Below are 60,562 nucleotides of genomic sequence, written 5' to 3'. Positions count from 1 at the left end.
TGAGTGTACATGAGCTGAGCAGGTCGTAGTGCTGCTGGGGGAACAGACACATCCCAGCTAACAAACACCAGGACAGGAGGACACAGACTCCAGGTGCTCCAGGATAAGTTCAGGTTGACCATCAGGAAGAATTTCTTCACAGAAAGAGTTGTCAAGCACTGGCACAGGCTGCCCAAGGAGATGGTGGAGTCACCATCCTTGGAGGCGTTGAAGAAAAAATGGGATGTGACACTCAGTGCTATGGTTTAGTTGACCACGTAGTGCTCAGTCAAATGTTGGACTTAATGATCTCAGAGGTCTTTTCCAACCTAAATGATTCTATGATTCTCTCTATGTGCCTACCAGGAAAAAAAAAAACCTTATTCTGAGGGCTTGGTGCAAGTAATTCTTTCTTAGCACTTGCCTGTCCTTCCCATTCTAGTGGCTTCCAGGACTTTCCTGAGAGCTCCAGTCCAGAAGCTGCTGAAGGCTTAGAGCAAAAGCAGGCTTCTGGATCACAGAATCACACAATCGTTAAGGTTGGAAAAGACCTCCAAGATCATGGGGTCCAACCGTTAACCCAACATTGCCAGGTTTACCACTAAGCCATGTCGGCATGTGCCACATCCACATATTTTTGAACACCTCCAGGGATGATGACTCTACCACTGCCATGGGCAGCCTGTTCAATGACTGACCACCCTTTCCATGAAAAATTGACCTCAATATCCAAACTAAACTCTCCTGGCATAACTTGAGGCTGATTAATCTTGTCCTGTCACTTATTACCTGGGTGAAGAGACCAACCCCCACTTGTCTACAATTTCTTTCCCTCCTGAGTCTCCTTTTCTCCAGGCTGAACCCGCCCAGCTCTCTCAGCTTCTTCTCATTACACCTGTGCTCCAGACCCTTCCCCAGCTCCACTGCTCTTATCTGGACATGCTCTAGCCCCTCAATGTCTTTCTTGTCATGAGGAACCCAGAACTAGTCCCAGGATTCAAGGTCATGGCAGCCTCACCAGTGCCCATCACCAGAGGATAATCTCTGCTCTGGACCTGCTGGCCACACCTTTGCTGGTACAATACTTCAGAAGCTCAGCAGAGGCAAATAGCTTCTGACAGTGGCATTGAACAGACAGAAACAGCAGTAACTCTCCCACAACACTGTCTGTGGCCATGTATGTGGAATCCAAACCAAGAGAGGTTAGAAATTTGAGTCTGGATGAAGAGGGACTTTCATTTTTAAGACTTTCAGGTGGATCACAGATGTCATTGCTGGGCCCCAGGCACAAACTGTCTGTCTTCTTCTAGCCATGTGCAGCCAGGGGTTAAAGGTGGCTCTGGACTTTACAAGGTGCTTAACTTTCAGATTTTTGTGCTTTTCTCAGCAGCCCTTGTCTCCACCAGCTGATTCAGAGCACTAAAGTAAGCAGTTTCCCCAACAGCAACAGGGAATAGCCAGGCCTTTGGGAGAGTGAGCTGAAGTGTCTGTGCTGAGCAGGAGCTGGTGACACCAGGCACAGTGTCCCACAAATGAACCTCCTGGCTGGGGACAGGTACTGGTATTTGGGTCCCTTTGTCCTGTTGGGATTCAGCTGCAGGCATGAGAAGTTCGTACTGTCCAGGAGAAAAAGGGAGTGGAGAGGCTCCTATTCGACACAAGAGTCCCTGGGTTTGTTGGGAGATTTTTCAATTGCTTAGGTGATGAGATCTTGGGCCCAGTTCCTTTTCCCTGCTGCACTTCTGCCCAGCTGGAGGCAGCAGGATGGGGAACTCCCCATGTCTCCCACTGCTACTGGGAAAGTCACATTCCTGCCTGTGCCCCACATGAAGTTGGGCAGGTTGCAAAGCAGGGCTGAGACAGACACCCATCCCTGCACAACCCCTGGGGAACTGCTGATCTTACCTCGAGAAAGGACTTAAAGTACATGTTTCCACATTTAAATGATGCTTTTACTTCCTGTGTTCTCAGGTAAACAGCTGGTCATGGACAGCCTGGTGGTTCAGCAGCCTTGTAAGAACAGCTGCTGCATTAGTCAAGAGACAGGTAAGAAACACTGAATGTGAGGAAGGAGAGTGGAGAGAAAGAAAGGACTTGAGAGTGGAGAGAAAGAAAGGACTTGAGCAACTGGCAGGAGCATAATAATATTTGATCAGTAAGCTCCAGAAAATATAAGACAGAATCTTTCAGTGGCACTGAAACTTTAAAAACAAATTCATTCTTTGGAATTTTAGAAAAATTACCCGCTCTTTTATCTCAAAACACAGTGGAGCTATCTGTCCCTCAAAATTATATTTTTGGTAAGAGAAAAAGTCATAAGAAATAGTTCATTTCTTGCAACAGCAATGAAATATTCCCCTTGCCAGTAAGATAAGAAATTGATGAGGAGCATGTGCTGACTCCGTCAGAGTTTTAAAACATTAACCTGCATTGGTAAGCCTACTAATTTTTAATAAATCTTGGGATTTTGGGGAAATTCCAGAGGTTTGGGAGTCTCAAGAGTAAAAGAACTTAATTCATTATTTTAAAGGGTGGCTATTCTGAACTGGCAATCATTAGCAAATTATGGGACCGTTGATACTGACTGAATCTAGTAATGTGGTTGAAGGATAGCAATTTAATTTGCAGGCGATAAGGGTAAGAAGAATGAAGATCATTTGGCCTGATGAGCTCTCCTTACCCCAGGTAAAAATTTTTACTTCTGAGTCCCTGAAGTGTCAGCTCAGTTTTTACAGCAATGAGAAGCAAATACAACTTTCGGAACGACTTTGAGGGAAATAGAAAATAAATGAGAAGACAAGCCACTGCACACAACTCTGAAACACTTTGAGGTACAAAAGAGCTGGAGAAGGGCAGTAAGAAGGACAGGAAGTATGGAACAGCTTCTGTGAGAGAAGTAATGAGACTGGAGCCCTTCAGTGAAAGGTGACTAGGGCAAGAAGGAAGAGTGGTGAGGACCAAGAATGTGAACTGGGACCAAGTTTTCTCCCAAAAAAGAACCACAGTACACCAAATGATAGTGGCTCAGGACAGGCTTGAAGCAAGCAGAAAGACACTGATTCCCTCAGGGTAGCCCAGCTACAGAACTCATGAACACATCCTGATTGAGATGGTAAATTTTTATATATGTTTAAAAAAAGAAGAAAAGGAAGAAAAATCCATGAAAAGCTGCTGCCCATGAGTCCATGGGACTTTCTGAGCCCTTGGCAGCTGGAAGTTCAAAAGCTCTGCCAAGAAAACCTTGCTGCCCATTTGTCCTGTCTTTATTTTCTTTGTAGGCATCTGCTGTTCCTATAGAAGATGAGCTCTGTGGGATTCATAGTCTAACCTGGCAAAACTATTCTTTCGTATGAAGACTCAGAGTAAAGAGTACTTACTCAGAGTAAAGTGGTACAATGGGACATCATCAACAGCTCAAACCAGTAGGACTTACCAGGGGTTGGCCACTGTCCTGTTAGAGGAGCATGGCTGTCTGATGTGGTGTTTCTTTTCCCATCTATTTTTTTAAAGCCTATTTTTAGAGTTCAGTGGACTTAAATGATGCTATGTAATATCTGGGTATTACATATTTGGAAAGAGAGATAGATCTAGGATTGATTTAAAGACAGAAAGTTTTAAAAAGCTCACCACATTTAGTTTTAAGCTAATTCTGGGAATATTAGCACTTCATTTTTTAATAAGCAGCTATTTCTACTTACTGTTCAGTTTCCACTTTGAATTACTGAATTGGCTGCTTTGTCTGCTGTATGAAAAACTTACTCCCATGGGCATTGTTCTACCTGTGCAGACCGTGATGTTTTTCTCATATTTTCTGTGGAAGAGGTCGATCAACTTTGTTCTGCTTTTCCTGTGTACCTTCATTACCGGACTTCTTCTTCTTGGGCTTTTTCCTTTAGGATCTCATTTCTCCAATTACTTTTAGTATGTAAACACCAGAACTCATTTAATGTTGCAGTAACTGTCTCATCAATGCCACAGAGGCACACTAACTTTCTACTTTTACTGGATTTTGATCTTTACAGTCTGGGGATCAGCTTTCCCTCTCAGCTCCAGCACCATGTTAGGAGTTCAAAATCAGCTTTCTATTATGACCAGCCCTGCTTTTCCATAATCACTGCTTTCTAATGAAAAGCTTTCCATTTTATAAGTTCTTGTCTCAGAGTTGAAAATCCTTGTTTACAACTGAATTAAAAACCAGTTCAGTGCCACTAAAAAGTCTCTGCTTTACATGATTTATGTAATTTCTGTTATTCATTATGAAGTAAAACTTACTTTGCTTTTTAGGGTGAGGTGCTGGGACAAGTGAAGGAGGGACCTCCTGAGCCCTGTCAGCATCAGGCTCCACAGCAGAGCCCAGAGTCCCAGGCTGGAGGGTTTGCCACCATCCCATGCCTCCAAGAGGAGTAAGGTCTTCAAGAAGTCATGGAAAAAGGCTGCTGGCAGCCATTGGTACTTCTGGAACAGTGAGGTGCTGGGCTTCAAGAGCTGGGCAGATGACTGACAAACCCTCTGCTGCTCACACATATTCCCTTTGTCCTAGGACATTCTCCAGACATCCCAAGGATGTGAAAATCAAGATATCTTCTCTTTGGCATGGATTTAAAGTTTGCTTGAAAGCCGCTCTGGGCCAGATGTCTGATTCCTACACATTTTGTTCTGCTGTCAGTCCTGGGAAGCACAAGCTCTCTGCTCTCAGATCACTGGAGGAGGTTTGTACCTCTTGCTGTGAGTCCATAGGGTACCTCTGTAACCTGCTTGCAATCTGCTTGTAGCCACTTACTCCTGGCAGAGGGCATGTGCCATGCCAGAGTTCTCACCAATGCCACGCTCTCCCAGCACAGTGCCAGCTGTCTTGAGAAGGTTTAAATTCTGAACACTCGGTGGTTTGTTGTTTTTTTTCTTTCCAGTGGTGCCCAGTGCAGCCAGTATAGACACCCCAGAGCAGCACTGGCTCCCAGGAAGAGCTGTTCAGGCACCCCAAGGGTTACTGGGCTGCTCTGGCTCACCAGCCTCTGAGAAGCTGTAGGAGTGCACTGCTGGACAGAGCCTCTCTAATGAGGCTGGGTCTTTTCCTTGTTTTTCTGGGATGCAGGCAGTACACTAGCACTGCACCAGCCATCCTGTAGCTCAGTCCCTCAAGATTCTTCATAGCAGCAGGAGCCTCCTCCTGCCACTGCATGCCCTATTCACAGCATGGGGCTCTTGTTGGGAACCATGTGAATGGAGGGCAGAAGGAATAACTGCTGGAAGGTGGTGGGGTGAGGGATGGTGGAGACATTTCTTAGTTGGAGTTGTTCAGTCTTTGCTAGGAAGGACTGACAGCTTGTCTCTGGTAGATTATCCTGGATACCCAGACCTTGCCCCATATTATATGGTTTTCATCACAAACATAAAAGTACTTGGTATAAAACAGAAGGTCAGGAAGGTTTAAGACACGGTATATGAGAAAACATTTTCCAGATTTCAGCTTCCTCCAAGGTAATATGCAAGTGTAATTAAAACAGAACCTGGAAATATGGAGTACAGTACCCTATTGAAAGTGTGTTGTATGAGCTGGACTCCCTTCATTGATAGTTTTCCAAAACACACAGCTGCAATAATCTTTATCCAGGAGAAGGGAATAAATTAAGTCTGAACACCTCTCCATATAGTACAGTACAGTGTATAGCCCTGCACCCCATATAACCTCGGAGAGGTAATGGAAAGCTGAAGGAGGCGCAAGTGGAAAACCTCTATGACCAGCAAACACTTTCTTCTTCTGAAAGCAGACAGATGGGAAAGAAAGCTCAAGAAACAGAGGCAGCTTAAGTACTAGGATGTCTCGTTTCTGCTCAAGTCGTTGAGACTCTGCAGTGGCAGGGTGCCAAAGCACACTCCAGATTTGACAGGTAGGGAGGGGAACGTCCTGGGCTTGCCCAGCAAACAGGGAGTATTGATGGCTGGCTAATGTGAACAAATAGGAGTTTATCATATTTAACAGTAGCAGCAGCCACTAGAATATAAAAGCCTGAAAAAAGTAACCAGGTTCTTTTTCTACTCCCCCTGAACAGTTCAGCCATGAAGTTCAGGTTGTGTTTGCCAGGCTTCACCAAACTCAGCGAGGTGCAGCACTGAGCAGCCTGTTCTGCTTCATGTCTGCTTTTCCTCCTGCAGCACCAGTGCAGAAGAGGGGTAACTCCCTTCTGGAGACCAGAGCAAGGACTGCTTTGCACCTCTAGCCAAGGAATTCCAGATCAGGGAATTGATCTCCATACTTGCTAAACCTTTCAGGGTCCAAAGTGAATTGTAAGGATTGTATTTTTATTGAAAAATACATCTTAATTTCATATTTTTAAATAGCATTTTCCCTGGGAAATGGCAATAGAAAAATGTATGCACACTGACACCCCAAACTGAGTCTTATGGGGAGGAGTAAGCACCTTTATGTTGCTTGAAGTATAATTTTCTTCCATTAAAAGTCCTTTTTCAGCTTGTAACGTATTCCTAAGGGTGGACTTAGATTTATATGGGGATTTACTCCATATGAAAAGGAGAAAAGTTTTGCAAGAGTGAAGTATGACGGATTTGTTTATGAACTACCAGTTCAAGCTTAGAAATACCCTTTTCCTTCAGCAACAGCCAAAGGCAAGAATCCAGTGAACCCAGGTTTCCCTGTGTGGTCAGATGGCCCCTCACCACTCTGCTGGAACTTGGAGTTCTGCTAAGAGCAGTGCACACACATCCAGGAAAGCTCTGGAAGAAGTCATTCCACATATACCAGTGTTCCAAGGTATATGTTATCACCGATCTACACTTCCAGTCCTAAGGGAGTGCATGAGACAGGATGCAGTGCCAGATCCACACTGGCTCCAGTGGTACATACAAAGCCCTTTCAGAAACTGGAGCATGGGCAAAGACACTCACGTAGCGCTGGGGGCCAGCTGGCACTTCAGCACTATTGGCACAGAACCAGAATTAACAAGACCTGCTGGACTTGAACTGAGTTTTTTCTATTTGGTTTCTCTTTACCATGATCTCCAGTGTCCTGGGATACCCATATGGACTATTTTCCCTCTTGTTAGCTAGAATGTCCCAGCCCTGCTTGTCCCAGGTAACATGGACAGATCCTTTTTCCTCATGTGACCATGAGATTCCTATGATTTTACTTCTGCAGAAGCAGAAGCAGGTGGTTAAAAAGGAAAATTAATACAATTTTAAATCTTTACTTAGACAGGAATTTGAGAATGAGCAGAAGAAAGATCGAAGTTGAAAGATTTGTACTCTTGCCCTGGTCTAAAGCTCTGTTTGTTTTTCAGATGGCAGAAGCTCCCCCAGCAAATGTTGGACTAACAATTGCCTTATCAAGTTGATTTTGATTCTTCATCTGCCCGAGAAGAGAAAAATACAAGGTGCTGTTACAGGATTTTATTTCAATATGGTCAGTTAACCTGCATACTTAACATTTTAAAATATAAAAGCACAGGCCTGCATAAAAATGATCAGCCTGCTTTTCCTGTGTGAAAACAGGAAGAGAATGTGCTATGATAACACTTAAAAGAAAATTATGTGCTGATGGGGAATGAGGTGGACAGGAAGATCAAATATTTAAATGTCTTTGTTTAAAAGTTATTTATAATTCCTTGTTAATTAGGACAAAAAGGAAAGAGACTTGTAGTAATGACCACTGAACCAGCCTGGGAGAGGTTAAAGAGAAGACAGGATTGAGGCCAAATCAGGAGGTTCATTAAATATAATGTATTAATAAATAAATATTATTATAAATAATAATAAATTTATTTTATAATTCATTATATACATTAGACATCATCATATCCTTTCAGGTCCTTCTTTCCCGTTCAGGCACATGAACACCTGAGGCCATTGTTGATATTCCCCAACATGTTTCAGGAAGCATGTGACAGCAAGTTTCTCAGCCTCTCCAGTGGCCTCAGGTGACAATCTCCCAGGAAGAGGAGAATCTTCCACATGGAAGATTAATTATCTCAGATGTAAGACCCACACAGCTGTGGAGCTGCCCACTGAGCAGAGCTGAGTGGAGGAGCTTGAGGACAGCAAAAATATATGTAAAGGGGAATAAACTCCCTCTGACTGAGGGAATCCCTTCAGAACTGAAACTAAAATTGAAACTCAGGTCCACAGCCAACTGTTCTGGCTTCATGTCCCATCAGGCTGTGCTGTTCTGTTCTCTCTGGGAACTGTGCTCAGACAGACTGACAGGGAAAGGACTTGGTGCTACATGGAGAAGTGACAGGTAGAGGAATCTTAGTTGGGACAGCAACTGTCTCCAACTAAACTGTCAGAATCTTTAGTGCATCATTAGGCAGGAGTAACACAAACCCAGGTAAGTGTCAATATTTATCAGACACAGCTCTGAGTCGGAAAGTGGTGGACAGACCACATCATACCACTGAGACACTGCTGGTAGCAAGAGCCTTTTCTCTGCATTCTACACACTTTAGGGCCTCTAGAATGTTGTCATTTTTAATGGCTGTAACTCATTAATGTCAAAGAGGGTTCAGAAAAGCATAATCTGTAATCTCTCCATCGCCTTCCCACAAAAAATTTACTGTTAACAATGGTATTTAATATTGGTTTGAGTGTAATGCACGAAGGGCACTAAGCAAGTAGAAAGCAACAAAAACCAGCTTTAAACCTTCCTGCCTGGAATTCATTGCAGGCACAGGAACAAAATGAAATGTATCATTTCCCCAACAGAGATCCCACAGTTCCCTGCATTGTTCAACATCCTGCCTCGTGTCAAAACAACTTGTCCATTAAACACCTTGACAGACACAGTTAAACCCCTTTCAGCAGATAGCTGTGCGAAGTCAGAACATCTTGGGAAAGACTGGCTGCAAGTACAGGGATCTGGGATGCCTATGGATAGGAAGTCCAGACAGGTGATCCCATTGGCCCCCTGAGGCCTGATATTTAAGAACATATGAAAGATTTCTAAGGACTACTGTGAAGTTTCAGGGCCATTAAAGCAGCTGCTACTGCCCTCTTGAGAAGCTGACAACCCAGTTAACTATGCTGGGAAAGAGAGGAAAATATTATAGTTCCCTAAGCTCTCTAAGCCAGTGCTGTTGCTGGCAGCAGCCTCACTCCCTGCCCCAGCTGCCGCCACTCACATCTGCACCAGCACTGGCATTTGTGAGGTGATGTAGATGTGATCCAGATTCAGTCTAACCTGGCAAAACAAGCTAGCTCACTTCACCCCGTTGGGTCACTGCTCAGGCTCACTCTGTGAACTCATGAAAGCTGGTGCCAGCAGCAGCTAGGAGCAAGGAATACACACCAAGCACAGGCAGGATGGCTGCTGGTAGCAAGCTGCTGGCTCTGGGGGACTCTAGGTGAGGGACTCTGCCATGTTTTCCTCATACTCTCCCAGTGCCAATACTTGTGCAGACTCACACAGATGCTTGGGGCAGTCATATGGGAGCTACGGCTGCTTCCATGCTGCTCTCCCTGCTGCCCTGAGGCAGAGCCACCGTGCCCCGGGACATGGCTGACAGCAGCAGGCAGGCATGGATCTGCCACCTCTGCCCCTTCCAAACCAAACCCCCAGCACAGACTCAGCACATGGAGCCTCCCATGCTGTTGCAAAAATGTGGAATATGTCAAGAGTATCTTAAGTCAGGATGTTCTTTGGTGCAAGGCCTTTGTATACTTCAAGCCTAATGATCAAGAAAGGAGAACCCATCAGTGGAACAGGGCGCTAAAGCATCCCCTACCCATGGACATCCTGTAACTAATAAGCTTCAAGGAAGCAGTAAATCAAGACGTTGATGTATGCCTATGTCTACATTGCTAACCTGGCAAAATACTCAAGGTCCATGTATCCCATAGGTGAACTCTGTTCACTGTGATGCCTACATCATGCCTACAGGTCAAAAAGACTCCTGGGTTATGCTACCATATGGAAACTACTAACCAATCCTAATAGAGGATCCTAATACTTGGGAAGTTACTAACTCTGAATTTCTGTGTCTAAGAAATGCTGTGCAAAGTCTGCTAGGGCATGCTGGATTTGTTGAATATCACCGAGCACCCAGGCTTGCACAACTCTGCAATAAATAATCTTGCTGACCTTTATTTCCATTGGGCAGATGATCATATGCAGCACCAAGAGCAGGACTAGGTGCTTCCTTTCTCGAGGAAAAGTGGTGTCATTTACATGCAGATCCCAGTTTGGCATCAGGAGCTCAGCTCCAAGGTTGAACACATCCAGAGATTGCTACAACAGGTTCCAAGAAAGAAAGGTCTTGCGGGCCTTTACCTCCTGTTGGGCAGCCCATCATCTGCATCTGGAACACTGGGACTACTTGCTTTCCTTCCCATGGAAAAGCACAGTAATTACCATTCAGGGGCCCATCACCAAAATTTATACCACCTCCAATACTGAATCCATGCAAGGATTGCTCATGCCCTAAAGGTGCTAGGACAGAAAAGTCTTGCTGGCCTTTACCACCACTGGGCAGGTGGTCATCTGCAGCACCAACAGGAGGAACAGGTGCTTCCCTTCCCAAGGAAAGGTGCTTTGATTCACTTTCCAGACCCGACCTCTGCAATTTGGTTGCAAAATTTGCTCCAAAACTGAATAGATCCAGGGATTGCTCCTACACAAGATTTGAGAGGTCAGAAAGCTGTTGCTAGGCTTTACTGTTGAGAAATAAATCTGGTCCACATAATTAGGCCTGCAAAAACTGCAGATTGAGGCGCAGATTGAAATGGAGATTGAACTCTGGGTGGGAGCCATGAGCAGCCAATCTCTGGTTAACAAAGGGCACAAAGACAGGGCCAGGTGACAACACTTAGAAACGCAGGAGCAAGGGAAGTGGACAGACACAGAGAGGGAGACAGGAGCCAAAGACTCACGAGGAAGAGCTGAGACTTCGTAGTGCTTGGACTGTGAAGGTGTAACAGCCCAGGGCTTCAAGGTCCCTTCCCGGGAGGTACCGGCTCAAGTTGTTTCTGTGTTCCAGCGCTGTGAGCAAGTTGTTCTGTGGAATGAGACATGAGACTGCTACAGAAAACCTAGTCTGTGTGAGTGGGGAATGCAGGGACTGCTTTCGGCTCATTTGAGCCCCCCATTGTGGAGGGGCTTCAGTTCCAGAAGTGACAGCCTCTGACCTTTGGAACTGTGACTGCCAGGGTGCTACAGAATGGTCAGAATGGGACGCTTCCTTAACATTTACCTCCCATGGGCAGCCTATAACCTGCGCTTTAAACAGTGGGGAAAGGTGCTTTCCCTCCCATGGACACACAGTTACATAACTACTCTCTCGAGCGTACCATTATCGGCTTGGCGCATGCTAGGGAAGGCTCCCAGTGCTGCAGCGTTCGCGCCGCCATCCCGCCCGTCGCTTCCCACGGAAGGGGCAGGGCTGCGCTGGCGGAAGCGGCGCTGGGGACTGATGGCGGCGCTGGCGCGGGCCGTGGTGAGTGGAGAGGAGAGGAGAGGAGAGGAGAGGAGAGGAGAGGAGAGGAGAGGAGAGGAGAGGAGAGGAGAGGAGAGGAGAGGAGAGGAGAGGAGAGGAGAGGAGAGGAGAGGAGAGGAGGCAGACAGCACTGGTGCTGAGGGGGCGAGCAGCGTGTGGAGCCGGGGCTGTCACCGCGCCGCCCCTGTGGCGGCCTCCCCTGGCAACCCGAGGGGTGTCAGCGGGGGCTGCTCCCGCTTCCCGCCCTGTGGCCTCGCACCCGATGTCTGTCGAAGCAGCGGGGCAAGATTTTCTGCGGAGTTTGTGTTTGCAAAAGGGTGGGAGCGTGTTTAAGGATGGGAACGGAGGTGGGGAGAGGGCTGGATCACCAGGAATGGCTGAGAGAACTGGGAAAGGGGCTCAGCCTGGAGAAAAGGAGGCTCAGGAGGGACCTTCTGGCTCTGCACAACTCCCTGACAGGAGGGGACAGCCGGGGGCGTCGGGTTCTGCTCCCAGGAAACAAGGACAGGAGGAGAGGGAACGGCCTCAGGCTGTGCCAGAGGAAGTTCAGCTTGGATATAAGGAGGAATTTCATCACTGAAGGGGTGGTCAGGTATTGGAAGGGGTTGCCCAGGCAGGTGGTGGAGTCACCATCCCTGGAGGTGTTTAAGGGACTCAATGTCATGGTTTAGTTGATGTAGTGGTGTTGTGGTCACAGGTTCAACTCAATGGTCTCAGAGGTCTTTTCCAACCTAACTGATCCTGTGATTCTGTTGTATAAGGGTTTGGACTCCTGGTGGGGACTGGAGACACATGTCTGCCAGTGGGACTCCTCTTCTTGGCTCAGTGTGTGTCCTAGGGTGTGAGCACTGCCCTTATGGGACCTTCCCTTCTCACTCTGGAGCTGTTTGATAGCAAGGATAGTGTTAATATTCCAATTTCTGCATTACTGGTCAGGCACTGGCACTACCACAAGGCAATGGTGGAGTTACCATCCCTGGAAGTGTTCAGACACCATGTGAATGTGGCACTTGATGGCATGATTTAGTATGAACCTGGCAGTGCTGAGTTATGGTTGGACTTGATCATTTTAGAGGGTTTTCCAGCCCTAGTGGTTTTGTGATTCAGATTGGAAGTGTTTGGGTTCCTGTGAAAGTGTGGGTTTCCGATGACTCCACTCCCTTTTTCTTTCCCATTCATGTGCTTTTTTTGTTTCTATTACCCTTTGAAGCATCTGCAGCAGAGTTCCTCTTTTTAGCATATTGTCTAGCACGTGGAATTTTGTACTTGGGTATGATCTATCAACACACGGAATGGCCAGTGCTGCTAAGTTGGGACAGATTTCACAGGAACAGGAAAGAAAGAAAAATTTCCCCCTTTGGTACAGGGAAAATATCCACTTATGAAATTAGTCCCCTGGATACTCCCGGCCAATGGCTCTGGGTGTGGTTACCCCAAGCATGGTGAACCCTGCTCTTTCCAGTCTCAAGGTGAAAGAAGCCAAGCACAGATCTGGCTGAGAGCAGCTGAAGTGCAGTGACCTTCAATTCCTTTCTCCTCCCACCCCTGCCCTTTCTCTGTGCTTTGTCCCTGCTCTGCTGCATGCCTTTTTCTTGGCCCCCATGATCCAAGTGCTGGACAGGCAGAACAGTGTTGACAGGTTCTGCAGCTTGAAAGCATTAAAGAGGCAATGGTCAGCAGGCAGGGAGTGGGGAGCCAGGCACTAAGGGAGCAGAGAGAGCAGTAAGGAAGCAGTGAGGCCCCAGAAGGGCTCAGCTGTCTGTTGAACTGCACCCCCAGGGCAGGGTTGACAATGAAAACTGCTTCTGAAGGGGCAGGATTTGCCTGCTGGGCTTACCTGTCCCTGAGCAGCTCCTCAGCCAGCTCCAGCCACTCAGTCATTGATGTGGCAAAGTAAGCTGATTGGATTTTTCAGCCTGACCAGAAAGGTTTCTCTTTGGAGAGGAGATGATGTAGTTACCTGCAATTTTTGTGACCTGAAATATTTTCAGGTTCAGCTCAAGAGCTGCTCATCCCTGGCATTTCTCAGCACCTGTTTCTGCATCGGAGTTTAGTGGTTGCCTAATTGTATGAAAACCAGTCTTAAAACTTTTTTTCTTCCTTCTACTGGAAATAAGGAAGATTTGGTTTTTGTCTGACTTTGAGCTCCTGGTGTGATACGGCACTGACATTTCAGTTCTGCTCCTTAATACTGGCATTATGATAAATCTGACTTTTGCCCAAAATACCTTGATAAATAGCTAGTCTATTACCTAAGACTTTCCTAAAGGTTGCCAAGAGGATTTAGAAGACTAGTCATATTCTTTCATCTCTATCTTGACAAGGCAGCTGTCTGCAGACTATTCCTGAGTAATCCTGTTCAGTTAAGGCTTGGTACATTTTCTTTCAGCCAAGGGGAGAGGCAAAAGTAGCACTTGTAATTTGAAAGGAAAGCTGTGTTCTGCAAAGTGATGCTGGCTTAGAGAAAATTCCTTAGCTCCTTGTATTCCCTGATATCTCCTGGTGTCTGTTTCCTTTATTACTGGATTATTTATCACGTCTTAGCTTTTAAGTGTGCTTATGCTTATTTTTTGTTTTCATATGTCTCTGTCCAGTTTTGTTGCATTTGTACATTTCAGCAGTTCTAAACCTCAGTATGTTCAAGCTCTAAGCCATATCCCAACCTGGGATTTGTTAATGAGAAAAAGCCTCAAAAAAGTTCTGTCAGATCCTTGGGGTATTATAGTAACTGTTCACAAAGAAAAGGTTACTTCTTTCTCACTGCAGTGTTTGTTAAACTGTTTGTGTCAGACCACTAGATTATCTAAAAAAAATATTAAAAAAGGGACTCAGCTGAAATGTTTTTTTGGATGGAAATGCATCATTTTCATAATTTCACTTGCTGATGGTGATATTATATCCAAAGATCAGAGCCCTGAGTAGTCTTGCTACAGTAGAAGTGGGAAGGTGTAGTAGCAATGAATACTAACCACATTTGTCGTGGGACAGCATCTCTCCCTTTGCAGTTTTTAAAACCCCAGATCTGTTCCCTTAACGAATTCAAAGTGCAGCTCGGGAGCAGTTGAGGGACAGCCTACGAGGCTGAAGGCCACCCATGAGGGACTGCAGTGACTGTGCAAGTCACAGGAGGGGAACAGGAGCTCAGGTTGGTTTGTGTTGGTTCCTCTCATCTCTGGGTGGATCTACTGTTCTCCTGGTTGTCCTTTCAGTGGGCACCACCAGGGACAGTCTGACCGCCCACCTCACCAGATATTCATACAAATTGGTAAGATTTCCCTAAAGTCTTCTTTTCTGGAAACTACTCCTCTCTTCATACATGGGGTGCTTCAGTCCCTTGGTCATCTTTGTGGACAACCAGAAATGAAGCTAGTTTTATTAGAAATGGTATCTCCATCCTAATAAGATATACATTATTTCCAGTATTAATGTAGTGCATATTTGAAGGAGGCAGATACTATACTAACCTGAATATTGGAGAAAGTGAAAGGTGCAAAGAAAGTGCAGGCAAAAAAAGCCCCACCTCTTCTTTGTTTTGGTGGCATTTTCATGACAGAAAATAATTATCTTCACTGAAATTTATTGGGACAGTATGTCCCAATATGACATGAATATGACAATTCTAAGCTGTGCCTGAGTAAAGTAAGAGAAAGATGAATAAAAGCTAAGTTGGAGGAAGGCTTTTTAGAGCTTACACAGTCAACTGAAGAATGGTTCTTAAGCATTTGAATTTATTGTATAGGCAGAGAAGTTGTGGTATGGTTTTATGATGTAGACAGCCCACCATTTCCTTCCATTAATCTGTTTCTGCCATCAGACTTGGGTTGGATACTTGTACTGGAGGGCAAAATACTTTCATATCAAAATTTATGCTCTTCTCAAGTGCAAGTTAAGAGTTGAATCTGAAGATTGTTAGAATCATGGAATATCCTGAGCTGGAAGGGACCCACAGGCATCATTGAGTCCAATGCCCAGCCCTTCATAGACACCCCAACAATCCCACCCTGTGCCTGAGAGGGCTGTCCAAATGCTCCTGGAGCTCTGGCAGCCTCAGGCCATGCCTGTTCTCTGGGAAGCCTGGGCAGTGCCCAGCACCCTCTGGGGGAAGAGCCTTTCCCTGATCTCCCCGTCCCCCTGACACAGCTTCATGTTGTTCCGATTGTATGAATGAATAAAACCTGTGGAAGCAGAGGGACAGTTAAACTATTTCTGCATATTTGTGTCTTTTCTTCATTGGCCATCTCCTTGTTGCAGAGCTGCCAGACTGGAGTAACCCAATGGATAGCAGGGTGCAGTGGATTGCTACAGACTGCCGCAGTCCCTGGCCACTGTAGGCAGATGCTCTGCAGTATTTTCCAGGTGAGACACCAAGGTATGTTGAAGTGTATGAAAAACTGAATGATCTTAAATTACCAAGAAAAAGTAATGGTTTTTCAATAAAGAGGCTTCCAAAAGTGATGTCTTCACTGTGTATTGTGGAAATACCAAGGCAACTCTAGAGCTCTCTGCTGCTGCAAGACTGAGCTCCCACTCTTGTTGCATGCACAGGTGTGTTAATAGATCTAAATGATCTGTTGTGAGAAGGTTAAATGCAGAAGTCCAAATGGAGGTGTTACTTCTCCAGATGCACTACTACAAGCCAGTCATGTCTTCATGCTGCTTCCAGCATTTTATTTTAGAGAACACTTCATTTTATGGACCAGTCCAGTGGCCTTGGACTTCATAGTACTGATGGATGTTTACCTTGCACTGCACATGTAGTGCTGTTGCGGTGGAAGCTTTTCAGTTTGGCTCACAGTGTGGGACAACCAGTATAGTGCCAGAGTGCGTCTGTCATGAGTAAATCAACTAAGGCATCATGTAATAGTAGTTAATGATAAAGGGGTGAAAAACGTGTAGAAAATAGGAATAGATGCCAACCCTACTGTTAAAGCACCAGTTCACACCAGTAGCATGTGATGTTGGGACTAGAGGTGGAAATGAGAAGCTGTGAAGTTTAATTAAGCTGGGTTTACTCTACTAGTATACATCTGGGGATGACTGCTCTGAGCAGCATGTTTACTTTGCCTGAATTAATTGATAAATAAGATACTGCTAAGTTGGGTGTGCTGGGAGGATGTGAGAGTGTTCTGTTCAGGGTGCAGCTTCTTTTCTGGGGAGCCCACTTGCTCCTGCTTGAGAGTTTTCTTTGTTGTGCACTAGCTCTGTGATTTGAAGTCATGTGCTCTGGAGTCACAGAGGCTGTAGTAGTAGCTTTTATACTGCAATTTGTGTTTTCCCAAGTCCTTTGAATGGGCTATGAATTTGTAGATAAAAATAGCTGTTTGTCTGCTAAGTCAGAAAAAAACTTACTCTTTATAAAGAGACAAACCCCATAATTAGAAGTGGTGTGAGAATCAAAGCAGAGAGCCTGTGGCTTTTGAGTATAGTGTTCTGCCAGTCTATTCTATCAGTACATTTATGGAACACTGGGAAATGTAGTGTGGTGCATTAAGCATAGACAGCTATTTTATTTGTAACAGTTATTATAATAAATTTGTGCTTTTTTGTGACACAGAGTTTTTCAGGATTAGCCAGAATTAATTGACTTGGAAGCAAACTGTGGGTGATTGATGTAAAGTTAAGTCAGTCTCTTAATTTTTTTCTTTTCTTTTATCATTTCTACTAGAGACACAAGGCTGGCCCCTTCCAACGCTCTAAATTCTGTGGTGGATTGATTCAAGCGAATGGAGCCATCACACAGCAAAATAGATCCTTTTACAATATGAATAAGGTGAGAAGAGTTGGGTAGTTTTATTGTTGGAGGGCACACATGCTAGGGATTCTACAGAGAGGCAAAACACTTCTCAGAACACATAGAAGAGGGGTGAACAATGGTTCTGGTAATTTGAGAAGGAATTCTGTTCCTTTCCAGAAAATGAAGGGCTGGAATAGGAAGATGCAGATACAATTGAGTTATCAGGATGAGGGTTCCATTGACAAGGCTGATGGCTTCCTTCCAAGTGAGGAAAGAAACTAAGTCAAGGTGTTCTGAGCAGATGTTCCTTCCACACATATTAGAAGTGTGTTTCCTGATTCTTTAGTCTGGGAATAATTTGTGATGACAGTTTTGCTGTCTTCCGAACACTGAAAATTGTCATGCAGTCTACTAATGACAGCTAAATATTGTGCAGTAATTTACTGTTCATCTGTACTATTTTATTAATCTTTGGTATGTGTCTTGTACATGTATTGTCTTTTGTCTTGGAGGAGAAGTTTTCTGAGGCATGAATCAACTCCATAAGATCAGTTTAGCACTTAAACCAAGGGTGTTGGCATCTCTCAACTAATAAATACCCTGCTGCTGCTTTTGTTAATCAGTATGAAGAAAATGGCAAAATGGAATGAATGCATGAGAAGTGAGAGGACAGAAGGAAAAAGAGTTAGGGACTGAAGGGTAAAACTTTCATGAAAACAATCATCCTTCTTTGCTACCTAGCTAATATTGCATTTTGCTGATGTGGAGTTAGGGATACCTACTAATAAGGATTTTAAATTGATTATTTTGACATGGATAGAAAAAATTAAGTAAAACTGTAAGTGTGCAGGTGAAGAACTCCTGCCTGATAAACCAAACATTTTGCAGACAAAGACTGAAGCGTACATAAAGGGGTTGCACAGTTTATCAAGGCCAGAGCTAAAGTTGTAATCCAAACTCCCACACATGGTGCATGCCCCTAGTCTCCATTCCTGCCTGCACTTCTCTGAGACCTGCACAGGCAGCACTTGCAGAGCGTATCTGGGAGAGCAGTGGGTGATAAGACAGTAGATCAAACAAACCAGGAGTGCCACGAAGATCTTCAAGGCAAGACTCAAGATTTGCTTTTGTTGTTTTGGAAAGAGCAAGGGGAGAGGTACAAGGGTTGAAAGATGGATGAGGAAACTTCCCAGTTAAAATAGCCATAGTGTGAGAAGCCAGGCAGGATTTATGACCAGAGAGGAAGCAGTTTACAGCACTGTAGGTTTGAGGTGGGTTTTTGGACTGCAACTTCATTATTTTGAATAGAGAAGTATTTACTCATCTTTGAAATGTGAACTTGACTGTGCAGTCCTGGTGGGAAAGTTGTTTGGAATTAATGGTGAGCTTCAGATGTTTCATTTTATTTTTGGTGTCAAAATTGAAATGATTGTTTGCTTTAAGATCTACATTTCAGGTATTGAGCAGGAAAGGCAGCCTGAGGCAGACTTATGTCCCTTGCACAGTGTCTTGATGAGCTTGTTTTGAATGAGTTATCTATTTTTTAAGTTTTCTCTCTCTCTCTCTATGAGTTCACTGGAGGTTCAGTGTGATTTGAATTCCTGACATAAGTTCTGCCTTGAGCAGTTCCTATCATTGCCTGGCTGGAAGGGGATTATGAAGTTATAATGGAAGGTTAGGAGCCATTTGTAGTATAGAAGAGAGTATTGCATTGCATAATCCTGAGGAGAAGGTACTAAAAATGGGTTTAAATACCCATGTACGTGTCAGTGGAATCACTGGGTGCATCACGTGTGAGAGAGGGTGGGATGTGCAGACCTTGGTAAGAGGGGACATGGTGAACAGGTTCAATGATCAGCATTCAGAGGAGGAACTGAGTATCACAGGAGATCCTGGGTACAAGATCCTGAGTGGTTGACAGATATTAAAATGGTGCTGGGTGTGTTTCTCCCTGTTTACTTGAATGCTGGGCACGGCAGGATTCAAACCGTTGACAGCCATCCATGGGCAGTGCACAAGTGCAGTGTTTTATCTCAAATGCTCAGGCTTTGTGGATATACACAGGAATGGATTCTGTCTCAGAGCTATAATTTTTGTCACCTTTACCGTTGGTTTTTAACTAGGTATGGCAACTTGTGCAGAGTATGGATCTGTATTTTAATCTGTATCTTAATAAGTATTTACTTACCATTCATGTCATTTTAAAAACCACTGAATTAGTGCTAGGAAGTCCATAGGGAATGATCAGAAAGGGAAAAAGCTTTCAATATGAGAATAGCCTATTCAAGGACACTTCTAAACTAAGGAGTGTATATGTGTATCCTGGCCTATACAACTAATAAAAGTTTCTGAAAAGTGGGAGAGGATATGGTTGTTTGCAGGTTCTTACGGGAAGATTGGGGGCATCCAAGGATCACAGAATGGTTTAGGTTGGAAGGGACTTTTAAAAGGCATCTAGTCCAAATTACAAGTTGGATTTAGAAAAGGCTCAAGGGATTTTTTAGCATAATGGAGCTGTGAACCCAACATACCACAACTTTGTGTTACTGGGGTTAAATAGTTTCAAACGCCTCCAGATTGAGCTGACAGGAAAAAAAAAAAAAAAGGATACATTTTCTGTGCAGGAATGTCTGTCAAAAGCTGGACAGGTACATCCCAGAAGGCTGAAATGGTGTGCATTGTATTTCTCTGCTTTTGTGTCATCCCCAAGGATCTGCTCCTGATCCTTGCTGGAGTTGGCATCCTGGTCTCATTACTTTGCAGATTATACTGGCCCTCAGCTGTATTTCCTCAAGTATATGAAGGAGACTCATGTACAATAGATAGGTTAAAAGTAAATTGTTGATAGCAAAAAGTCTGTACTGCATACTTAATTCATGGAAATTATTTGCTGGAGTACCAGTGGTGATTGCAGCTGGCTGATGGCTGCTGCTGGAATGCTTAGAGGCAGAATGCCATAATGTTTTCTTAGTAGTTGTGCTGTTTTGGGATGGAGCAGAGTAAATTTTCTTCCTAGTAGCTGGTATGGGCTGTGGTTTGGATTTGTGCTGGACACAGTCCTGATAACCCAGGCATGTTTTTGTTACTGAGCAGGGCTGACACAAGGTCGAGGCCTTTCCTGCTTTTTACCCCACCAGTGGAGTAGCTGGGGGTCCACAAAGAATTGCAAGGACACAGCAGGGACACAGTGGGGACAGCTGATCCCAACTGACCCCAAGGACAGTCCAGACCATCCAGCATCATTCTCACATATAAAGCTTGGGAAGAAGGAGGAAGTGGGGGCCATTGGTGTGATGCTACTCCAATGGAGCCCAGCTGTTCTGGGGATGCCTTAGCACGTGCCTGCCCTGAGGAAGTGGGGAATGAATTTCTCCTTTGGCTTTGCTTGTGTCTGTGGCTTTTGTTTCACTAATTAAACTGCCCTTATCTCAAACCCTGAATTTTCTCAGTTCTCTCCCCTATCCCCACCTGTCCACTGGGCTTGAGCCACAGCATCAGCCCAGGGGTGTTTAAAGTGCGTGGTAAGTCTGGAAGAGAACATTTATCTTCATGTTTGCAGACACTGCAAATCTTTGCTGACAAGGTACTTTGCTGATCTGGGTTTTCTGCAAGTACTCTGTAAATTAGCTGTAAGGGGAATAACAGTCTGGGGGAGCTCTTTGGTAAGAATGGTGGGTTCATGTATCTTCATTGGTTTTAAAATGGCTGAGAGCTTTGTATAATGTATAATTACTGTAGAGTGCCTGTGAGAGGAAGAGAGGGAATGTGAAAAGTTGGCTTTATTTGCTCTTTCTGTGATTTGTTTGCTCATTTTATCTGCAAAATACTTAGGCTCAAGACTCCTAGAATGAATATGGGAGTGTAGGATAGGAGCCATATTTTGGAAAGCAGGTTTCTGTTACTATTTGAATGTGAGCTTCCAATGGGATGTTGTTATCACAATGGTTATGCAATGTTTGTATTCATAAACAGAAGAATTGCACATATGAAAACCAGTGGAATATTTTCAGGGGAGACATAAAGAGGTGCTGTGTTTTGTTGTGTTGTGTTGTTGTGTTGAACAAAGAAAGCAAGCAAAAAATCCTTAAAATTCTCTGTTAAATTTATAACTTTGCTAATGAAAATGTGTCAGATTTAATTGGTGAGACTGAAATATGTGCTGTTTCAATTTTACAGCATCTTTCTGCAAAAGATTCCTTGCAGCCATCTGAAGAAAAAGTGGGCGCTTTTACAAGGATAATAGAGGCAATGGGGTTCACAGGACCACTCAAGTACAGCAGATGGGTAAAGCAATAATTTAATAATTCTTTTGGTTGTTTGATAGTTCTAAAAAGCAGACCAAAAACACACCACATTTTTTTCTTATGAAAGGAGCAGTACTTAATGGAAACGTTTTAATATTAATTCCTGTTTTCTGATGTAGGGGATTAATAATCCAGATCTTGACCCTCCATTATGTATTGCCATCATTGAAATATGCACCAATACTACATTTGGCTTGTACAGTCTAAATTCTTCTTGAATTTCTTCAGATATCTGATTTTTACTTCATTTGTGAACTGAAGAACAGAGTAGGAGCCTTACCAGGAGGGTCTGCTGAGCAGTCAGTGGTGAGATAAGGTGTGGTTGCTGTTCAAATCATTGTTCAGTGGTAGTTGACTAGGGGTAGAGTTGACTAGAGTCACAAAAGGTCCTTCTCTCACTCCTTTTCTTTTTAAATAGCCCTTTCATAAAACGGTTGTTAACACTACATGAGAGCAGCTCTGAGAGAGATGCTTTTGGTTCCTTGTGCGGAAGAAAAAAAGATGAAATTCATAACTCCTTTTCTCTGAGCTAAGGAAGAGTGCAAAAGAATGAGAGAAGAGTGCAAAAGAATGAGAGGAAAAGGCAGTTTAAAAGAATGACAACTGTGTTAAAATTAAGACCAGTTATTTGAATAAAAAGATTAAAAATAATAGAAGCTTTAAGGTGCTTTGAATAGCTGCAAGGCGGAGTCCACCTCTTCAGAGACTGGTCTGATACTGTTGCTGATTGCATGCTGCTTCTCAGAAAGTGTAAAGCAAAGATAAATTACTTGTAACAGGTATAGTTATTTTGGTTAAAATCAGTTCCTTTAATCAGGTGAGGCTAAACCTCTTGAGAGTGTAGTTTCTCTCCCATGTGCTTGTGTACATATTGTTATAATAAAGATTCTTGTTAGCTCTCAGTGTTGATTTCGGAGTTCTCCTTAATTGCTGCTCTTTATTGCCTACTTTTGGCTGGGGAACCTGGGTTGGGAGAGAGTTATTTTGTGGTTAGGGCCCAAGAGACCTGAGTTCATTTTTGGCCTTGCCCATGCACTTTAGGAGATCCTTGGGAAGTTTCTTAATACTTCTCCTGCCTTTTTCTGTTTTATTTTCCCTTCCCCCACACTTCTTCTACACCCTAAAACTTCCATGATTAAATTTCATCAGTTTCTCCTTTGTTACCTGCATTATTTAAAGCCTGGATTGTGGGGACTTTTTTTTACAATATGTTTTTGATGTCTAGTAATGCCTGTTCTGGGGCAGTGACTCTCACCAGGGAGATCTCTGCTCACAGGCCGGGCAGTGTTTCCTTTAAAATGGAAACCTTCAGAACTCCTGTAAGCAATGTAAATCATTTTACTTCAAGAAGTTTAGATGTATATTTGATTTTTGATAGAAGCCTGAGATTACTGAATAGGAAAAATAATGGGCTCTTGTGTTTTCTTGGCAATCAGTTACAATTTCTTTATTTTCTTTTTGCTTGGAGGAGACACAAATAATTACTTTGGTGATTTGAACTGCCATTTGGCAGGCAGGGTGCTCATCCCTGCAGTATGGTGAGCATGCTGATGCTCATTAGAAAAAACAAAAAACCAAATCAGAGCAATCCAAACCCAATGTAATTTCTCTTTAAGATTTTTGCTATTAGTTATTGTGCTCTTTGAAGCTTCAGCACATGTGTCTTTGTTCTAGATGATGCACTAAGAAGTGTTTTGGGTGCAATGGCAGGCCAGGAACAAAATGAGAAATGCCAAAGCACCCAAGAGTACCTCATGTTGTTCATCATTTGGGATTCCTTTCTCACTTTTATTGTCAGTCAAGTGTCACTTTTCTAGGGAACAAAAAAGCTATTTTTAGGACATCTGGTATGTGATTTCTTTAATATTTAAAACTTAAACTACACATAACACTCTTAGCAATATACGTCACTTAAATTTGTTGGAGGAAAACAGGAGTTGTGAATTCGGATTTTCAGAGATGCTGTAAGGAAAGCCGTTTAATTTATATTTTCTGTAATTATATCAAGTATTTTAACACATTAGATTTGGAAGGATATTCAGGAAGACGTTTTCATTTTTTTTTCCTTCCAGACAAAATTAATTATACTCATACCATTACTGACAGATCTAGTAGTTTAATATACTCCTGAAAAATCTCAAGTGATGGTGATTTTCAAAAGAAGTGTTCTCAGAAAATGGCAGTATGTGGAACATAGACAGTAGTGTTCGCTAGCTCTGGTGATGAATGCTTCAAGTGTTGTCTCTGTTTGTTTAGAAGATCAAGGTGGCAGCGCTGCGCATGTACACGTGCTGTGTGGAGAAAACTGACTACGAGGAGTTCTTTAACAGTAAGTGGTGGACTGATGGTATTCGAACTGCTGCCCTGGTAAGAGAATATTCAATGGAATTATGGCACTGGATGTATTTATGCCAATAAATGCAACAACAAAAAGACCTGTCAGACCCTATCAGTGCATAGTCAACTGGAAGGGGACTGTACTGCAACATTCCCTTAAGCTCTGGAGTGACAGGGGTACGGGGGCAGAGTCTGGAGTCTGGCATTGTTACATTTTCCCTGCTGCAGTGGGGAACAGGAACAGGGATGGGATGGGTACAACTAGGAATATTCTGGATTTCAAAGGATATTGCCATTTTTTATTATTGGGGTGGGATAAACCAAGAATCCAAATTTCTCTTCCCTTTTTATGGTGGTCAGATAGTCTCTGTGTCCTACCCTGTGCCATCTCCAGTATGACTGGTGTGCAGATAAAGGAATCACCACCATCAACTAGTGCACAACTTTTTTGTGATACAAGGTCAATTAGATTAGAGGGATCACCTGTCTATCATGGCTGGGGCAGGTTTGGGGACCACTTAAGAGACTTTCTACATTTTTTTCTGACCATGACAGCATTAAATCAGGACACATCTCTTGACTGGGTAGCGACTATGACTAGAACAGAGATAGAAGACCCTCCAGTAAGTATATAGGTATAGTAGTGGCTTGGGTTGGGAATTTTTTTTTATGTTGTACACAGTGTTTTTTACCTATTAGCTAAAAAATCTGTTGCAGCTTTGAATAGTTTGAAATCTGGCTGGTGAAGGGAGAAGATGTACTTTTGAGACCTATGTAAGCTACAATAATATTTTTTTCTTACGTGAATTATTTCCTATGTCAGTGTGATTTAGCTGGTAGAAACCCATTAGCTGGATCTGGCCTGTCGCCTGGATTCCTGAGGTACCAGATATTTTCTTACAGCACAGGTTGGGACTGCTGCTTCATGAGAGATCAGCTGAAGGGACACCTTTATCCACTGCAGAGCTTATTGAGGGTGGTTTGTTACATGGTGTTGCTACTGCAAAATTTTCAAGTGTTTTCCAGAAGATTTTCCAAACCTGTGATGTTGTTTTGGCAGTTGCAGGAGTGAGAAAACTCTGTGAGGAGTAGGATTCATCACTATTGATCAAAACTTGAGAACCTCATTTTCCCTGTGCACACTCTCTCCCAGCTGTGTGCCCTCCTAGGCTTGCTCAGATAGTCTCCTCTATTTGTGGTATTTACCTCTCAGACAAGAGCTTTGCTGTCTTCAACTGGTGTTTCACTATCCCTGTTTAATTGTACAAAAATCTATAAATGTTGCACTAGCTTAAAATTTAAATGAATTTCTAAATGTGTCTGGGGAAAAAATACTGGCACAGATCTTGAAGTTCAATATGGAATAAAAATAGCTTCAGTTGTGCTTTTGATGTTGTCTTACTGTCTTTAAAAGAAAACATGCATTTTACAGAGTAGGATATGTTTGCATGGACTTGAGATAGTTGCTGCCTAAGGAACAAGGCAGTTTTCTGAGATGGATAGAGTGCATGAGAGGCACTGTTGGTGATTCAAGAACACCTGTGGTGTGGGGGTCAAATAAATAATTGTTTTCATATCAAAACAGGTAAAAGAAGTTTCTTTTACTTCTCTTTACATAGAAGTGCAGCTCTTGTGGGGGATTAGCTCAAAAATTTAACAGGCTTGTTATCCATGTTAAAAAGTAATTCCTCTAAAATGCAGGTAGTATGAGATGGGTGGGAAGTTTTTAACATGATTTTGCCATGGAGGAGCTTTAGTCTGTGGTTCCATGGGCAGCTGAGTTGAAGTAGCAGCCAAAGGGGAAGGTCTCACATCTCCATCTTCCTGTGCCCCTGTTCTGAACTGCACACTTATGTCCTTGGTGAATGTTCAATGCACTGAAAGAGAGCTGCCCAGTTCACTGACATCCTGGTTTGCTGTATTGGTGAAGTGGCACATGGAAGGGTCTAGTGGAGAGCAGCTGTGGCACAAAGCAGGTGCTAGAGAGTGCAGAATTGAGAGGGGGACATGGCATGGAGCAAGATACCCAACTTTCACTTGAGTTCACCATGTCTTCATCAAACTCTTGTCAGTCGGGAGCTGGGTTTTTCCTTCTGCAACTAAAGATGGACATTGCTTAAGCCCATTGCTCACTCCTGAAGGAGCAGCCTGGAGGTCTGGTGGGAAGAGAAGCAAACTGCACACTGTGCTGTAGTGCTGCAGCAGCAGAGCAGTGCCTGAGCCTGTGCTGTTTGGGTGCTGTGCCCCTCCCGGTGCCCACAGGGAGCCCCAGGGCAGGATGGTGCTGTCTGAGCCACAGCCATGTGCAGACCCGTGCTGTGTTTGTGCTCTGCTGCCCCCAGCATTTCTGGCTTTAGCTGGAGGGTGTTGATATCCAGATGAACTACTCAGTGTTAGCTTTGCTCTCTGGAGAGCTTATTAGCTCCTTCCTGGCCGTATGTGAACCCTGTTAACCTGCTGAGCTGACCAGGGAAACCTACAGCCAATCGTGTGAAACCACTCGTGGGCTCGTTAACCTGAATGAGCAGAGCCAGTTCTTCACAGAGCCCTGCGTGTTTTCTAGATGTGCTTTTGTGGTGTGGTTGTGTTGTGGCATAAGGAACAACGGCACTGTGACCTTATGGAACTTGGATTGGTATGTGGAGTTTGTAGGGAAGCTCTCTTACAGAGGTGTCAGTGTAAAAAGTGGATAGTGTGGTGTGAGTACTGGGACAGTGATAGCATTTCATGTCTTATGGGCTCTCTTCTATCTCACTGCAATCCTTCTGATGCCCAGTGGAATTTCCGAGACTTTTTGTGGCACAGTATGAGAGCCCTGTGAACTGCCTGTCTCTGTATATACCTTAGAACACCAGTTCCCATAATACAGACTACGGGTATGCAAGTTGTAAGGCCGCTGTAGGATATAAAGAAGGTGTTTTAATTAGGACTTTTGAATATGAAACTGCAATTAATTTTATTATGCTTTCCATCCCTTTGTCTCTTGATATTGGATCACTTGTGGACAAAACTTTGGGAACTCTGCTTTAGAGCCCATATAAAAAGTTTCTGCACTGTGCTGCTTATATGGAAAGTGGAGCTATTTCAGGACATCAGATGTTTCTTGGTTAAAGGCGAAGAGAGAAGCAGCAGAGGGAATAGCAAAGTTGATGGCGCCAGGTTTGGCGCAGAGCTTGGGTAGTTCCGATACAACAGAGGAGGCAGCCTGTGAGGAGAGTTTCATGCCTGACCTCAGAGACTTGAAAGGTCAAAATAATTTTTAGGATCAGGCAGGTAATACTCAGAGCTGAACTGGTGTTTTGCTGATGGATGTGGGCTATAGGATTACCTTGAATTCAGCTTGAACTATTAATACTGTTAATTCTCTAGAGTCAGGCAGCTGCAGCAGTAGAGAGCTCGTCCTACCAAATCAGCTTTTGGATGGCTCCTAGTAGGGCTCAGTGCAGCTCAAAAAGGCTGGAGCTTACAGGACTCTTGATTCTTGGGTCTCCCATACCCCACCTGGTGCCTTCCAGGCTCCTGCTGCTGCCTGCCACACTCAGGGGAACATTGGCATAGCACACCTGTTCTTTTGCAAGATATGTGGGTATTATTCTGTTGTGTCCTTCCTAAAGTTGTGGTAGTGGCAAAGATGATCCATCATGAAAAAGTCCACAGTCAAGTTTTGCCTCCCTTACTTGATGAATTTAAAGTGCAGAATATGACTACAGGAAAACACGTCCTCATAATTCTGAGCATTCCTGTCTCTTACGGCTCCAGACATGTGGCCAGGATGGGTTCTGTGCACAGAACAGGTTTATTCCCCAGCCCGTAATATGATAGTAATTTCATAGATAGCTTTATCATCAGACATTTTTTCTTTATCTAGTTTTATTCTGAGGAGAATGGTCCATCCTATAATGAAACAGAAAATTATTCTCCCCACATAATTTACCAGAATAAGGTGTTCCAACCCCCCAAATTTTAGAATTCCATTCTTTTTACAAAGCTGATAGCTGAGGACAAACTTCTTACTTTAAACCCTTTGTTTAAATTTACTATGTAGACAGTCCAAATATAGAAGTTAAAAATATTTATAAAAATAGAATTGCAACTCTTGGAAAGTTAGAGAAAAAATTATTGCGTCCTAGGTACTCAATAAGTCTTTAAAAACTTTCCATATTTCCAGGAGTAGAGGTGTGAGCTTTGCTTTCCACTGCAGAGTGATTTCTGTGGTGGGGGACTGATCCATGGGAACTCTTACTGAAGAGACCTCTGAACCGAGTGTTTGACTATTGCCTGTGGAACCTTCATTTACTGAGATGGTTTGGTTAATGTAGGCATTGTGTGCTCCTGCCCTAGTTAGAGATGCCTTGGCATGACTTTAGTTCAAAGTAGTAATTTCTAGGCACAGGAATTATTTCTAAAAGGAATGAAAGAGCCAGAAGGGTAGAAGTTTGAAGGAGACTTGTGTTTAATCTCCAAACATGGACTGTTAGTGTCTTTGTACTGTCTTAGAGGTGATGTATGGGCAGTGGTGCTGAAGCTCGGCACCTCCTAGGACTGATGGAGTCATCTCTCTGGGGAGGGATGAATAGTGGTGATCTGTTTGTTTTTTTCTGACCAGAGCTGGCATATAAAAAGAAAGAGGCTATGAGAGTATTGCTTCATGATCTGGGTGAATCTCCTTTGTAATACTTGGCAGCCAAGAAGTATAGGGGTCAGGAAGGAATCTGTTCAGCACAGAAAAGATGAGGTTGACTTCCCTAGGGCATATCTGACTGTAGAGTCACTTTCTGAAGACTCTCTGGCCTTGTTCCAGCTAGGTTTGAACAGCTAAGAAGAGAACCCCAAGTTCTGGGTAGGCCAAGGTGACTGCCTCAGATCCTGCTCATTAGGGACTTGCCTTAAAAACTCCAGGAAACAGATGCAGAAGTGTGCCTGGGAGGAAGGTTTGAGAGTGACAGGAACTGAAGGATTTGGCATGCGCAGAACCTACAGGTTCATTTTTTTTCAAGCATGAGGAAGACGTTTCTGTGCCACATGGCCTAAATCTCCATCCTCACATCCTAACTGCACATGGAAATCCATCATGTGAACACACATATGGACAAGCCATCTCTGGGAAAACAGTGGCTGTGGGAGTAGAGCTGAATCTGGAAAGAGATTGTTTCTGTGGTTGGTTAATGGGTTTAATCCTAATGTAGCCTAGCTGGAACACTCGGAGCGCTGTGGGCTGTGCAGCCACGGAGTGAATCCAAACTGTGGAGTGGGAGCAGAGACCCTGGTAACACAGAATTCTGTCTCTGGCAGGAGACAGCAGCACATGGGAAGGAAGACTGTAAGAATGGAGCAAAGCATCCATTGATTCCTCTGAGTTACTTACTGCTGTTTTGGGACTCTCCAATCTAGAAGCCACATGTTTGTCTCATTCTGCATTGTGGAATTCCACCCATTACTCTAATGCTTTTAGATTTCGGTGCATTGAATTTCTGTTAAGCACAAAATGTGATTAAATTAATTTTAATCTTTTGTTTTGGTTTTGTGTTTTTTTTCCCCTTCCATCAAGGGTGCCAAATGCCTGATACTTTGAATTCATGGTTTCTAGTAGCCCAGCTTCATGTCTGGTAAGTGAAAAAGAAAATAATAATATAATTACTTCCAGAAAATGGAGTTATATGCAACTAAATGTGAGAAAAAGTAGAGCTTTCTATCCATGGTTGATAATAGAGGTTATATTCATTTTACTGATGACTGAATTTCAGCAATTTTCTGCTGAAGAACAAAAAGTCCCATAGAGAAGCTGACATCTCTTGCATCTCAAAATTCCTCACTAGTGGAATGATCTTTGCCATGAGTTTTCTAAAAGCCTTCCTCAGGCTATGTGGAAAAATCCTACTTGGGTGTTTTAGGAAAGGTTTAAATTTATGTAAAAGACATTTAAATTGGGAGAATTTGTGGTGATGAGAAGCATTTAACAAATTATAGCACTGGTATTTATTCTTTCTCTTCTGAAAAGTACATGCAGAGCGGTGAATGCCAGCTTGGCTGCATTTAAAAATATTTAACACCTTAAACGTGAAGTTTTTTCCCTTTTTTGTTTGTGTAAATAGTAGCCAAAAAAAATCAGGTTTTCATCTAGTATTACATACTTATAAAGGTCAGAGGATACACAAGGGAGTACAGTAATTTTTTAAGTGCCAGATCTTTCAGGGAACTGAAGTCCATAGACTTGGGTCCAGCTGTCCAAAGGCTGAAAGGAAGTTTTGTACAGAAATAGCTGTGCTCAAGGCCCCTTGTTTCCTTGCCTCCTCCTTTTACCATTCCCTCTTTTTAATTTCCTGACTCCTCCATATAGTGAAAGATGAGGTAGCTCATTACACTAAAGAGTGAATAAATGGGCAGAACCATTAAAATTATAATCAGTTAATGAAATCAGTGGAACCAAGTGAGGAAGACCTTTGAAATATGCAGTTTATTTATTTCCTACTGTTCCCTGTAGGAAAGAGGTTTTAAAAATGAATTGATGAGCTAATAATTCATATAGGTATTTTGAAAACTAGTGCAGTAAATTTTAAAAATGAGACTGTTTGTAAGTATCTGGGAAAACCAAAGAGAGTTTCATTTCAAAGATGAATCCGCAGAGCACACAATATTTTCATCTTGATTTCTCATTGACAGGACAGTGTATCCTGTGTTTAATATACAACATCAAATTCAAGATTAATTATAAAAATAAATGAGAACTATGACAGAGATGAAACTGGTCTAGGATAGGCACAAGTTTCTACGATCAAATCTGCATTGGCTTCTTTTGAAGGTGGCCAAGAGTTGCTGCACTTCAAGCTGGTGATGTTATGGAGAGATTAGCTGAGGAGAATTGAAATACTCTTGCATATGAGATATGGTGGACAGGTTGACAGCAATATCCTGCACAACCAGGAAAGAACCAAATCTCTCTGCCTCATTGTGACAGCAGTGAAAATTCAAGTGTGGGGGTTAGCACTAGAGGTTAATTTTTCTAGGGTTTGTGAGCCTGGCTCTTCTGTGTTCCTGGCAGCTTCAGCTAAGGAGCACTGTCATTCTGGACCACAAATGAGAGATCTGGTTTGATATTCCAGGACACAGAGAAGCCTGTGACAGGCCTGCTTGCTACCTGGGTTGTTTGGAAATGCTGTGGGCTTTGCTTGTGATTAGATCAGTGACCAGTATCCTGCCATGACATACTTTGCTTTCCCAGGCAGGTTTATTGCTACATTCTCTGGGATGCTCTTCATTTAGGCAGTTTGTTCTCAGTATAGTGGGAGCAGAAGTGCTTCTGCTGGCTTTGACAAGGTCAAGGACATCCTACTGCTGTCTGAAGGCTCCAGTTCTCTGTCTTTCCTGCTGGACCATTTACCTCAGGGGCTATAAATCTTCCTGATCTGGTGACCAACAGCCTGTCAGGAGATTGTGATCACCATCTGCTCCTGTTCTCCCTAGCAAGAGCAGTCTGCATCACTTTCTTATGTACTTCTTCCTTCTTACTCAGCAGCTTAGTTTCAGGTGATAGTGTTTTCTGGAGCCAGAGAAGATAAGAATTTTACCTACTTTGGTAAACTTTGTCTCATTTTCTTACTGTTGCCATTGCCCAGCATGTTGTAGTTAAGTTTTCCATGGTTTTTGTATCCCAGCTTTTACAGATTTAAGGTGCTTTGTCAGGGCAGGTTGTGTTAAACATTCTGGTGGGTTCTCTTTGAATCTCTGCCTCCTCCTTCTTCTTGTCTGTGAATAGAATGTTCCTACTGGCCCCACTCAAAAAGAGAAGAATTCAGGCTCTTATGTTTAGCCTCTGCTTTTGCAAACTTCTTTCAAGATAATGTTCCTTTAGAAATACTCCAGTGCCTTTCAATGCAATGCTAAACTCATGCTTGAAAAAGTCAACGCATCGATATGGTTTACTTAGAAAACCAACCCATGATTATTCTTTCCTGAATGTCATGTTTTTATAGGCTGTTTCTGTTACTTCACACCTCTGATGTCAGGAGGACACTTGGTTTATATTTAGAAGTCCAGACCTTTAAAAAAGGTCTTTATTTCTTCTGCTGGGTTTGCATTTTCCCATGCATCTAAATGGAGTATTGGCTGAATCCAGAGCTGTTACCAAACTGTCAAATTACTTGGGTGACTGCTGAGGAATGTATTGGTTCATTATTTGTCATGCAGATACCTAGAGCTCCCTTCATATTTTCACCAGACCAGGCATGGTGGCATCTCTGAAGTATTTAGTATCAAACAGAGTGGTGCTACAATTCCTGTTCTGACTCAGATACCTGTTGCAAAAGTTCTTCTAAGCATTGTTTTTAAGGAAGTCTGCACTTAGGTTTTGATCAGCCTGAGGAAGTCTAGAGGAGAATGACAACCACCAAGTATATGTAGAAAACAGTTCCTGAAGGAAAAAATTTTTCTGATTTGCATAGAGAAGTCTAAGAACACAGTACCATTTTGAAATGTGGTGCTTCAGAAGAAAGGGAATAAACTCTGTTTTGTGTCTTAATTGCATCAGGGCAATCTTGCTTGAGAGAGATTTTAAAATAAGTTTATTTGAAATGTCTCCAGCATTTAGTTGATCTTGCCTTACCATGAGGAGATGGGCTTCCAACAGCCTAAACAAAGGCCCCAGGGGAGGGGAGGCTGCACAGCCAGGCTGGGTTCTATCTGCTGGATAGAGCAGTGGTAGGAGCTGGCCAGGCTGGAGCACAGGAGAACATGCAAACCTAACTTGGACCTGTTCAGAATTCTGCTGGTGACTGTCATTCACTGAAGTGTAATGTCACAACAGAGCAGATGGAAAAGTCAGTTCAGGTGTTTCTGGCTGTCTGCCAAGCTGGTAGTTGTTCATGAGTGGGTTAAGCAGAACAAAGCCTTCCAAAAATGCTGTTGATACTTGTGTTGTTAGGCCAGAGTAATTTCTTTGAACAACTATAGCATAGCTCCAGAAACAGCTGCTCTGGAGCAGCTGAGGAAGCAGGAATGAGTGGCCAGGTACAGTGGAAGATCTGAGTGGGCTTTACCTTTAATGGCTCATCACACCTTGATGCATGGCACAGGGCACCTTGGAGTAGTGATCAGGGGGTATCAGCCCCCACTTCTGATGTTTAGGCTGGTCTGGTATACCATGGGAACACTGACAGAAGCTGTTGTGAGAAACTACAACATTTCAGCTGGTGTGAGTTTAGTTACAGATGCTCCTGATCCTTTTCAGCTAGCTACCCTATTATATAATTTTCTTCTAAGATATCTCTCTGTATAACTTAAATGTAGCAACATTTATCCAACCCAACTAGTGTGAGGTAGACAGCTTTCTAAAGATGGTTTGGAGTAATTTTCCTTTCAGGGTTTGATGGAAGATGAGTCAGTATATGACTAAAGTACAGAACAGATTGTGCAGTGTAATGATGAAATGTTTCATACCATGGTGATCTGGTTAGGAGGTTTATAGGCTTTAAAGAGTCTGCCTGCCTCAGACAGCAGGTGTAGTAACAAACTATCAAACTTTCAAATAAGCTGCAAATTCCATGATCTCACTTGTGGTGCTGCAGAACAGCACTGTGACAGCACTGTGCAACCAAACACAAGAGCTCCCTTTTAGGTGCCATGAGTAGCAGGTTTTCCTCTGTACACCAGTCCAGTCCTGCTCATCATTGACCGGTTGTTCCCTGTTGGTCTCTGCGCTGCTCTCTCCTCCTGCTTCTCCACCCCTGAAGGTACACAGGATAGAAAACACTATTTATGCTCATGGGGAGCTTTTCTTGCCCCTGAATTTTCCACCCCTGAGTTCAGCTGTTGAGCAAGAGAAGTATAAAAATGTTTTTTTTAGCGCAAAATTAGTCTTTTCAACTGAGTCTTTTTCTCTTTGACTTGTTAAGGGTAAGTAAGAATTTTCACTTCAGTAATTCACTTCTCTGTACAGTTCAATTATGTAAATGCACAAGAGGAACAAAGGTTTTGAAACTGGTAGAAGTAAACTGAAAGTTTTAAGCTTTTTGTGCATTTGTTTTGTGGAAGGTCTGGTACCTGGACAGCTGTTCTCTGACCACTCTTTGAATAGAAAACTTTGTCATCCTTCTGAGAGAAAGTGAGGATTTGGTTTTGGTACCATCTTAATTGCATTTGTGTGGTGGGACAGTGGTTCTGACTAGCAAGAAAAATATAGAACTTCTGCAGGTATTGCTACCTTCAGTTATTGTCTCTGACTGTCCCTGATAGTAATTTTTACTTCTTTTACAGGTTAAAAAATATGTTTCCTTTACTAATCCATACACAAGATAGAACCCATCATAAAGATGAATATCTTTCCTTTTACAGGTCATATCACCACACTTCAGGTGTTTGTGATTTTCCCTGTGGAGCTGGCATTCATGGGTCACCAAATACTTTTAATGCCTGTAGAGCTTATATTCACTAAAGAAATGAACCTACTAACAGATAATAGTCATATTTTCCTTTTATATCTTGTGGCACATTCACCATTGTCAGTGTGTGGCTGCTCCACAGTGGCCTCCAGAAGCTCTGCTGTCTTGGTTTTACAGGAGCTGGGAGCAGTTTCCTTCCTAGCATGTCTGTGAAAAGCAGTGGCTTCTCTCAGCTCCAGTGTTTGAACATCACCTTGTTTAATCACTCAGTCCTGGACAGCCATTTCTGTCTTTCAGCATGGGAGCAGAGTTGCTGAACGAGGTAGAGAAGATGGGACAGGTGATAGGATTAGTCCCATCCTGGTGAGGAATCAGCCTAGGCTTCAGTTTGTGCTCTTTACAGATGTTTCATAAGAGGCAAAATAATTTTTTAAAAATTTATTTTGTAGAGAGAGCAGCAGCAATGAAGTTCAGATGTCTTTAATGCTTAAAAAAAAATAAGTCAAACAACTCAACCTGATATTCTCATTAAGATCTCACAGTACACTTAACAAACCTCTGAGCTGGTCTTGCCTATGGCAGTTTTGCCAGGTGGCTGGACATGTAGCCAAATACCCCTGTAGTTTAAATAATTAGGACATTGCTAATGTAGATTGGTTGAAGCCTGTAACTTGCTTAAGCTTTCCCAGCCTGGCTAGTTGGACTCTTACAGCACTTGAGTGCACCAAGCTGAGCTACAGCTGGCTCAGAGCCTGGAATTAGACAAACCATATGTTCCTGTTCCAGAGGGTGAGGTGTTTTTAAGGCTGAGGAATTTAGGTTGCAGTAGTGTTTAACTAGATTACAGTACTGTCAACAAGAATAGAGTCCACTGTCACTCTTCCATGGCTGGATTGGCCAAAATCCAGCAGATACAGCTCCTGAGTACAGAATGGAAATGTTTGTGCTGGTTTATTAAAAAAAAAAAAATCCTTGTGTATTTTTCTCCTGATCACAAACATACTGTAAGCAAAACATTAAATGGGTATAATGGAGTCTACATATAATGGAAAGTATTTAATTTACTCTCTCCTTTTTGGAAAAGCCCAGGAGCTCTGAGTGGTGTTGCTCTTGCAGGATGTGCCTGGTGCGCCTGAAGCAGGAGGGCCGCACAGGGAAGTACATGTGCCGCTACATCGTTCACTGCATGTGGGAGGACGTGGAACAGCGTGGGAAGGTCATGGGCGTAAGTCCTCTCTGGTGCTGTTAATCCTGATGATTCCCATCTTTCAATGCTTTTCTGGATTTAAATATCTTAGAAAAATGCTTTAAGCTTCACTAGCTTAAGCTGGTACCTGCAGCCCTCACTCCTGACCATTTATTTTCTCAGCCACTGACCTTGTTTCTGAAAGTGTATTGAGGCCTGAACAAAAGTATTGATTTGTCTGAAATTAGTTATTTTCCTACATGATTTGCCATGTCATTGGAGAAATTGATGCTGCTACAACAGAATGGGGGTAGGGAGGAATGTGACTGGTGCCAAATCCATAGTTAAAACTTCAGTAATTCCAGCAGAGCTCTTGAGTTTTCTCTGTATCTAAAGTGGTAAAAGGAAGGTTAATCAATAAGGGGTTTTTGTCAAGTTCCTGCACATGACTATAACTAGTCCTTAGTGTATTTTTCATTTTGTATTCTCACTGTGCCTGATATTTACCACAAAAAAAAAATCCGAATTTTTGGGAATTCTGTAGCTTTACTTTGTTAAATATTGCTTTTTAAGACAAGACATTCTGTTAATCTTCTTTTGAATTAAATCTAAATTCGCACATCTGAGAATTTTTTGCTATATTAATATGCTTAGATGAATTCCAGTGTGGGAATCTCCTCTTTCTGGTAGGGCAGTGTGAATGAGCCTGACAAATCAGATGTAGTGGGGGAAAAGACTGAATGAAAGAGCTTCTGCATTTTTTTCCTTATCCAATATCACACTGCTGGTTGATTCTACTTTCTCTAGGAGCTATACAGTGTTCAGATCTCTACTCTGGGTGTAAATTTAAGGTTCTTCTTGAAAAGCAAAAAAAAAACCCAAACCCAAAACAAACATGTCACCTTCCAGAGCACCTGAAAGTATCTGTTGGATTCCAGGGAGAAAATGAACCTTTGCAACAGAAAATTGTCTGTTTCTTTTGACCCTTATTTTGTCTTATATGAACAAAGTGCTGACCTGTAGTTTTCTGTGCAGGGTTGGAAGCAGCAGGCAGCAAAGAGGAGCAAAGCTGGCTATTTGCTACCCTTCCCAGCAATGCAAGGCTCCAAAGTGAAGAATGCTGCAGGATAGGCCTGTATTGAGAGCCTTACAGTAAACCTTAGGGGAAAAAAGATAGTGCTTACAGTCAGTTCTTTTTAAAGGGATGCATAGGGTTTCCATTTATACAAACTAAACTATTCCACTGCTCCACAAGATTCCCCAAAATATAAAAACCCCATCAGTGTCTTTATATTTTAATCCAGTCTGTACCCTGAGCTGTTTATACATGCATTTTGCAGTAGAATGGTGTCTGTTATGCAACTGCAAGGAGCTCTGAAGTTGCTGGAATGCCATTCATTCCCTGCCTTGTCAGGTTAGGCATCAGTTTATGCTTGAATTTAAATTGTGTAGTCTTTGTGGGAATGACCCTGCAGTGGAATCTCCAGTGTGTTTAGCTTGCAGTTCTGTGATTCCTGTAATACACCAGACTGTGGCCTGGTGCTAACATAGCCTTTATGTGGCCACAGCATATGCTCAGAGGAAGAACCTGCACGTTTGAGGGATTAATCTGCAAGGCAGTTACACCTGTGTGTATTTAGTACAGCTGAACTGTACAGAGGCCCATTGGTTTAATGAACCTCCTTGGGATCTCCTGATCTCTCAGGAGAAGAGATGATCTGAGCAGGCACTGAGGGGAAGTGAGAAAGCAGAGTGGACTCTCCTGGGGGTAAATTTGGAAATCAGGACTGTTCTCCTCACTGTAGTCTTAGTGAGGGCTTTCATTATGTTGCAGTGGATTATTTTGTTTTGGTTTTTTTCATCTTTTATTTATTCCTGATCTTTCAGTCATTATTCATAGTCAGTCCCCTGTGGAGACAGGCTGAGAAAGTTGGAGCTGTTGAGGCTCGAGGAGAGAAGGTTGTGTGGAGACCTCCCAGCACCTGTCCAGAATCTGAAGGGGCTGCAGGGACGCTAGAGAGGGACCCTTCCTCAGGAACTGCAGTGACAGGAGAAGGGGGGATGGCTTCACATTGGAAGGGAGGGAATTTAAGTTAGACACGTGGAAGGAATTCTTCTCTGTCAGGGTGCTGAGGCTCTGGCACAGGTTTTCTGCGGAAGCTGTGGCTGCCCCATCCCTGGAAATGTCCAAGGCCAGCTTCACTGGGGCTTGGAGCAACCTGGGATAGTGGAAGGTGTCCCTGCCCACAGCAGGGGAGGGAATGGGATGAGCTTTGAAGTACGTTCAGCCCAAAATTCCTGGGATTTTGTTGAGATGAACAAACTTCTTGGTCTCTTCTGGTAATATTTTATTGTGTTAGATGAAAATTATCTATGCACTAATGTTTGAAGATGTTACCAGTTCCCTTGCTCCTTATCACTGCTTTATTTTCCTTCGTCAGTGACAGTGATTCTGGCTTCATATCCCACTTCACCCATGCCCCTGCATGGGCAGTTCCTATTCTTTCCATGCTTGTTCACTCTTCTCCACTCACCTTCCTTCCCTTCACAGAGCTGCACCTTGACTGAAATCTTTCTTACTTCTCACCTTTAGCAATTGCAATGAGTTTTGAGTGACCAATGAAGGGCAGTTTCCAACGTGCTACATTCTTTTTATTAACCCTGACGTCTTTATCCCTAATGATTTTTTTAAACTGGAGCTGAGATAATGACAGGGGGTTTGTGACGTGATGGAGGGATATGTATAACAGCAATTTATTTTCAAATAATGTAGTCCTGCAATCAGTAAATATTCTGCCTCCAAAAGAAGGTGGTCAAATGCGTTAGGAATAGTAGATAAAAAGAAGATTACATTAATGTTCCTGTGTCAATGCTCTTAAATTTCAGAATCTGAGTCTTTCTCAGAAGTAAGATAAATGAAAAGAAACTTTACTGAATACATTCAAAGAACTAAATTATCATCTGTGTAGATCCTAGACAGTTAGGAAATTCCATTCCTTCCCTTTTCTCTCATGCAGTGCATCAAAGGTCAGGGTTTAATTCTGATTCCTGTATTCTGGCACAAGTGACAGAGCACCTGGATGGAATTGCTGGCTGCATGCCATTAGTTTAACTTGCTGACATACAAAGTTGCAGTTCCTTGCAATCTAGCAACAATGCCAGCACTTGATGCTGGACACTATTCCTGAAGTGATACCGGTTGTTTATTGAAATGTGCCGTCTGCTCTCAACTGGTTCATTGGAGCCAAAAGGGGTAGAACGTAAAGCATTTTAACTGCAAATTTACATCAGCTCCAGCTCCAAATGGAGTTTGTATTATTTCAAAACCTAGTTGTTAAAGCTGCTGAGATCTAAATCTCTGCTACAAAGTTTTGAGGCCTTTTAGCCTGAGCTCCTTCAGCACTCCTGAATGTCAGCAAGAGTCAGAAACCCAAACTTGACACAGCTGTAAAAACACACGGAGAGTCTGTGGCCTCAGCAAATTCTACTGGTGCAGGCATATTTCAGATATAAATTTTACTCTGCTGTCCCTAGTACTAATGAAATCAGTCTCTTTTGGTGGGTTTGCAGCCAGGTGTGCCCAGTTTTGTGGTTGACCAGTGCTCTTTACTTATTTTTTCCACTGGTGACATTTCTATCAAACTTTAAAAACAAACAGAAAAATTGGCTTGATGCAATGGCTCCAAGTGTTAATAGTAACATTAGGCTGGGTAAAAGACTGGATCCTGCTTTGCCAGAGATCTCCACCTTGTGGCTTGCAGGGAATAGATTTATCCTGTGCAAGCTGGCAGCTGCCTTGTCATTTTGGAAAGCGAATTCTCTCAGGACTAGACATTGCTGCTGTTTTCTCCCTAAGGGAGTTGTGGAGCCACCTGAGAATTAACCTGTCTGATCTCAGTATTGTGCTTTAGTACCTGTGTGGATTTAAAAGCTGTTGTAAAAGTTTAAGTATGTTTAGATGAAGCTGCAGGGTTGATAGCAAGGACATGTAGATGTTCCCTAAAACAGGATTTCAGCTGATAACAGGACAAGAGATGAAGGTTAAATACATAAATAAATTTTAGACTTCCAACCACTCAAAAAATCCCCCCCCTCAAAAAACAAACAGAACCCCAACAACCCTTCTCCAAACACCCCACACTAATACTTTTAGTTGCAAATCCTGTGGTGTCTCAGGAAGATTCATCAGGCTTTCTTCCAATACTTGTAACTGTTTGTAGGCTCACTTTACCTGCCTTGGTCCTATGTGTTGTGGTGGAATTCTGCTGCTGAAATGAAGTTATTTTCAGTGCAAAATTACAGTTCATTTTTTAATGAATAAATGTTCTAAAAGAGATAGGACTAGGAGGGGCTGTCCAGCCCAGTGTACCAAACCTGTTTTAATTTATCATAATCTCACTTTCCTGTTTTCCCACCAGACCACTTAGACTCCTACACCCTTTTTTTCCAGGAACACATCTAGGTGTCTTTTGAATTCGTTTATTGGCTCTGCTATGTGTAGCACAATACAGCCTTTGTTACACTTTTAGCTACAGCTGCTTATACCCAGTGACCCATAATTTGCTCTCAATTACACTCATGTACATCTGAAGTAACAACATCAGAATCAATACATGTATCTGAGAGCTGAAACTGACTCTGGGAACTTGAATACTTGAATTTTCTGTCTTGATACTCTTTTCACAATTAGAAAATTTCAGTTGATTGAAAGTGCCAGTTTACCTTACAGGAGCTACAGAATTTCCTAAACTCCATTTTATTCTGTTTAAGTTATTCTTACTGTGGAGAACAAAAAGTTTGACCTTGTAACTAAAGACTCAGAAGGCATGGTTGGAGTGAGGCCAGCAAGTTTGGCTTTAGAGAACGAGAGGACTGGGTGTAAAATGAATAGTTTTAAAATAGAACTTGATCTTTGTATGAATTAAAGTGGGAAGCTGCTGTACTGGGATGTTCAGGGGTGCCCTCCAGGCCTGCCTCTAAAATGTGACGGGAAGTCATGGAGTGGATTTTGGATGTGCAGGAGTGAAACTACATTTTTTTGAGAGAGATTTGGGCAGAAGAAAAATGGGTGCAATATTTTGAGGCTGGAATGGGGAGTTTGGATGAAGGGAATGTGCTGAAGCAAAACATTGCAAAGAAGATAGTGATTTTGTTTGAGGAAATGGACTAGGATATGAGACAGAGGATTGTGTTCAATATAGCTGAAAAGGTTTTTAAAAATTTATAAAACTAAAGAAGAAAATTTTGAGTTTTAAATTATCTGTATATGTTTTGAAATGCTTTACTAGGATGTTTTACAGAGAAAAATGTTATGATTTTTGATGACCTCTTGGAATATATAAAATTTCACCAGATTCTAGTGTTCTCTTTAAAAAAAACCAAAGAAACTAAACCCTTGCCAAAGTAGTGACATACAAAATTTCTCTGTATAGTTTTTGTTGGTTTTTTTAATAGGATACCAGACATTGTATGATTAGTTTTACCTAATCTTATTGTTTCAAGGGCATCACAAAAAAAAGTTCATCAACCCTTGATCTTTTCTCAAAGAGCTTTAAAGTTCACACTATGTTTCCAGTGCATTGTCATTTCATAAATGAATAATAGTAGGTACTTTTCCAGAGGAAATTCAGTAAATTTGATTCTGGAAATATTAATAACTTAAATATGTAGGACAGTGCATGTGTATGGAATGTTACCTTGAATTATCTGAACTGTGACGATATCTGAAACAAACTGTAACGATGCAAATGTAGCTTTACCAGCACATGGAGCTCTGAAATATGGGTCTCTTTTTCAGTTAGTTTGTGATGTTGTTCTAGTGACAGCATCTGTGGGACCAACACACCTGGGTGAAATGTTTAGGCCATGCTGAGGATACCTGGTATTGAAATCAAGATATAATAAATGCTTGGATTCTTTTCAGCTGGCCTGCACCAGTTTTCTGGCATAAAAAAATCGATTCTGGCACAAAAAAAAAAAAAAATTAAATTCCCAGATGTGTTGGATCATGTTACTGTAAGATGGTGTCATTGGTCTATTCTGTGCCTTGCTTGAGTGCCTGCAGAAATTACACTGGAAGCTGCCTTGTGGCATGTTTTCTAGAGATACCTTTTTTCAGTATTATGTATTTTTCAGTATTATGTTACTCTATGTCCATTGTATAGGCAAATGTTCTTCCCCCAGAATGTGCATTTAAGCTCCTTCAAAAAAGAACAGAAATAATACCAAGACCAGAGTCCGTTCTAAGTCAAACCAAAAAAAACATTGAGAGCTTCTCTGTTGTTCCCATCCATTTTAATCACATTGTTGCTTGTGCTTTTCTCTGCAGATAGAAAGTCACTGATATCTTCTGCTTCCACTAAAGTAGTGAGTCTTGTATTTTCTTGTTAGAGCTTAGTTTATTTTTGCTTCCATTTTCTGAGTTCTTTGCCCATTTTTTCCGTTTACAGCTCTTTGAAACTTTTTTTTTTTTTGCCTGCTTTTGCTAGCTACTCTCACAGGAGAACAAAAGATAATGATTGGGAAGTTTAAGTGCAGTCCTTGCAGTAATCCCAGTGCCTGCTTCCACACTTGCTGGCTCCTCTGATTTCTTTTACAGCCCTCGTAAAGCGAAAGCATAGGATACTTCTTTGTACATCTAGAGAAACTGAGGTACTTTTCTGTGTTCCATTATGGTCTGACAATCTCAGTGGATTGTGTTCCTTTTTTCTGTCCTCAGTCTTCTCTTTCTGGTCTTAAACAGCACTTGCTTCATCTCTGTTAATACGTCAATTATCATTACAGTTCTGTTAAGAGTTTGAATGCTTTTATTTCATTCAAAGGTCAGGAAATAATGACAAAGCTTTAAATGCCTAATATCTAATCTTGGAGATCTCTCTTTGTCAATAGCAAAGTGTTCATCATGTTGATTTCCAAGTTAGTCAGGAGGCCTTGAGGCCAGGAGAATAAGTGTGCATAAAAGGGACAATTTTATGGTTGGGATATCGTGGATGTGAGATGGGATCAGTACAGCCTTGGTCAATGTGAAATTAATAATACTGGTCTGAATGGGTTTTCACAGGGCTTGGGCATCCAGAAGGATCTGGCAGGGAACAGAAGGCAGGCCTGGGGGTGAACAGGGGTTTTAGGGGTCCCCTGATCTTTGGAATAATTTGTCTCATTGATGCAGATTACCAGCAATTCTGTTTGGAGATGCTGTTTGAAGACTTCATGTTTTAAAAGTGGTGAAGTGGCAGAGCCCCTGTAATTGGTGGAAAAACAGGACTAAACCCCCAGAGGACAAGGCCAGGTACCAAGAGCTTAAAAATAGTGTGTCTCCTTGACGGCATCCTAAATTTGCCGTTTGTATTTCCTATTTTATTATGTCCTTGCAGGATGGAAGATGATGCATATATAAGTTTAATCCATGTTATTCAGGAAACTGTGTAAGGAAGATTTTGGCTTCTTAAAATCCTTGCCCATATTTTTAGGATCTTCTGGAAGTTTATTTATTCACAGCAGCATCAAGTCTGAATGAAATGGAGAAGTGAGATGGAAAACTCACAATATCTTACCATGCAGCCTTTTCATGGTTCACTTTCCTCCTTTGCCTTTTACTTGAGGGCAGAACGAGGGTAGAGAAATCATTTTTGTTCTCTTCTGAAAGGTTACAGTAATAAAGAAACTCTTGTTAACATCAGAGTATATGGCAGGCAGGAGTTTTCACAGTCTGGCATTGTTTATTTTACCAGCAATTTGGAACCTTCTGCACTCTTAAAATATTGGCAAGAAAATACTTAACTGTTAACTGTTCTGTGGCCTGTGTGTGTTTGAAGCCCTGGGGAGGAGGAATGCTTGGGGAAATCGGGTTTTTCTCAGCTTATGATTGAAACCAGAAGGTGCAGAATATTGGTAAAAGGTGAAAGCAATGTGACTTCAGATTAGAATTTTACCCAAATGTGGAACTGATAGGAAAATGTCAGATAGGTCACGTATGAGCAGGGCCCTTCTAGGAGAGAGTGGGGAGGCTGATGGAGCAAACACCAGCCAGTCTGCCAGGCACTACAGAAATTAATTGGAAAAGGTGATGGTAATTGTGAATATTTGCATATATCCTGGCCTCTGTCACTGGATAAAGGTTGTAAGTAGTAAGGATTAGGCTGGTTAATTGCTGACTAATTGTATGGACCCTAGAAATTGTCACTCCATTTGAAATGAATTGAACTTTTTTTTTTTTTACAGTTTTTTCAGGAGAGGAGATGGGTGCCTTCCTGTTCCCCTCCAACAGAAGCTTGTTCTGGTCCCAAATTCTGGAGAAAGAATGTTTTTTTGTGTTCTTACTATTTTTTCCCTAGGGGAGGATGATCTATTTGGTATGAGCAGGATCATTCTTGCTCATACTACTACATAAAATGTAGTCTTTTCCCATGAGGGTATTAAAGGCTATGGCAAAGGGAGCAGGCTTTTTAATAGCACTAGCACTTTTCAGATGAAATTTCTGCCAATCAGCAAAGTGACCTGATGTCCGGTGTCCAGGACCATCTCATGAGCTGTTCCTGTCCTGCTGGAAGTCAAGGCAGGAAAGAGCAGAGGCCCAGACAGGAGAGATAACAGCCAATATCTGCAAAGGTCAGCAAAAACTGAATGAAGCAAAACATGCTCAGAGTTTCTACTCCTGTCAGATGAAGATTCAGTGTGTGCTGTGGCTGCCAGTGACCAGAGATATTTGGGATAAAGGATAAGAAACAGAACTGTGGGTCAGTTCCTTCTGGTACAATCTCCTGGTATTCACTAACAAGTAACCCGAGAGCCTGGTTCGGGATCACTGACGGAAGTCCTCCAGGAATGTGCAGCCCTTTGTTACCTCTTCCATATCTTTTGCTCTTTAATGCCCAGTGGCAGTGACTTCTGCCACTTAAATGCATGAGAAATGAGTGTTGCATGGGAAAACACCTAAATTTTAAAATATTATTTTGTCATTTCATTAGATTATTTTCTACATTTTTTTAATGAGAAACGGTGGACAATAATTCCTTGTTTATCTGCTTGACACTACTCATGATTTTACCTCTCCACCATCTTCTTCCTCATTTCATCCTGAAAGGTTTCCTGAGTTTTTCCTCATTTGTCTCATCCTGTCATCATAGTTTTTTCTGTGTGTTTTCTACTACTTTTAGATCTGTTCAGAGATTAAAAGGTAACAATTATGCGGAGTATTTTATATGCAGTACGTTATGGATTTATGCAGAATAGGGTTCTCTTTTGGTTTATATTCCTCTCATAATAATTCCTAAAATTTATTTATATTTTTCTTCACTGTTGAATTGTTGAACTTATTTTTTTCTCTTAAAGATCCGTTTCCAAACTGCCAAATGTGTGCATGTTGTTAAACAGGTTTAATGGATTATTTCTTCTAACACCTCCTACTAGTACCTTTATCAGCACTGAATATCACTGATCATAATTATCTGTGATTTTTATTTTCATTTACTGTATTTTCTACTGATTTGTACTTACCTCTTTCTGCTGGAAGACTCTTCATAATGGATGGCACCTTTCCTGTCTCTGCAACCCTGCTAATGTTAGCTAAGATTTTCATTTAGTTTAGAACTTTACGATCCTTGGAATTTTGTTGCTCTTGACTTTTATTAAGTTATTGGAAGCTTTTCTTGGTTCATATCACCTAGAGCATGATGGACTGAGAGTGTCTAAGGCCGGGGTGGACAGGGCTTGGAGCAGCCTGGTCTGGTGGAAGGTGTCCCTGCCTATGGCAGGGGGTTAGAAGTAGATGAGCTTGAAGGTTCCTTTCAACCCAGACAATTCTGGGATCATTCTCTGACTCAAAATCCTGAGTGCTGTGAGAAGGTGATAGAGCAATGAGTATTCACTATCTAATCCTGTGGAAACACTGGACCAGCAGAGGAAGATGGCAAGAGCCAGTTTCAGGGGGAACCCACAGGAGGAGATGGATCTCCTTGGGGGTAGTAGACCAGGGTGCTTCTTGGTGAAACACATGGTGAGCACAGAAAGTACCCTGAGCAAGCTGCTGGACATAGAGACCTTCTGGAGATTACTCTCTAAACAAATAGAAAGAGTAGAGAAGCATTCTTAGCTGAAATTGGTTGGGAGACTCTTCGAGGAAGTATATATCAGCTTTTGTAGAGTTTGGCCTTTTTCTCAGGGCTGCTGTTGAAGGCAGGATACCACAGTAGGAGGCCCCTTGGTCTGATCAGTGTTCCTGGTGTGTGACACTTTCTGACAGCCCCTGAGGTTTGTCTCAGTGAGGAGTTGGAGCTTTACAGGATATCTGTGAGTGCTCAAAGTGCATATTTACCTTAACAATTTATCTACCTTTACTACTGTCTTCTCCAAGCGCTGCTTTCAAACTTGGTTTGAAGGTGCAGCTTTCAAACTCTGAAGTTTCCTTTATCAGTTTATCAGGCTGAATTCTTGACAATGGTGTGTTCAGAAATGCGTGGTAATTAGCTTTAGGATTTTAGCAACTAGTTTTTTCAAGAGGCATTACAGGAAAATCTCTTGACCTTGAATCTGCTCACCTTACAGAGAATCAGCACAACTTGACAGAGCTCAGCAATTTGACCTCTTTTCCTTGATCCTTCTCTTGAGAGGTTGTCAGTGAGCGCTGCCAGCTGTGTTCTGCAGGGAAGCAGGAATTTGGAATAGCCATTGAATACAGTTCAGATTGCCCTGTGATCTCCTCTGCATGTGTAACTGTTACCATGGCAGAGCTTCCAAATTAATAAACTGCAAGATAGGAACAAACCTCATTTTGTGGGTAGCAGAGGGGTAGGGGTGAGCATCTGCTTTTGCTGAATGATGTAGGTAATGTTGTATAACTTGCTTTTCTGTGTCTTTCTTGGAATAAACTTGCTTTCAGGAGCTTTACTGATGATTGCACAATTGTGAAGGTAGAGCATGCACAACTTTTTCCATTAACACGTTGTTTTTATGGGTTGAAGATTTTGGCAGGAGCTCGTTCTGCTAGAACCTAACATTTCGCTTTTGTCTAGATCAAAACAATATTGGAGTAGGTTATCACTGAATATTGAAGAAGGCTTTAAAGATTGTTCTCTGAAGTTAACGATTGTGGAAGTGTATTACAAAATTACTTCTAATTTTAAACAATAGAGAATTTATCAGAAGAGTTAATATTTAAAGCATACAGGACTCAAGCTGCGGCTAATTAAAAGCAGTGATCTGCTTTGCTGACAAAGTAGCAGAGCAGTTAAAAGTCTCAAAGATTGAAGATTGGAAAAATAATTTCTTCAATATCTTTGTCATTTCACAAGTATGTGCCTGAAGGAACTGGCCATTATAGCCCCTTGCTACAGAAATCTTCCTAATCGTTTTTATTAATTTATCTTTTTGATCCTAGCTGCAGTCTCAGTCATCTCAAAATTACTGTCCTGCAAGCAGCTGTGATATTATAGGATGAAATAAAAGAGCTGCATTTGCCCATTTAATGTCATGTGTTTTAACACAGTGTTTTGAGCAAACACTAAAAAAACCTTTATATAAGTGCTTATATATTATTTATAAATAACATAAACCATATTACAAGTAATTCTGTCCAATTGCAGCTTGAGAAACAGGGCATAAAAAAGCCTAAATATTTGTGGAGTGACATTTTTTACCATGAAACATCTGTCCTGTATCTCCTTCAGGAACTTGTGCTGATATTCCTGCTCCAGCAGTCAGAAGTGTCAGTGAGAGTGGTTGATGTTTATGGCAGTGGGGCTGCAGAAGTCCCCAGAGTGGACTTATCCATGACAAGATGAGTGTAGTCAGACCTGTGGAACTTGTTTTGCCCAAGGGATGGATTAATTTTTACTGTATCAGCATAAACCACTATTTTGCTGTTGCAACTTCGACCACTCCAGAAGTGTGCTGCTGGTGTGGTGTGACAGTGCACCAAGGAAGAGCCCAGTCCTGGTTTGAAAAATGACTGTGCTGACACATTCACTATGTACAGGTACAGGAGCAAACGCATTGTATAGAAGAGGCTATTTATTATAGCAGGAATGGTATAATAAGAATGAGGGGGTGGAAACCCAAGCCATAAAATTCAAATATGAAATGGGATACATATGTTCAACTGTGAGGGTGATACGCTTTAGCCAAACACAACTTAGTGAGCTTAGTACAGGGGGAACTCAGTGAAATGTAATGGTCTGTGATATGCAGAGGGTCAGGTTCTATGATCTAATAATTTCTTCTGGCTGAAATCTCTTTGTAAAAAAGTCTAGTTCAAGCATAACTTACAGCCTAAAGAGAGGAATTGCTGCCTGGAATTCAATGACTAGTGCTTGTATGAGGCAGTTGGAAGTGCCCCTTCTGGCTTTTTAGTCTATGGAAGGTTTAATGTGTTAAAGTAGCTTAAGGGTGCAACACATGCTGGCAAAAGCTGAAGCAGAAAGAAACTCCTGTTGCAGTGCTCTCAGACAGTGCAGCCCATGGCCATCCCAGGTGGAGCTGGCAGGACCAGTGCTGCCAGGGGTCCATGTCCTGCTCTGAGGGGAGGGGCTCATCCCTGGGCTGGTGGCTGTTAGAAGTCTGAGCGCATCAGAGCCCATGGAATTGTTAAGATTGGGAAACACCATTCAGATCATCCAGTCATCATCAGTCAATGCAACACCACCTCCATGGTGGTGTTAAACTGTGTCCTCAACTGCCACACCCACACATTTTTTGAACCAGGGATGGTGACTCACTCACTGCCTTGGGCAGCCTGTGCCAATGTTTTAAAAGTCTTTCTGTTGTTTCTTTTCCCTCATGTTCAATCTAAACCTCTCCTGGCACAACTTGAGGCCGTTCCTTTTGCCCTGTCATTTGCTACCTTCCAGTCTGTGATACTTCTCTGCACTGTGAACCAAAGCAAGCGGGAAGGAGGAAGAGATTCATTACCAGAGGAAGCTTTTGGTCCATCACAGGACGCTGATATGGACTGATTCTAGAGCAGCATTCACTTTAAATACCATGTCCACATATTAGGTCTTTTGCTGTGTCCAGCAGTACAAGAGAGCACCATACTCTTACTTTCCTACAAGTCTTCTTAGAATACAAAACCTTCTGTGAGACTTGGCTGTCACTTGTCTGGTGCAGAGTCACCCTCAGCACGCAACTGTTGGATGATGCACATGAACTCCATGAGGCTGAAGATGGTTTCTTCACTGTGACATGGAAAATCCAGCAGCTGCTTACTGCAGTTGTCCCACAGGCAGAATGTGGGCTCAGGCAGCCTTTCAGAGAACAGTTGTGACCTGTAGCAGGAAGATAACGTTGGCCATACATTTCCTTGTTTCAGAGGTGTTGTAAAGGTGAGATGTGTACCAAAAGTGGGTTCTTTGTTTTACACTAACACAGTCCTGGGTCAGCACATAAATCTGTTCAATGACAGCTCTGCACTGGGCTGTTCCAACGAAGGCAAAGGGGAAAAGTCCCAAGAAGAGCTCCAAATGTTACTGATTTTTTTTCCTTCTTATTAGCAGTTACTCACTTAAAATTCTCTAGCAGTTTTTCTTCATTATAACAAACTGTGGAAGAGTCAGCAGAATCTTGACCAACCAGCTCCTGAAACTGGCCAGTGGTAAGAACTTGTAGAGGCTTCAAAAGAGGAAGCACTTCCAGCAAACACTGCTTTGGATTTGCTCATTTTTCTTTATTTATAAAGAAGGATTTTTTCCTTCAGTATTTATACTTGACTGATGCCAGTTGTATTCCTCAGAAACTGCAATATTCCTTTAAATATAATTTTATTGTCTAAGATAGGGTTCCATCCCCAATCTCAGATTTTATATCTTAAACTGTCTTTTAAGACGGCTTTATTGCCATGTTTGTTTAACTTGGTTATCTCCTTCATCAGACTGTTTCTTGCCAACTTAAAGCTGCTGCTCTTTGGTTCTAATAGGGAAAGCTGCTTCCCCAGGGATGTTTAGTCCAGGACTTGTCTCTGTAATGGGACTATTTGTTTTCTTTGCCCCTTTCAGTTGCCTGCTGTAACGTTTGTAGTATGTGTTAAGTAATCCTTGAGGTAACGTTTTTATTATGTCATTAAAAGTGCGTGGCAAATATATAATAACTCATGGAATTTGTTTATTTAAAATGGAAGGATAATTTATTGAGTGTGTTGCATGAGACCTGCTCCCCCTTATTAGACCTGTAGAAGTGCAGCTTATTTAGAAGTATGTTCTATTGAGAAAAACCACAATCTCTGACATGCATAGAAGGTTTGAGCATGGTTGGGAAGAAATGACATCATAGTTTATGTACTCAGTAAAAATTTAATTAAGTCATTACAGAAGTTGCAGTCATGATTTAACCCTCTGATTTCTTATGTTTAGTTCTTTTTTTTAACATTCAGTAATAACCAGTCTCCAAATCTTGATAGCCTATAAAATATCTTCCTGAATTTTAATAGTTTATATTAATGGAAAAATATGAGTAACTGACATAAAAGGAATTTTCCTTATGTTTGCACTATGTGCATTGCTATAAAAATCAACAGATTAAGAAAAACAGTGGTTTAAGAGAAGCGTATATGAACTGGAAATTTGTTCACATGGTAGAAGCTGACTCATATTTTGATAGAAAAGCTGTTGTGTAATTGCCAAGGTGAATACTTGTAAGGAGACTCAGAAAGAACCCAGGACAAGGGGTTCCCAGTGTGGTGGGTGTGATGGGCTGGTGTCTCTTGTGTGTAAGTCCTGTCTCTGCAAAGTGCAGTGTCACTCCTGAGGATCCTGCTGGGGTGCAGGACTGATGGGAGTTGTCACTTGTACTTCTGGAGCTGCAGAAAACAAATGCTTTGTATCTCTTGGATCCCTCATGGGAGTCAATACAAAGAAAGAAGCTTTTCCAAAGTGTAGCTAGGCCCTTGGGAGAGGAGCTGCATCACTTTGTTGGTAGAGGTAGCAAGTAGAGGCAAGAGAGACAGGCAGTGTGGATGATGGAGATGCACAGGAGGCATTTCAATCATCCCTCTGCACCCAGCAGTTGCTCCAGTCCCATTTTAAGCTCGCATGGGGTCAGTTCTCACACCAAGCCCAATAAATACTTACACAGTTATTAAATTTAGTTAAAGGTCAGCATGGAACTTGAACTGAGTCACACTTAGAACATGGGGGAAGTTGCTGTGTCATCACAAGCTCTGAAAGAAGTTTAATCATAGTCAAAAACTTGTGAGTCTGAGCTGCTAGAGATGCTGGAAAGGCAAAATTCATGTTTTTGCTGGCTGAGAGTCAGTCTGGACAGTACAGGAGGAGCAGTGGCAGGGTGGTGTCTCTGTCTTTAGCATTCCAGTACTTCCACTGTAGTAGTACATCCAGCCCTGCAGTGTGTGCTTTGGAGGAAAAAAAAAAAGTTGAAAAACCTTTGAGTTTCTACAGATGAGTGAAGGTCTGGAATAGCTGCTCAGTAGTGAAGCTATAGAGGGGTCTCATGCTCTTGGGTTGTGCTGCCACTGCAAGGGCAGCCTTGCTTCACACTCCCTCTGCAGCATTTTCTCTCCACTCCTGCAGCTGGTGGCAGAACTGTTGGGTGGGATGTTCCTGCCAGTTGTGTTTTGAGTAACACCAACCTGAGCTGTATCATAATTAACGGAGCTATGTCACAGGGGGTTCCAGAGTCACTGTCTCTTGCTTGCAGCCAAATCTCAGTGAGGTGGGCTGGGACACTGCTGGTTTTTTGACCAGTCACAGTGAAACTGGAAATATTTTCTCCTCACCTCTTCCTTAGACCTGCACTGATGGTTTTCTGGTTTGTTTTTCAGATTAATTCTGCTGTTCTAAAAGAAGACTTGAAAAGGATGGTAGAAAATTTCTATGCAGCTCTGTTTGGATACGATGAGGTAAGAAGGCTGTTATCAGGGAATAAACAACAAGTAGACCATCTAATTCCTGAACACAGAATAGTCCAGATGGGTAAAACACTCACTGTCCATTTCTCTGGAGAAATATTAGGTTAGAGAAGCAGCCTTGAGTGAAAGTTCTTAAAAGAAAACAGCACAAAGCATATGGATTTAAACCATAGGGTATGGAAGGCAGGATGTTCTTTATGCTGCTTCACCATCCCTTCTTGGCCACCACTAAATCAGTTCCTCTTTCTGAATCCTGTTGACTCAACTGTACTTTGAAAGCAAATAGAGGATTTATAGAGTATTTATAGGGAGTCTATGCGAGAATTATTTATAGGCAGTACCTAGTAATGCAGGGAGGCAAAAGCACCACTCTGCACAAGTGTCTGCAGGACTTTCAAGAGGAAAATACAATTATATATTTTTTTTGCTCTAGTGAGTGTTGCTCTTCAGATACTCTTATTCACATAGTGATACTATTTTTTTGCACAGTGATTTGCATTATTCATATATTCTCATCGAGTTGTGGACAGTGTTACACATGCAAGGTTTAATCTAGTTTTAAGTATAGCCAGGATTTGGCTGCTTGTGCTTGTTGATAGTCTTTTTTGGAAACAAAATGTTTGCTTTAATTAAAAACAAATGTTGACCTTTTTTTATTTTTAACTGAATATTTTGAAGTCTTTTGCCTCTGGCAAATGTGTCAGCAGAAGACAGGAGTTATGAGCCTGTGGTGACACCACATAATCTAAAAAGACAATAAAAGTTCAAGAGAATTTGGACAAATAACATTAATGGATGTGGTTCTTGTATAAACCAAAGCTAATATTAAATTTAACTGGAAAGATCTAGATAGTTCTTGATTTGCAGAATTTCTCTCTCATTTAGAATGAAAAGTAAAAAAGCAAAGAAAAATAGCAAATTCTAGACTACAGTTCTGCAACATTGGATTAAATATCCTTTCATTTTTCTTTTTAAAGTGTCATAGGCTTCACACATTCCCATGCGGTGGTGCTGCCTTCTCTGTAATAACGCTATTTTTATGGTAAAGATTTCATAACATAGAAATTCAGTTACCAACTCCGATGTTAGGAATACCCTGATCCAGGTTTTTTTCCAAATTAACTTGCCAGAAAATTGGTTACAGGCTGCTCAGTAAATTAATTTAAGGCCAGGGCTGTTTTTCCAGTCTAGGAAAGAGTGATGTTGCTGCCTTTCCATGTGCAGGGTCCATGGCAGCTGTGGGCTCTGGGACAGGTGCTGTGGCCAGAGGCCAAGTACACGAATGGGGGTGACTTGTGTCCAGACCTTCTTCCCGTGCAGATTTTTATCCCCCTCTGTACTTCCTTTTAGGGAATCTTGTGTGATGATCGTGTTCTGGCAGCAGCTCTTTGGAGAAACCTTTTTAACAGGAACTGTGATGACCCTCGGCACCTGGAGCTGCTCGTGGAGTATGTGCGCAAACAGGTATGGCCCCACTCTGTTTCAGGACAGGGAGCAGAGGTTTTGCTGCTTGCTATGCAGCTCACTTCCCATAAATAAATCTGATTTTAATATCCAGTGGTCATTTTTAAGGAGAAGGTGGGAAAAATCTGGAAACTGGATGGTATTTACTATAGAATCATGGAATATCCTAAGCAGGATGGGACTCTCAAGGATCATCCAGGGCAGCTCTTTGTCCTGCACAGACACCCCAACAACCCCACCCTGAGCATCCCTGGCAGTGCTGTCCAAACATTCCTGGAGCTCTGGCAGCCTCAGGGCTGTGCTCGTTCCCTGGGAGCCTGGGCAGTGCCCAGCACCCTCTGGGGTAGAACATTTGCCTGATCTCCTGACCCTCCCCTGGCACAGCCTGACCCCCCTCTGGCACAGCTCCAGCCATTCCCTGTCCTGGTCACCAAAGAGAACAGATCATTACTGCAGTTTGATGACAAATGGTGGCAGAGAAATTAATGGAATATTGAAAGCAATCGTGCTTACCTATTCCTGGACCTATGCTATGGAGGGGCTTGGCAAAATGTACCAGAAATAGTCTGCAACCTTTTGTAGAATTGTTAGCAATGTTAGAGAGTTGGGGCTCTCTGCATAGTGAAATACCACGTAGAGCTTGAAAGTCTCTTGGTGACCTTTGAGGAAAAGAAGCAAACAGGTTTGTTTTCCAGAATTATTTCTGTTTCTTTCAGTTATTACCTGGAGGAGACAACACTGAGTAGTGTTTGTCCTCTCAGCCCTGAGGAGGTTTGTGAACCAGATCTCTAGGAAATTTTGGTAGGATAAAGTCCATGTGGGTGCCAAAGAAAAGGGGTAAGAGAGGTTATGGAGGAAAAGTGGAGGGTATTGGACAGGAAATTAAAGACCACAACTTTCACAACATTATTCTCTGTAACATTTCCAATACCATATTCAAGATCAGATAGAGGTATGGAGAGACAGTACTTAAGTGTGTGTCTGCGAAAATAGAAATAAAGGGCTGAGCTTCCTAAGGGATTGAGGACACTTTGGGAATGCCAGAGAGTTCTTGCGAGGGACTGGCTTAATTAAATGCTGAAAGTTGCTGATGCTCAGTGGTGAAGCTGTAGGCAAGTTTGCTGGGGACAAACACATATAAAAAGTATGCAATTTGGGATAATGTTTTGCCAGATGGGGAATTGGTTGCACTTCTGGATATTCAAGCAAAGAATAGGTCTGAAGCAGTCAGCAGTTGAATGAGAAAGAGAAATCAGCCAGGAAAATGTGGCACAGTGGGGAGGAATGAGCACAGGTTCTGTCTAGACAGGTCATTCCTCCAGACAAGTGGTGCGCTTGAGGAAAACATTCCCAGCTTTACATATGTACCAGTGGGCTCTGAACTGTTACCACACAGGAATGTGGCTTTGAGATTACAGTTGTATTATCAAAATGTCAGCTCAGCAGTCATAGTGCTTAAAAAAATGTAAAAAAAAAATGCTCAGAACTACAAGGGATGAAATAGAGGGTATAATATTGCTGTGGTGCCAGTTTTACATCTCTGGTACCATTCTGAGCTGGAATAATGTGTCTGGTTTGAGTGCTGACCACTAGGGGGATAAAACATTAACTGAAGAAGGCTCAGAGAGGAGCACTAAGGGAGACAGTCAAACAAGTCTTTTATTAGCAATGAGTAGAATCTCCTGCCCAAAAAAAGAATGGGAGAAAAAATGGGAAGACATCTCTGGGAAATCCTGAAGGCATGTGAAAGGTGAGCAGGGACACAGAATGTGGGGACAGAACATTGCCACAGTTGTTTGGAGTGCTTCAATTGGCATGTGGGTTCCAAAGCCACTGGCAAGGTTTATGGAAGAAAAGTTTGCCCAGGGCTCTTAAATCCACAACCACTTCAGACACAGAATCTGTGAATGAACAGATTTTGAGAGGGAGGGAAAATGAACAAGAAAAAGAGCATTGTGTGCTGTATTTAACTCCTCATGGGGAGACTGCTGTCAGGAACAGGACATTGTGCTTACCTGGCTTTCCAGTGTGACCCTCTGTGGCCATGGGTGCATTCATTTCCCTGTTGAGAAACTCCTTGTCCAATTATCCTTTGTTTCCAGGAACACCGTGTACCAGGTTGTCTTCACAGTTTCTTGTGGATCCTGTCTTTAACAATGACTATTAGTGGATGCCAGAGGGAACATACTGACAGGACAATGTGCACTGTGCCCCTGGTCAGCTCTCCTACCCTTCTTGAGCTAATGGTGGTGGATTTGTCTTTGACTGATCCTTGAGTGACTTTTTTCTTTTTTTCCCCCTCTATTTCCCATATCTAGGGTGACCAGTGGCAGCAAGTTGACCCTCTGCTGTATAATGAGTGGGGATTTTAAAAAATTTTGCTTACATTGCACCTTAAAATTACATTAGATACCAGCTGTGTTGCCCAGAGAGGTTGTGGATGCCCCATCCCTGGAAGTCTTCGAGACCAGGCTAGACAGGGTTTGGAACAGCCCGGTCTGGTGGAAGGTGTCCCTGCCCATGGGACTGGATGGGCTTTAAGGTCCCTTCCAACCCAAATCATTCAGGAATTTCTTCTGCTGTGAGGATGAGCATTCATTGCATGTTCAACTCTTCCAGCTCATTTGCTTTTTTTTGTGATAAATCCCAGGTGTTCCCTGCTGGTCTTGCCAACTTGCAGTAGCTAAAGCCTCGGTTGTGTGCAGGATAGAAGCTCTCCATGGGGTGCTGCTCCAGGCAGTGTCCCCTGCAGTAACCACCAGCAGGATGAAGTGACTCATGGCAGCTTTGCGTGGCTCCTCTTTGCCCTGTCGTCAAAGCTCCAGATGAGGCATTAACTAAGGCAGCAGTGACGCAGGGAGCTCCAGAGGATCTGTAGGTCCTTATCTTGGCCTTTCCGCCATGCTTAGCAGTTGGAAGTGACCTTTTTAGGTCTACCTCACACAAATGGCAGAGTAGGCTGAAATCTCCCTGTTTTGCTTGCTTTTTGAAAAGCCAGGTGTTTGTGTAGCTGCTGAGGGAGCTGGCTGGGTGATGTGACACATGGCAGTGACTTGCTGTGCTTGCAGGTGCAGCACCTGGACGCACTGAGCGGGGAGGACCTGCTGCTCACGGGCGAGGTGAGCTGGCGACCACTGGTGGAGAGCAATGCCCGCAGCATCCTCAAACCCCTGTCCCCCATTTACAACGATGAAGGACTCTGAGACCCACGTGCCAGAATAGCTTGGGAAGCATGCCTGGAATGGGACTGGCCTGAGGCTGTGTGATCAGGAAGAACAGTCTGCTGCTGGAAGGAAAACATTTCATTAGCTCTCCCATCTGTGGTGCCTCAGTAGCCTCCTGGACAGCCGTACTCCTGAATCTTCACCTGCAAATAAATGCTCATTGTTTTAAGAATCTCTGTCCTTTTTATGGCCACAAGTGGCCCTTGCTGACAAATGGACAGAGCTGCCTTCTGCCTTTAGGAAACCAGGTATTCACCAAGATATAGAGTTCTCTCAAAAAGACATTTCTGTCCCTTGCCTCATTTAAAGAACTGCTACTCAGAGATACAGTGGTGTCCTCTGCTCCCTGAATGGTTGTAATTGTAAATCTGAGCTTTGCATATTTAGATATTAAGTGTATATTTTAAATGGTAATATCAAGATGGAATGGTCCATCTTTGCTTTAGTGGAGTTAAGAATTGCTTTAACAGATTCTGAAGGGTTTTCTATGAAAATCCCTTTTAGGAACTCTCTGCTTTGTTGCACAAGGGTAAGACAATGCAAAGAATAATGCACAGCCCCCAGCAATCTTCTGTGACTTTGGCTCTCTTAGGGAGATAAAAGCCCCAGTTGTGGCTGGACTGGCACTAAAAGCTGCCTCAGTACTTGATGTTTCAGTCTGCCTTGCTGATACTTCCACATTCTTTGTAGAATTGTGCTCTACAAATTCCTTTATGAAAAGAACATCCCTGTTTGTGTCCCTGGGACAGGATTCTGCCATCCTCCATCCCCCAAAGCAGTGGTCCAGGGCTTTTTAGCAACATCCTTCAACACCAGTGAAAACTTTATATGGCTGTGCAGGCAAATGGTGCCAACACAGTAATTAGGGGAGCAGGAGCTGCACTGATGAGATCAGGAGAGGCTGAGGTGCTCTGTGTGGGTGGATGGTTCACCAGGCTGTTTTCCAGGTCAGTGGCAAAAACAGTTTTCATTTCTCTCCTGTACAAAATCTGAGTCAATAATAAATGTCATTCTGGGTTAAATTGCTGTGTGTTTATATTCTGTGCCATGTGTGCTTTTGATAAGAATAAGCCCTAGAAAATCAGGATTTATTCCTAATAGAAATATTAAGCAAAAGTAGAAGGTGATAATTCTTAATTTGTGAATTTAATCTTTAATTTTTTGGTTCCTTAGTCTGGTGAAAGTGTAACTATGCCTGACTGTGGCTATTCTTCCTTCTCAAGTTGCTTTCTTCATAGTGCATGTGTTGGGAAATATTTGCCATCCCTTCCCATTGTAAAAAGCAGCGGGATGCAGCAGAGGCTCCCAAACACTGCCTTGTGGGATTTTTTTAAATCTTCTTTTAGGAAGCCTTCTGTGTATAAAAAAGGCGTTTTGGTATTTTTTCCAGGCTGAGCTTCCTCAGTTTAACTTGTTATAAAATGAGTCATGTAAAGAGCCCCTCTCTGTGTGAGGTGTATCCCTTCTCTGTGAAAACATTACAGCCCAAACAACTTGCTTGAAGTTTATTTAAGGTGCTTTTGTTGAAAGATGAGCTAAGCAGAAAAACCTCTTATGTGTGAAGTACTGTACAGTGTGTGTGAGATAATAACACCTTGTAATTCATTACAGCTGGCTTGTATTTACATAAAAGAAGGCTGAGCTGTGTAGGAATTTGCTGATTAATTTATTTTTAATGAGAGTGAAGTATACCAAGTACCAAAATAAACTTTATTTTGTGTATCTTACTGCTCCTGAAATAGGTGGAAAAACTAATGGTAGACATTATGGCTCAAAGCTACATACATTAATGCATATATGAAACAGTTAATTAAACTTTAACCCCTTTCCTGCTGTGTAATTTAACCCTGGGCTCATGTTCTCCATGCCATGGGAACACAGGGCTGGGAGCATACCACCATCCAGCCCCGGGACTGTGTGTGGCTGCAGGAAGGTTGGAGAACTGCTGGAATTCTTGGGCCAGCCAGCCTGGATGGGAAAACACCTCTGTGCTCTGAATGTGGTGCAGCATGCGGTCAAACTGAACCCTCCCCTGTGTTTATGGGCAGGAGGCTCCACAAGTGATGGTGCCAGATTGGAGTCATTGGCATCTCCCCTTGAATCTTTTATTAGGGTGAAAATAAAGGCCTGTAATCACAGCTCTGGCTGGGCCATGAAATGCCTTCACCCACCTGCTGTAAGGGCTGAGCCAGCACTGGGGTGTGCTTGGGCATGTGGGGCCTCAGGGAAAAAACTAAGCAGACAGTGTCTCTGAATTAAAAGGTTAATTTGGTGGAGAGTCAAAATCCACTGGAGGCTACACAGGACCAGAGAAGACTTTGCTTCCCAGTCATTAGTTACCCAGAGACAGGATTCTACAATATTAGACTGGATACCTGGAAGAAATCCTTCCCTGGGAGAGTGCTGAGGCCCTGGCACAGGTTGCCCAGAGAAGCTGTGCCTGCCCCTGGAAGTGTCCAAGGCCAGGTTGGGTGGGTCTCGGAGCAACCTGGGATAGTGGAAGGTGTCCCTGCCCATGGCAGAGGGTGGAATGAAATGAGCTCTTAAGTTCCTTCTAACCCAAACCATTCTGGGATTCTAATGTGACCCCTATTGCTCTCAAGAGGTGAAGAAAAGTGAGCTAGAAAGCTGCCATTGCCAGTATCTTATAGCAGACATCGCTCCAGCCAGAAGGAAGGAACATACATTCCCAGTAGCAAAATCTGCCCTCTGCAAGTGTTCCAGCAGCAGAGATTGGCAGGTGAGTGATTACTATACACAGTTCTGCTTGGAGGGCAGCAGAATGGGAGGGGTTAACTAAACATTGTAAAGCCCATCTTTTCCTATTTTCAAAGTTTTCCAGAGGGAATGATTGATGGTATTTTCCTTATGGACAGTTCTTTGTTTATGCTGTTAGGTTTTTGGAAAATGGTCTCAGACCATCAGCTTGGAGGCAGTTACTGTATTTAAATGAACATATATGTGTGAATTTCTTCTGGAAGGAACCGCTTTATCATTCAGCCTGATCTCCTATCTCATATACAGCATTTGGACATTGCTTAGGATTCCAAAGTACTTACTTATCTTAAAAAGAAGAGACATGAGCCCCTAGGAAGCACTCATGATTTCAGCTGGATGCTGGGTTGCTCTCTGTGGGTAGAATGACCAGCACTCAGTGTCTTCCTTCTCTTCTGTTTGCACGATGGGAGGGTAAGAATGTGTTTTGCCTCACGGGGACAAACTTGGCAAGTCTCTCGGTTTTGGCTGGTATTTTTAAGATATTTTGGAGTAGGGGGAAATCATCTGATACTCTTCAATGCCCACTCTATTTTAGGTGGTTAAATATTTTCTTATGTCACCTTGGCTGCTGTACTCATGCCACCTTTGGGTGTTAAACTGTTTTCTCCTGTATCTTCAAAGCACTGCAGTGCTGAGAGCACAGGCGTCCTCGATGATCTCCACATTTCCTGTGCTGTCCAGTGCTTAAGCCCTGTTGAAGTGCATGCAGTTGTCACTTCCCAGATTTGTGACTCCCATCCTCACCTTCCACAAAGTGATGTTTTCAGTTGTGTCTCTGCCCCACCAAGCCCTCGGGTCAGAACTGCTGCTCTGACCTGGAAGCTGGAGTTAACCACTGTCCTGTCTCCCTGCCCTTGGCTTGGCAAATGTGGGAAGCAGAAAGTGGACACTAAGAACAAATTTTTCCACCAGAGCTTTCAATTAGATGACTGTAGAGTAGGTGAAGAGTAGCAAAGCTGTGGGGGGGGCTGAGGATCAACTGGGAGGGGACTGGTTGTGCAAGTTTGGTCCCTGTGAAATGTGCCTGTGCCACTGTGTAGGACCCACTCCGAGGAACAGTAGGAGCCATGCCCTACCCTGTGACCCACTCATATTTTCCACATTCCTACTTGTTGGAGAATGGTTTAATCCTGGTGGTTGTCTGCATCCCAGGGATGTCCTGGAGTACTGCTTGAGCATTTGGAGAGCTTTGCTGATCCCCTCTACAGGGATGCTGAATGAGGCTTTAAGCTCCAAAGCTGTGATGAATCCATGTCCTGTCCTTGCCACTGACCTGCACTGTGTCCAGCTCTCCCAGGCTGGATGGACACCTGTCCCAACTCTGGGTGATGGCGTTTCTGTGCCACAGGGAGCAGGACCTCCACCTTTGGGCATATTGTGTCTGCACAGCCCGGCCCTCAACATGCTCCATGCTTTCCTGAAGGTCTAAGAAGGCAAGGAGAGGGCCGCAGCTTATGTGAGAGCCTGGGAAATTTGGCAAGGACATAGGAAAGACCCTGAGGTTCAGCATGAGTGGGCTCTGCTTCTTGTGCAGTGCCCACCCATCCTCCGCCTCCAGAGGGTCCTGTGGGTGCTGTGGACTTCCTGGCCTCCTGGACCTGATGGAGCAGTTGCATATTACCAGTCCTGTGATCCTTCCCAGACTTCCCTGGAGAGGTTTTTTTTTTGAGCACTGCCCTTTCTTCAGGCGTTCAGGGCTGCCCTGTGCATCCTACATGTGTTCTTCCTGAAGTTGCTGAACATGTTGAGGGAGTACTTGTTTTGCTTACAGTCATTCGACCTGCTGGGCAGCTTGCTCTGCTCATTTGCGGGACAGAAGAGATGGCTGAGCCTCATCCTTCCACTGGAAAGGCAGAGCTCACATGAAAGTGATTCCACCTTCTGTTGTT

At 42.8% G+C, this 60,562-nt stretch overlaps 1 protein-coding gene across 1 annotated transcript; it reads left to right on the top strand.

The window, feature by feature from the left end:
• Positions 1-11,396: 11,396 nt before the first annotated feature.
• On the top strand, positions 11,397-57,057 carry LOC134051361 (ubiquinol-cytochrome-c reductase complex assembly factor 1). Its single transcript, XM_062505079.1, has 10 exons — positions 11,397-11,420; positions 15,672-15,776; positions 17,086-17,190; positions 21,331-21,438; positions 23,715-23,787; positions 29,344-29,401; positions 35,285-35,393; positions 51,121-51,198; positions 52,558-52,671; positions 55,740-57,057. Exons 1-10 carry the CDS (start codon positions 11,397-11,399, stop codon positions 55,872-55,874), a joined length of 909 nt encoding a protein of 302 aa, XP_062361063.1. The 3' UTR covers positions 55,875-57,057.
• The last annotated feature ends 3,505 nt before the right edge of the window (positions 57,058-60,562 follow it).

The sequence above is a fragment of the Cinclus cinclus genome, chromosome 18 (assembly GCF_963662255.1).
Source record: "Cinclus cinclus chromosome 18, bCinCin1.1, whole genome shotgun sequence".
NCBI classification, from domain to species: Eukaryota; Metazoa; Chordata; class Aves; order Passeriformes; family Cinclidae; genus Cinclus; species Cinclus cinclus.
This window is presented reverse-complemented; position numbering and strand designations above follow the sequence as displayed.

Bases quoted from the DNA above. Each gene is read 5' to 3' on its own strand.
- LOC134051361 (XM_062505079.1), top strand. From the start codon at position 11,397: ATGGCGGCGCTGGCGCGGGCCGTG. The intron at 15,777-17,085 runs GTGAGACACCAA...CATTTCTACTAG, and splicing joins TGCTCTGCAGTATTTTCCAG to AGACACAAGGCTGGCCCCTT. The intron at 17,191-21,330 runs GTGAGAAGAGTT...TCAATTTTACAG, and splicing joins CCTTTTACAATATGAATAAG to CATCTTTCTGCAAAAGATTC.